General features: G+C 40.1%; 3 protein-coding genes across 22 annotated transcripts in view; 1 reads left to right on the top strand and 2 right to left on the bottom strand.

The window, feature by feature from the left end:
• The window catches only part of LOC141470006 (deoxycytidine kinase 2), a 5959-nt gene extending 5165 nt beyond the window's left edge, over window positions 1-794 (bottom strand). For 2 of the 3 annotated variants that reach the window (XM_074155894.1, XM_074155892.1), the window contains exon 1: window positions 688-787. In XM_074155894.1, the coding sequence (XP_074011995.1) occupies window positions 688-787 (100 nt within the window). Of the gene's footprint in view, window positions 1-687 lie in introns of all 3 variants that reach the window. The other variant, XM_074155893.1, reaches the window with a different exon arrangement.
• Window positions 1-10890, top strand: part of HNRNPH1 (heterogeneous nuclear ribonucleoprotein H1) — a 17885-nt gene extending 6995 nt beyond the window's left edge. For 3 of the 14 annotated variants that reach the window (XM_074155763.1, XM_074155761.1, XM_074155762.1), the window contains 13 exons: window positions 1693-1752; window positions 2774-2911; window positions 3799-3954; window positions 4158-4301; window positions 5819-5957; window positions 6960-7138; window positions 7361-7432; window positions 7512-7645; window positions 7799-7934; window positions 8097-8180; window positions 8316-8366; window positions 9430-9522; window positions 10088-10890. In XM_074155763.1, the coding sequence (XP_074011864.1) occupies window positions 1693-1752; window positions 2774-2911; window positions 3799-3954; window positions 4158-4301; window positions 5819-5957; window positions 6960-7138; window positions 7361-7432; window positions 7512-7645; window positions 7799-7934; window positions 8097-8180; window positions 8316-8366; window positions 9430-9522; window positions 10088-10212 (1511 nt within the window). In that variant the 3' untranslated portion in view covers window positions 10213-10890. Of the gene's footprint in view, window positions 1-1692; window positions 1753-2773; window positions 2912-3798; window positions 3955-4157; window positions 4302-5818; window positions 5958-6959; window positions 7139-7360; window positions 7433-7505; window positions 7646-7798; window positions 7935-8096; window positions 8202-8315; window positions 8367-9429; window positions 9523-9971 lie in introns of all 14 variants that reach the window. The other 11 variants (XM_074155765.1, XM_074155764.1, XM_074155769.1 and 8 more) reach the window with 8 other exon arrangements.
• A 1164-nt stretch (window positions 10891-12054) lies between these two features.
• On the bottom strand, window positions 12055-28004 carry RUFY1 (RUN and FYVE domain containing 1). 5 transcript variants are annotated; one of them, XM_074156708.1, is made up of 19 exons: window positions 27727-27997; window positions 24180-24371; window positions 23730-23847; window positions 23043-23144; window positions 22602-22725; window positions 21441-21499; window positions 21378-21380; window positions 20647-20712; window positions 19963-20032; window positions 18946-19047; window positions 18403-18519; window positions 18083-18250; window positions 17035-17132; window positions 16448-16567; window positions 15518-15647; window positions 14611-14705; window positions 14089-14137; window positions 13821-13898; window positions 12055-12783 (listed from the first exon to the last, which is right to left on the bottom strand). In XM_074156708.1, exons 1-19 carry the CDS (start codon window positions 27992-27994, stop codon window positions 12640-12642), a joined length of 2103 nt encoding a protein of 700 aa, XP_074012809.1. In that variant the 5' UTR covers window positions 27995-27997; the 3' UTR covers window positions 12055-12639. The 5 variants fall into 5 exon arrangements, with proteins under 5 accessions (XP_074012809.1, XP_074012810.1, XP_074012813.1 ...); XM_074156709.1 differs by lacking the exon at window positions 21378-21380 and having other exon boundaries at window positions 27727-28004; XM_074156712.1 differs by lacking the exon at window positions 21378-21380 and having other exon boundaries at window positions 27776-28003.
• Window positions 28005-71368: the final 43364 nt, after the last annotated feature.

Raw genomic sequence — 71368 nt, forward strand, 5'->3', positions numbered from 1 at the left:
CCTGTCCGCCTTCTGAGAAAGCGGCTCTAATCTCCAGCGCCAGGAGCCCTGCCTGTGCCGGGCCGCCGATAGGCACCGGCGGGGGCCTCCATTTTAGGAGCAGGCTGAGCCTGGGGCGGGCCATGGCGGGGGTGCCGCCCGCGCATGCGCGGCACGGGGGCGAAAGGGGGGGGGGAGGAAACATGTCGCCGCGCATGCGCGGTGCGGGCGGGCAGCTGGCGCCGGCGGGCAGGCGTGTGGCGCAGTGTCGGGCCGGGACGCGGGGGGCGGCCTTGCCGTGCCCGGGCTCGGTCCTTGGGCGGGCCGGGAGTGCGGGGATGGCCCCGGTGGGGTGGGTGCGTGTGTCTCCCGTGTCTCCCGTCCCGGGGAGGGACGGGATGGTTGTTGCCATCAAGCCCGCCCACCGCGGACGAGGACACTGCGTCCTCGCCGTGTCCGGCCAGGTTCCCCCCTCCCTTCCCCGGGCGATGGCGCCCATTCCCTAGTACCGCCGGCAGCGGGTCTTGGCCCTCGGGCGGCTGAGCGGCGGCCGCGCTTCTCCTTCAACCGCATCCTCCCGCCTTCATGCGGAGGTGGGTGGAAAGGGCCCCTGGCCGCCCCTCTTCCACAGCGTCTGCGCCGCCATCCGCGCCACCTCGGGGCGCTCCCGAGGCCCCCACCGCCGCGTCCCTCCCCCGCCGCGCTCACCGATGTTCCCCTCGATGGAAATCTTTCGGAGGCGCTTCTGGAAGCTGGAGTCGAGGGAGCCGGCGGGGCCGCGGCAGTGCCGCTTGGCGGGGGTGGACATGGCGGCAGCACTCAGGGCCTCCGGCTGCTCCGGCCCGCTTTAAGCTTCCCGCCAGCCGGTGGGCGGGATGGCGGCCGCCGCCACTCCCCGGGAAGAGGCGGAGGCGATGCCCCCTCCCTCTCTCCCTCCCGCCGCGGTGGGTGCCGGGCCGGGCCGGGGGAGCGGGGCCGCCGCCGTCGGGGGTTAAACCCGGGCGTGGAGCGAGTGAAGTCGGGCTGAGCTGCTGCCTTCAGGAGCTTACTGTGAAACGGTTCCACTCCCTGCTTCGATTTGCATTAACGGATACAAGTTATCTGTATTATTTGGTTTTCAGGCGTGAACTCGAGAGCGTTATCTCATATTATTTTTCAAAAATCCTCCAGCTCTGGTTGGGGAGGCAGTTGTTACGGTCCGGATCGGTGTTTGTTAAACCAAACATTTTACACAGCTCTGTGAGGGCTGAGGCCGGGCAGGTTTGCAGTGAAGGGACCGACTGAGGGTCGGTCACCCGTGGTGTGGCGACAGAGGACACACGCACAAAGGGCTCGGTGCTGCCGGGAGCAGCTTGGCTCCCGTTCCCCTGCCAGCGCTGGCCCGCCTGGGGCTGTGGGGACTCTTGCCTGACTCCTGGCACGGGTTCCATCACCTGTGGGCAAGCCGAGACATGGACCGCGTGTTCGTTGCAGGGTAAAGAGAGGGGATGGAGGATTCTCAAATGATGAGTTTTTAGGGGTGCAACTCGCCGAGGCTGCGTGACTGTAGTTATTCCTGTAACTTCCTGCTGCCTCTCTAAAAATGAGATTCAGGGTGAAATCTAGCTAGGTCTGGTGTGTTTGGAGGAGATGGGAGGGAGTTATATTTTCCTTTCTTTTATGATAATTGTGACCCATGTCTCTTCTTTCCCCCATCTCCTACAAACACACCAGGCTTCAGTGACCGAAGCGAGCAGATTGTTTCACGTGGGGTAGCGTCAGCATTTGAAGCTGGTAAGTGCTAGTTCCCACACACCTCTCTGTGCAGCCAGACTCCTCGCTCTCCCCTCCCACGCGTGCCGTGCCCCTGCGGGGGGGCGAGTGTCGGTACCGGGGACCGGCCATTCTCCCCTTCCCCCCCCCCCCCCCCCCCCCTCCCCGGGGCCGGGCGGCGGAGGGCAGACGGGGCATGCGCGGTGAGGAGCGCGGCGCTGAGCGGCGCATGCGCGCAGGCCCGGCCCGCGCTGAGCGCGGGAGCCGGCGCCGCGGCGGCTTTGTTCAGCGGGGCAGGCAGGAGACGCATGCGCACAAGCTGCCGGGGGCGGGTGGAAGAGCCTAGGCTAGCCAGGACGCATGCGCAAACCCGGCGGGCGCGGCGCGGGTGCGTGTCCCGGGGCGGAGGAGCGCGGTGGTACTACAGAGCATGCGCAGGTGGGGCCTGCGGGGCGGGGCCGGAGCCCGCCCGGTGTGGACGCGCATGCGCCCCGCCCTCAGCCAGGCCGCAGCCCCTCTTGGCAGCCCGCGCTCCTCGGCGGCCGCTCGCCACACGCTGCTCGCCACACGCCGCTCTTCTGCCGGCCACGGGTGCCGTGCGCGTCGGCGGGGGACTGCAAGCCGTCGGGCCCACCAGGGTGGTGTTTGGGGCCGGGGTTCTTTGTGCGGCGGAAGGCCCGGCCCAGCGGAAGCGGGACTACCCGCCGCCATTTCCTAGCGCGCTCTCGCCACAGGCTCGCCCGCTCGCTGCCGCCTGACTGGGACTAGGCGCTCTCCGGACAGCGGATCAGGCTCGGAGCCCTAGAACCACCGCGGAGCCCCACCATGTGTGCGTGCGGGGACGGGGGCTGGGCGCGGGCCGGGGGGGCGGGCCGGTCCAGGCGGGAGCGGCTCTGTGTGTGTGAGGCGGGCAGCGGTCCGAGGTAGAGGAGGCTCGGGGGTGGGTGGGTGAAGGCCAGGGGGGCCGCCGGGCGCTCTGAGGGGGTGCGGGTGGCGGCCGTGCTGTGCAGCATCTCAAAGGACTTGCTTTGGTTTTCTTCAGCAACCACAGAAACTGAGACGGAGCAGAGCCTCACCCCCAATGTGATGCTCAACACGGAGAGCAGCGAGGGATATGTGGTGAAGGTCAGGGGGCTGCCTTGGTCCTGCTCCACTGAGGAGGTGCAGAGGTTTTTCTCCGGTAAGCACAACTGTGGGAGGAAAGGGGCCTGGCTCTCACAATTCTAGGTTCCTCGTGGGGACGCTGCAGCAGTGGGAGTACTGCAGTGAGCAGTTCCAGAAAGTGTGGAGGGCACTGCAGTAGCAGGTGAAGTTCGTAGTGCATCAAGTACCTTAGCTAGGATGCAGGGTGGAAAGCTATGCTTTTGCTAGTAGGAACTAGACACAAAGGAGCTTACTCTGGGAGTTTCTGGGATAGCCACAACTGCCTTAGCTTTTTGAGCAGCCTGAAAGAGAAGCTTCTGTTTTAAAGAACACTTCACAATTTTTGCTTCAGATTGAACTAGATCAGTTTAGTTCTTGATGCTGTCCTAATAGGCTCTCTTGTGTTAAGTAAGTGTTCAGTGTGTTTTGTCCTTCCCCTAAATTATTAGCATTATGCAGTAATAAGTAGAGGTGATAAATACATGCTTTCTTCAGGGCCTGGAGATCTTAAAGCTGCTTCAGAAGTCTAGCATATTGGACTTGGTTCTGATTTAGTTCATTACGCTTACACTGATTGTTACCAGTCATTTAACCTCATGCTGATGAGGAGGCTTAGTTCAGTTATGATCAGAAGCAGATAGCACATTCAACTTGAGTTGAGGCAGCCGAGCTTTGAAAATAGATAGCTAATTTGCATTTATTCCTAGTGATTTGCTAATCTTCAGACTTGGCAGGAAGAATAATTTGATTTTAGTTAGTCGCTTAGTTTATTGCTCTATATAAAAATTACAACTGCTGGTTTTGTCATCTTGGGTATAATTTGATAGTTGTTTTTATTTTTTTCCTTTTAGAATATCTGAAGCTTTTTAAAGTCACAATGTTCTTTTAATGAAATTAATTCTGGCCTTCCTGTTTCATTTTCAGATTGCAAAATTCTAAACGGGGCTTTGGGTATCCGTTTCATCTACACCAGGGAGGGCAGACCAAGTGGAGAAGCATTTGCTGAACTTGAATCAGAGGAAGATGTGAAATTGGCGCTGAAAAAAGACAGAGAAACAATGGGACACAGATATGTTGAAGGTTTGACTCAGTTGGTCTAGTAACTGACTAAATGTGTTTGTGCTGGATGGGTTTTTATTTAGTTAATCGCTTTTTTTGTCTCTTTAAAATGCATGTGAAAGGACAGATGGACTTTTATATCATAAGTTGACTAGTTTCAAGGCAAATGGCTTTTAAAACTGTTGTGTATTGCAGATTGCATTAATTCTAAGTGCCTTTTACAGTTTTCAAGTCAAACAACGTTGAAATGGATTGGGTTCTGAAGCATACTGGTCCCAACAGCCCCGATACAGCTAATGATGGTTTTGTACGTCTTAGAGGACTCCCATTTGGCTGTAGTAAAGAAGAAATTGTACAGTTTTTTTCAGGTATGTGGGATAAAAGTAGTAGCTGTAGCACTATTGGTCTATGCTAAAAAAAGATAACCAATCGCCACGGATTGCCCAGTAGCACTTCCAGTATTATGCTGATGGGTATTAAAAGGAAATAAGCAATTCTTCGTTAGTTATCTGGCCTTGAGGAATCACTTCCTAAAGTACTTCTTTATTAAATAATTGAGGGAACTCCACAAAGCTGCTCTAATTTATGCTTAGAGGTACATACTATTCCAAGTAAAGGTAGCAGGAAACAAGTGTCTTGCTTTCTAAATTAAAAGTGAACAATTCAGGTGGGAGGATATTTCCACCCACAGCCTTGGCTGGCTCATGCTGCTCAGTGAAGGATGTAGAACACCACCGTTGGGCTCGGCACAAGGAGCAGGGTCTGAGGCAGGGCATGCATCGTGCCCGTGATTACTTGTAAGTGTAGATTTAGTACTCGATGAGATTCCAGGGAAAAACAGCCTGCTGAGCTCTACCCAAGTACAGATTTCCCCCCTCCCCACTCCCTTTCCTAGGGGAAGAACCACCAAATTTGATACTGTCTAGCCTAAAGTTTTTGTAGGCGAAGAGATAATGTCTTGCATTGACTCATTCTCACTTTTTTGCAGCTGTTATGTTTTAGGAACTGGAATACTATTATAAATGCCTAAAAATGAAATACGTTGATCTACCTAGGAATTAACTTGGTAGTATTTTCGAAGTAGTAGATTTCTAAATGTGAGCATTAAAATTACCTGGAATGTTTTGCTATAACAAGATACGATTGACCTTTCTGTTTTGCTTTAAAATACAATAGAAATATTTCAAATTCTGCAACTTCAGAACTTGTTTTCTGTTTTCTGAATCAGTAGTATATTGTGAACAAGAGCAATTCCTGAGCATGTGCTTTTTAAGTTGTTTTTTTTTTTTTACCTGGTTCAAGCTTTAAAAACTGTTAATGTGCTTAATATACAAAATGTGCCTCTTCTGTTCAGAAACTAATACTTTTGAAATTACTTCATGATTTTTTCTTAATTAAGCACTCCTAAAGATAAAAAAAAAAAATTAATGCTGAAACTTGATGTTTGCATAAGACTAATTATTTTACCTGTGTGACTTCTAGTAAAAATACTTGTTAGGTATATAAAGCTGTTTAACTTGCTGTGTTTGAATTGACGTTATCTTAAAAAGTTCATCTTAAATACTTTCACAGAATTGAAGAGGTTTGTAATATGTGAACTTCTTAATGCACCCTGCATTAGATGCTTTGTCTGAGGAGTTGTCTGTGACACTCAGGACATTTCTGTGCTCTGCAGGGTGGGTTAAGAAGGAAAACTGAATGGTATGTGATCGTGGATCTCTTTCTGTTGACGTGCTTTTTTTCTTCTAGTGTTCTAGAATCAACATACCATTCACTAACAAGTGTTAAAAATTCTGGTGTATTTAAAGCTATAAGAAAAACTCATGACTGGGCTTGTGATGTTAATATTGCCCCCCTACTGGGGTTATTTGTCCTTGGGTTGAAGGGTTGGAAATCGTGCCAAATGGGATAACATTGCCGGTGGACTTCCAGGGGAGGAGTACGGGGGAGGCCTTCGTGCAGTTTGCTTCACAGGAAATAGCTGAAAAGGCTCTAAAGAAACACAAGGAAAGAATAGGGCACAGGTGGGGATGGATGGTTGGTTGGCTATGTCACTTTTCTTATGGTAAACAATTAAATCCATATTCTCTCTTCTGAAAGTATTAACGTCCAAAGAGAAATAGTATTTTGGTCTCTAATTCGGTGATCAGTAAAGGTATTGCTAATGTGCGTGTGGCACAGGCTGTTTGGATTTACCCAAAAGAAAAGATAAAATTGGGTTAAGCTTAATTGTGCTTTAGAAATGTGCTCGTTCCAGAGGAGTGCAAAACTGATAGCTTGAAGTGACAAAGTTGAGAGACTATGGCTTTAACTTCTCAAATAGCACCAATGATGCCTTTAGCTCTTAAGACATGCACAGTACTCTTATTACCATAAGAAAATGTGATACTTTCTAAACTTGTTTTATAAGTTGAAATGTAACAAATTTTCTTACTGTATTAATCTTCCATGTAATAAGCATAGCTTTCAAGAAATTGTCACAAAGGGTTTTTATTCTATTTTACTTGTGACTATTTTTCATTGAAGCATGCACTTTTTTGCCTACGCTGAATCACTGAAGCGTAGGCTGGGTTCACTAGCACATGCAGAGCTTTTCCTAGCATCCTGGTGGGTTAAAATCCTGGTGGAGGCCGGGGTTTTTAACCCTCTGTTTACGTTGCCACCTGAGCAAAACAGTGCTGAGTTGAGCGGACGTCGGTCCCTCCTACGTTTTTTGACTAACACTTAAAATTGGGGGGAGGAGGGTGGGGAATCAATATTGCTCCCCCGCCCTTAAGGTTGGGATACTGTGAAGTATGAGGAGCATGTAAACCCTTCAGTAATTGTAATTTCTTGAAAATACACTGATTTGAAAGTAACGTAGTGCTTATAATAGTATGTCATTGCCTACATAATGTTAAGAAACCTGGCTTAAAAATATACCGCCAGTTTCGAGGCTATGACTAAATGGCTTGTTTTAATGTGAAGTTGTGAGGCGTTTGTGGAAGGAGCCGAAGACTGACTTCTCTCTGTGGAAACACTTCTAGGTACATTGAGATCTTCAAGAGTAGTCGAGCGGAAGTGCGCACTCACTACGACCCTCCACGCAAGCTGTTGGCAATGCAGAGACCCGGTCCTTACGACAGACCCGGTCTTACGCGGGGATATAACAGTCTTGGTAGAGGAAGTAGCTTGGAAAGAATGAGGCGTGGAGCTTACGGAGGAGGTAAGGATACGAAGTCCAAGAGGGAGCTGCTCATCTGAGAAGCAGCAACACTTGGACCTGGTAGTGTCTTCCCTGCTTTGTAACTGCTGGTTTGTATTATGTCCTTGGCTGTATTCCTTCTAGAAGAAATGGAAGGTTCTAATACAAGTTGTCTGCAGTGTGTTCGTGCGTGTTTGGCTCTTGCTGTAGCTGAAATGAACATGTTGTCCAATCTATTTATAGGTTATGGAGGTTATGATGACTACAATGGGTATAATGATGGCTATGGTTTTGGTTCTGATAGATTTGGAAGAGGTAAGATTTCTCTAATAGGAACTGTAACTAAACTTTCAATACATTCCAAAAGAAACTAAAATACATCTGAAAGACCTAGAATGGACTCTTTTCTCTGCAGGAATGTCGGACCACAGATACGGCGACGGGGGATCCACCTTCCAGAGCACGACTGGCCACTGCGTCCACATGAGAGGTCTGCCTTACAGAGCTACAGAGAACGACATCTACAACGTGAGTCCCAAATCTGCTCTTTTCTTAAATGCATGGCTTTAAGAGTCTGTAGTCGTTACTGGGCACGTCAACTGCGCCGCAGTTAACGAGCGTTCCTTTAGAGGCTGAGCTGTTGCATTGGTGCGTTTTCATCTGTGTGACTTTTGTATGTAGTTCTTCTCACCTCTGAACCCTGTAAGAGTACACATTGAAATCGGACCAGATGGCAGAGTAACCGGAGAGGCAGACGTCGAATTTGCTACTCATGAGGATGCAGTGGCCGCTATGTCCAAAGACAAAGCAAATATGCGTAAGTACGACGGGTCTGAGTACGTGGCTGTAGGGAAGGCGCATACGGCGGTGTCGTGCGTCTGCTGTAACTGCACTGCCCAAGGTTTTATTGTAGCGAGGCAAACTGCGCCTGGGTTTGGGTGTGAAACGCTCTCACGGCAAAATGTCTTTTGTCTTCCAGAACACAGATATGTAGAACTCTTCTTGAATTCTACAGCAGGAGGAAGCGGTGGTGCCTATGGCAGTCAAATGATGGGAGCAATGGGTATGTGTAAAGGGTCTAACTGCGCTTCTAAACAAGCACTTGCTATTGAAAAGGAAGCTGGCTAATGTTCTACAGCTCCTGCTTATTCTGTGCCTGGCGTAAAAACTGAAATCCAACATTCTGTCTTAATCACAGTCAAGGAATCGGAAGGGGTAGTCCAAGATTGGAACACTAGCACATTGCCAGGTATATAAACCTTTTGGGAATAATTTGAACAATTAATAGGTTGAATAAGCTGAGGCACTGAATGTGGTCTGTGTGTGTGGTGGGATGAGTGGCCCCCGGGAGCGCGGTGGTGCGGGAGTGACGTGGGAGACACCTGTCCTCTGACTCTCCTTCCCCTCCCTTTTTCCGGAGACCCGGACAGAGTCTGATGATGGAGGGTGTATCTGTGGCACGAGGCCCTTCAAGCCTGGTCTTGGTGGAGAGGGAAAATCTATTTGGAATTTGGAGAAACTGTCTGAATGGCTCTAGAAAACTCTCAAATTTGTTTGAAATTTGCAACACAAGCCTAAAGCCACTGTTGTGCCTGTGAAGCAGATACCCTTCTTGATACCTGACGTGTCTGGTTCCTTAGAGATGAAGGCGGTGGTTGGTTTTTGGGGGTTTCTTTCTCGAGGGTGGGGATGCGTGTGTGCGCGTGTGTAGATACTCTGCGGCTTTTATAGTATTTTGGTTGCAAAATGTTTGCAGTCTAATGCTGCTGCTTTAACTACAGAAGAGCAGTGTGGGAGCGTAGACAAGTGCTGAGGTGAAGAGCGGGAGTCAGTAAGCTTAGGTGGGGGTCCCCCGCCGCGCTGCTGCGATGCGCAGTGAGTCTGCCCGGAGCGTACCCAGCCGAGTAACCTCAGGTACAGAGTCACCATGTCTCCGGGTGCTGTCACGGCCTGGTCTGAGCTCACTTGAAGCCCAGTTTGAGTCTCTCGGGGTGTGTACTGGATACAGCAGCAGATTGATCCACCGAAAGCGCAGAAGTAAACCCGCCCACGAGTGCTTGAGAATCACGAGCGCCTGCTGTAATTCTCGAAGTTCCTGTTGCTGCTTGATTGTAGGAGTATCTTTAGAAACCTGGTAGCGCTTGCCTTGAGCTTGTTACCTTAGGAAGCTTTTTCCCCTACGTATCTAGGCGAGAGAGAGCTAGTGCTGGAGGCCGGGGGCTGTTAGTTAGGAGAAGGGTGGGTTTTGTTGATAATGAGCAGACTGGTTTTGAGAGGCAAACTCTTTAACGATTTTATTCTTAACTTAAAAGGAAGCCAATCCAGTTATGGTGGTCCAGCTAACCAGCAGCTGAGTGGGGGTTACGGAGGAGGATATGGTGGTCAAAGCAGCATGAGTGGATATGGTAAGAGCATTTCTTCACTGGTTTTAGGTGGGCCGAGCGCAGCTGGCTTAGCCAGCCTCGAGGGGCTGTTTGCTGCTGCTGAGGGGTCACGGGACACACCGGGCAGCACAAGCCCTGTGACTTGGCTGTTGTGGATTTGAGAACCGGAGGGGGATGGATTCAAAGCAGGAACTTGGAGCTGAGGGAGGGAGATGTGGGAAATGATTCTGGAAGGGGGAGGAGATGGCGGTCTCCAGACTTCCATTTCTCTGATTCTGGGTGCGGAAGCTGGAGACCAGCCTGGTTTAGATACAGGAGTACGAAGGGGGGAGGGTACGCGGGAGGCTGGGTGCTCTCTGCCTCCGCACAACACCGAACGCAGACGGAGGGCAAGGCAGAGCTGGCTCTTCGTTGAACAACCGATACGCTTGATTTTGGGTCCGGAGCTGTAATGAACTGACGCTTTGCAGTGTTGGGCACAGTAGATGGTGTTTACGCGGTGGCCCAGCAAGGACAGGCGTTGGGGGAAGGATGCTACGAGTCTGCCTGAGCCAGCTGTGAACCTGCTGTCGGTTTTCCCCCCCAGACCCCGGGAGCCAGGGCGCCATGAACAGCAGTTACTACAGCAGCGGGAACCGCGCGTCCATGGGAGTGAACGGCATGGGCGGCATGTCCAACATGTCCAACATGAGTGGTGGCTGGGGAATGTAACCAATCGCTGACTTTTGGTCGCATCTTTTTTTAAAAAACAAAAAAACAAAAAACTAAGTTTAACAGTTTTGCAATACGAGCTTGTGATTTATGCTTTACTGTAAGTGGATTCAGGATTGTTATTTTAAAACCTTTCAGGTTCAGTATTTTTGAACGTACAGAAATGAACATTCATCTAGGATGTAATAACCGAGTTGAGTAAAGACTATAACTGTTAAACAACTCTGAGCGTTTCTCAAGTTAGTTTCGTTGTAGGAGTGTATTTAAGCAGTTAAGCGTATTTAGGTTAAAGCTGTTTGAATTATGTTAAATGTTGCTCTTATACCATATTACATCCAACACTGTTTTGAATACATGTTGAAAGAGACATGCTTTTTTGTAAAGAAACAATATAGGGGCTGTGTCTGAAATTCAAAGTGAACATTTGGCATGTTAGTTCTAGTTTATTTCTTTTAATATCCTGTAAGGCACGTTAAAGCTTTTTTTTTTTTTTTTTTTTTAAGTTAATGGGGGAAACATGTTGAGACGCAATACGGCTACTTTAGGATTTTGGTCTTGGTGTTCGTATAAAATTCTGAGGCCTTGATTTAATCTTTCATTGTATTGTGATTTTCCTTTTTAGGTGTATTGCGCTAAGTGAAACTTGTTAAATAAATCTTCCTTTTAAAAACTGGAACTCATTCCTTTTTGACCTCCAGCTTCTGTGGTGTGGCTGCTACACCCGTAGAAGTGTCACCGTGCTCCAAGGCGAGCACTGTCACCTCTCCCTGTGACAGTTCCCCCCTCAAAGCTGGCCTTGTGGGATGTTAAAAGTGACAGTTGTGGGGGTTGGTGAAGAAAACCAGCACCCGGGGGTGCTGAGCGCCTGTTGGTGTGACGTGTCCAAGCCTGAGCCTGTGCTCGGCAGGGTCTCGGGAGTGATTCTGTAACTTCTCGTGGGTGTCTCTGGGGAGCCAGAGCGCTGCTTTGATTGACTCTGCAGCAACCCTGTTGCAATAAATTCACCTTAGCAAACATCTCGTCGAAAGATGTGGTTTTGCAAAACTCAGCTGCTTATTGTAAGTGCTGGAATTTATGGAATAATATGGAATCTTGCCAGGCATTTGCCTGTTTTTTGCAAATTTGAACCATTCTTCCCTAAGAGTTAGAAATCTGAGGAAAACCCCATCAGGTTTTGCAGCAGCAGAGCTAAGAAGGGGTGAATCCCGAGGGCTTCTCCGCTGGGGTTGTATTTGCTGTTACAGCCCTGTTTCATTCCGGGGATGCTGCCTGCGCTCACGTGTCACGGATGCAGTGGGGTTGGTGCTGGGGGAACTAAACAGCCAAAGGGCAGAGCAGGGTCTTGCCGTGGCTTGTCCTGTTCCAAACACAGCCTCTGTACACAACGTGGCCCTTGCGCCACGGGCGCTCACCCAGCAGTGTGGGTGCTGCTGGGGACGGGGGGGGGGTCCCTGCCCAGCTCTGCCATCACCACTGGTGTAATCGGACAGCTCTGAGACAGCTGCAGGGGAGCTGGTGGTTCATTGACACTGTGTGGCAAACTGTACTTCTGACTGTACTTAAGGAAAAACCTCGTTAATGAGAGCCATGCACCCTTGCTGATAAACGCTGGGGTCACTGCCCACCTTCCTGGGAAGCACGGAAGCGGTTGGCTGTCACGGCAGAGCCTTGGCTTTGTCTGGCACCTTCCAGGAGAACACAGTGAACTTCGACGTGTTGGTCAGTTATTCAAGATCCGCTGCCGTGTCTCACTTCAGCCCTCGACAAGCCCATGTACAAGAACATTCTCTTCCAGGATCCATCACCGACAGCTGTTACAAATCAGAACTTCATTCTCCCTTTCAGTTTTTGCAAAAGGCTTTATTGTGTAACCGCCGTACTGTGGTCACAGCCACTCCGAGCAAGTACAGGGTGTAGTTTTTGACTCCGCGGTGAACAGAAGGCACATTCATTGACACTCATCGTAAAGCTCTTTCTATAGACAATTAATAAATTGACCTTTCTCTGTACTTAGAGCAAATACAAAACTGTACAGGAGCCAGTGAGACACGGGAGCGCCTGTGGCGGGGACAGAGGGGAACTGAAGTTAACGTGCAGAAGGACAGCGACGTCTACAGGGATCAAATAAATGTAGAAATGCCGTATACAAATTTTAATACAAATACCTATAAAAGTCAGAAAAGTGAATTTGCATTTTAGTTTCAAATAGAACTTTAAGGGAAATTACAATTGATAGATTTTTTTTTTTTTTAATTATTCCAGTTAGTTTGCACAATCCCTACAAATTATTTTACACCGCTCTGTTTTACAGTGGATAGTATTAGTGCCCAGGCAGTTTGCCCCACAGAGGGTGCCCGCCGTTCAGAATTAAAAAAATAATGGCTACTTTTCCAATGTTAAAGTGGTCCTGTCAGGGTTAGGAAAGCCTTAGGAGGAATTAGACGAACACCGCTGAAGGAGTAAAGTGTGACAAGTATCGCAAACACGGACGGGTTTTGGATACGACGGCAGCGCAAGTTCGTTACTGGAACAAGTGTTGCAGAAGATGTCCCCGCAGTTTCTGCAGTGATGCTACAAACAGAGAGTCAGAGTGAGCACAGCTGCCTGAAAACCCCCATCAGGAAGAGAGAAATCAGACCTCGTAAAAGCTTCCGGAGTCCACTGACATCACCCTCCAGTTCCCCACAGGCCCAGCCCTCCTGGCAGCACTTCTTCCCGAATCGTAGAATCATTCAGGTTGGAAAAGACCCTTGGGATCATCGAGTCCAACCATCTTCCCTACTCTACGAAGCTTTTCCCTGCACCATATCCCCCAACACCACATCTAAGTGACTCTTAAACTCATCCAAGGATGGTGACTCAACCACCTCCCTGGGCAGCCTGTTCCAGTGTCTGACCACTCTTACTGTGAAGAACTTCTTCCTACTGTCCAGTCTAAACCTACCCTGTTGCAGCTTGAAGCCATTCCCTCTTGTTCTATCCTGCGCAGAGGAGGAACCCAAGTGGGGTGATCCCCACACAGCCCCGCTTCCCTCCCTCCCTCCCTCCCGGGGGTGATCCCCGCACAGCCCCGCTTCCCTCCCTCCTTCCCTCCCTCCCCGGGGTGATCCCCACAGCCCAGTGGCCGGAGGAGCTGCTGCGCTGCCGTTTCGCAGCGTGCAATGTGTGGATCACCAGCAGCCAGGCTAGGCTTTCAGGAGAGCACGCACAGGCTGGCTCTGCGCAGAGGGAAGCTGGTGCCAGGGCTGCTGGCGTCCCAGCTGTCCCCAACCACCCAACAGGACCCCCACAGCAGCCTCCTGCCACAAAGGCAGCGGGCAGGGCCTGTCAGCACCCTCACCACACACCGTTCAGGGAGATGAACCACCGCAGGAGAGAACAGGGCCCACAGCAACTCCCTACCATGGAAAGGGCCCAGCAGAAGATTATTTTTAGGACGGGAAATACCAAATTACTTCTCTATGTCGTTCTCATGCCAACAGGATGTGGAACTGAAGCAGCATCAGTCTTCCCAAGCAAACTAGGCCACAGCACAATTTTTTGTTTTCCGTGACAAAAGGAAAAAAAACAAACAACAAAAAAAATAGAAATCCACTGAACATCACTACCTTCCTTCTGGAGATAGAGAACTCCTTTTCACATTGCTTGCAGTGTGTCGCTTCGTCATCCTTCAGCCAGGTATGGCCCTAGAAAATCAGAATGAAAACCTCACTGTACGTACAAATAACTTTATAAAATAAAATTCAAAAGGCAGCTTACCAACATGGTTGGTATTTTTCAAAAGGCATCTTTTATAGAAGGGTAACCAAGGTGAAATTTGACTGTGTTGAATGAAATGCATGTGTTTAGTCAAAATATCCATGAGATGTAGAGTACCTTCAGTGCTTTATTTACTTCTTTAATATCTTCCATCTTCAACTTCGATCTGGAAAAAAAAATAATAACAATTACTTCCTCTGTGTGACTTTACATTTAGGTGTGTTCCAATTCACCTGCCATTCCACGGTCCAGTCACTGAATCTAAACTGTAATTCTTTAGTCAGGTTCCTGTTACAGCTCTGAACCACTCGGTGTCACCAAGAAGCTCTGTCACCTCAGGGTTTGCCCCCTTTTCAGTATATTCAGAAAAATGTGGGAAAAGCACAGTTCTGCTGTAAGAACTCAGCATTTACTGTATTGTTTCCCCTCTCAGCCATCTCACTCACGCTTACTCAAGATCCTTATCTTCCCCCACTTCTATTTCATGGCTGTTTCGTTTCCCCTGTGTAGTAATTGCCTCCTAAAATTCTCATGGTTGTTAATTTTTACGACTGGATGTGTTTTAAAATTATTTGTCTTAGTTTGGTGCTCCATTCTCCAGGTTACCTCATGTAGAGGAGCTCAGTTCCCAGAACTTACTGGCTGAGATGAAGTCCCATTTCCTGAAGAGCTTGCTCCTGCTCCTCGCAGACTTTCTCTAACTGCTGCTTCTCATCTTGCAGTTTTCTCAGCTCCTATGAAATCAAGCACAAAATGGAGTTTGTTGTGTGCTAAGTTTGACCTATAACTTAGGTCGGTTGATCCAAACTACCCAAGCACTTCAAGAATAAGCTCCTTTACAAAGCTACCTATTTGTAAGGCTTGATTTTTAGAATGAGAAGGGTGAACTACCCCATGCAGAGTACAAACAATGAAATCTTTTAACCGTATTTACCAGAAAGAGAGAAAGCTTTTTGGGCTTTAAACATCCTCAGGCACAGCTAGAATGCAGCAGTCCTATGCCCACACATATTGGTGTACAATTGTGCCTTCAAAAGCTAAACTGCTCGATACAGAGGAGCAAATTGTCTTCAGGTTAACAAGAATGTTCATGCTTAAAAAGTAACTTGCATTCAGTTGTTTTGCACGCTCGGGAACGTGTTCTTATTTTATTACACAGCGTTGAAAGACCTCAGGCTGTCTCTGAAAGTTCTGAACTTGCCACTTCCTCCCTGAGCAGGAGTTATCTCACCGTGGGACAGCTGATGAGTGTTTTGTCCCCAGCTGTCCCACCTCAGCTTCAGCTGCGGGCTGGTGAGGGGCTCAGACACGCGCAGCCAAGGCAGGGCAGGCAGAAACCTCCTCAGCCACCTCGAGCTAAAGCTGTTTTCACTGTCTTGAGCCCTGTGCTGGCATTTCACGTGCAAGTTTGTGTTATATCAGCCGAGGTTTTGAAACCATTCAGAGGAGAGCGGTACAGAAGAAATACTCTACTACAGATGCAAACATTGCCCAGGTTCTAGGTCAGCTTTAATCCTGAACACGGGCACATTTGCACTGCACGTACCTTTTTCAGTCCTTCCATTTGTTGCAATTCTGTTTTAAGCAGAGTTGCAGCATCCTTCTCTTGGTGTAGTTCTTTTTGCAAAGTTTGTCTCTGTTCCTTTTCAGATTTTAACTCCTTTTCCAGAGTCGAGCTATTTAAAAATAATTCATTCTAAGAAACCCTACAGCAGAAAAATATCCTATAGCACTTAAGGATAGCAACAGCATGAGAAGAAGAAACCTTGTCCAAAAGAGGGCAAAAACTAGAGTGGTGTTCTGAGAAAGGAAAAAACAGGGGTGTTATGGCAACAGACATCGAAAACTATACTAGCATTTTCAGGTCACAGAAAACAAGCAGCAATGGATGGCTAGAAGAAAAAAAAAAAAACAACAACAAAACAAACAAAACCCCAAACCAATCCCCACAAGTACGTATTTGATCACCTATGTTTAAACAGCCATGTTTAAAAATGACACTCTACCCTGAAGTCTGAACAGCGAAAGGAGCATTTTCTATAGGTATTAGAAACCCTTAGAGGATTAACATTCCCTAAGAACAGCAGGACACTCCCAACCCCCAAACCCCTTCAAAAAACCCAATCCATTGGGATGACAATCACTTACATGCTCAGCCTACAAGTGTGTCTATCTCCTGATTTAGTAAAAAAGCAATTGAAAGCTCCGTTGTTAGTCAGAATGACCACATTTCTATTGGCACTCTGTGCTCTGAATGGGATGTTCTGGAAAAAGCATTTCAAAATCCTCTTGCTAACTGTGCTCTATACAGATGTGCTGAGCTTTCCCAAATCTTGCGTACTTCTGTCAACACTTGCTGAACCCAGTATAACTCAAACCTACCCCTCTTTAGACCTTAGCACAAAAAGCGTAGAAAGAACTTGTTAAAGAAAATGTAGAAGGGAAGGTAAAAAAAACTGATTATCAGATTAAATACCATTTGCTATCCAGTTGGGACATCTGCTGCCGACAAGTGTCAAGCCGGCCAGCAAGCTCTTGCTTCATCTTGTTGCATCTTTCTTCAGCAGCCTGCCTTGCCTTTTCTGCGTGCTGCAATCTACAAAGCAAGGAACAGGTACGTTTGTTGTCCATTCACATACTCCTCACCTACACCCTCTCCTTCTCTTCTTTTAGATTCACCATACAGATTGTTATAAAAGCTTGAACTGAGAATGCTAGTGGAGAAAAAAAAAACCCACGCCTTTGAAAGCAACTATTTCTGAAAAAAAACCCACCCCAAAAAGCGAGAGTCATACCGTATCTTTCTAAAGTCAACATGTTTCTGAACAGCCTGCCTATGGAAAGAGCTATGGTTTTCAAATGGGTCAATTATGGGCATGTTTGCCTGGAAAAAAAGAAAAGAGGCAAACGCAGAGGGTGATAAGGAAGAGAAAGGAAAAAGAACGTCATGCTGACACGCATGCCCCAAGTCTTTATAGGTGTATGGAAGGTCATCCTATAAAGGTTTCAGTTGGAAACTTTCTACTGACTTCAGTGTTGTCTTTTTGCGCTTGTAATTATTACCTCTCTTCCATTTGTTTCATAGAGGACATCATCTCATTTGTTTTTCCTTCAAAAGAGGATATGGCTTCTGTTTTCTGTTGTAATGAACTCTCTGCATTCTGCAGGAATAAGTGAACAGAAAACTAAAATGTTTTACCTGGAATATCTAAAGCACAAAGTGTTAGTGTTTAATGAAAGTCTGCCACTAGATAAAGAATGTTTAGCTTGTTACAGGCCGTGCCTGGGTCTAACTGGAATGTACGAACAAAATGCCGGTAATACCAAGCAGATATGCCTCAACTGTTTTTGTTAAGAGCTCTGAAAAAAACCTTAAATGTACTACGTTTTGACCTATGAGATCAGCTACAAGACAAAATCTTCTCTTTAGAAACAAACTCGAAGAAAGAAATTATCAGATTAAATTGACAGGTTAAAAATATCAATTATGATTTGAATGTATCCACTGCATTCAGCGGGCATGGAAGCAGGAAGCCAAAAAGACCCCAACAAAATAAATACTGCTTTTGAAAGCGAAGGCATAGCTCAGCACTGGGGTTTCACTGGCCATTGCCTCGCAAGTTTCTGTGCATCTGTGAAGGAAGCAAAGGCCTGGATAAAGCCTGAACAGCATCACGAAACAGTCCATGAAAACTGAGAGAAATCCCCTCTGGATTTCTGGCACCAGGTATGGGAGGGACAGTCTAGTTAAACTCATTAATCTTAAACTCATTTCATTAACGGAGACAAGCTCTGGGCATTTTGTGGGCACACCACTACTCCATCACTTCTTTGTAGAAGTGCCTATCAGTATGTATTTCTGCTGGACGATCCAATGGCACACTATGAAGCACACTCAAGGAAACCCCCCTCCTTTCCTATCATACCCCATATAATACCAATAATGAAGCATAATAAAAAAAATTAAAAGTTTGAAAATATATATTCTTCAGAAGATCGTTGCATCTAAGTATTACTTCAGATGCATAAGTGCATATGCACCCCCAGTGCACAATTAATGGGTAAAGACCACCGGCACAGCTGTTCTTTCTGTTGTCCACTATGTTCATACCTGAGATTTGTGAAACATCTGCAAGTTAATAGCCTTCACTTCTTCTAACTGTTGGCGAAGTGCAACTAAAGTGTCTTGTTTTTCATGAGTATCTTTTTCCAGAAGTTTCATGGCAATTTCCATTTCCGTTTTCATTCCAATTTGTAGCTCCAACTCTTTCTCTAGTTCCTTACAAAGAGATTTCCCAGTTACTGCCAGGTAATCATATGTCAGGGATAAGAATTGCCAAACCCCATATAACTCCATTCACAAACTGTGTATTAGCCTGAGATCAGAATCCCGTATCTTTCATTTCATTTTCTACAGTTAAGTTTCCTTACCAGCCTGATTTTTTTTTCTTCTTTCAACTGTTTCCAAACATCACTGTACATTTCATCAAGACCCTGGCGTGACTGCTTGTAAGTATCCAATTCTACTTTTGTATCCTCTTTTGTTACCTACAGGAAACATTAGCAAAAAAAAAACCACCTAAGGTCACAAAGATATGTATTTAAAGTATGCCTGAAGTTCCTGCATGTTAACACGATATTTCTAAGTGCTACTTCAAATAAAATCCTTCTATTTTACAATTAATAAGGAGGCAAACATTAATAAGCTGAAATTTCAAAGTATAGCGTAAAAATAAAAAGAAACCGTTTTAATACTTTCAATCCTTTCTCCCTTCTTCAGGTATATGTTTGAGTGTGTAGTAAAGAACAGCAAAATCTAACGCCTGTGCGTACCACACACAGCGATCTACACAGTAGCATTTTAAACCGTGCTTAGCATTCCAGTTCAAAGTGCTTTCGAGAGCACTGACTAGAGTTGATCAAAAGAGATCACTTATTTTAAGGATCCTCATAATCTATAAATAGGGGTCCCACCTCAACACTTTTTTCACTTCGTTCACGAATTAATTCATTTTGTTGTTTTAATTGCTGCTGCTCTTCCTGAAGTGATCCAATTCGGTCAGTTGCTGCTGCAAGCTGTTTACAAAGAGAACACATCTATATTTAATCACTGTACAAACAACATCTGGAGGAATTCTAAAGTTAGTAGCTCAGCCTTTGTAGCAGGTGCACTGCTCACTTCCCCTTTTGTCCCTTTCATTGTCCCCAGAAGCTGCCTGACCTTTTTGCAGCCACATTCACTCTACAGCCTCAATTATTAAGCCCACCAATGTTTGTTCACTTGACTTCTGCTTCACGCCCTCATCAATTATTTTTAAATATTAACCATGCAAAGAAATTCATCCTACTGCAAAAGGCTAAAATCCACCACAGATATGTGATCTGTGGTATTCATTCTGGTATGAACTAAGAGTCATAGCTGACATTCACTGCCGGAACCTTACAGCAGTATCAAGTCGAGATACCCTAAAAAGCACTGGACACACAGATATATATATCTCTATAGTTTATAGTGTATGTAAACCCACCACACCACAAAAACCAAAATAACCATTATCATGCATGCTGCTGGATTCTATTTCAGTTCCCTGCTAGGAAAGATTTCCTAACTGAAGTGTGATTAGTTTCCTTCTCTTTTTCTGAGTTCTGTTTAACTCCCATGATAAATACATGTGTACGTGCAGAAGGAAGAAGGACATGTTCATTACAGTGGTGGTATGGTTACTTTTGGGTGGAAACACCATTGCAAGACAAAAAAAAATTATTAAGGAAATGGGTCTAACAAATAGGTGCCCAAAAGCATTTTAACAGCTAATATAACATAGCAGCTTTCCACAAGGCTTTCCCCATGTGCCAACTCATGCCAGTCCTACCGACTCCACCATTCAATAGTATCAACTCAAATATTTTTGTTCCCAAGGTGTATTCTTAAGAGGTTTTGCTGCTGATGGAAAAGAGCTATGAGAAATATCTAATAAACCAGCCACAAACCTCTTCCTGGAGTTTTGAATTGGTCTTTTCCAAACAGTCTATTTTGTTCTGAAGATCTGCAACCGTGCAACTGCAGCAAGGAAAAGAGATGCATAAAAACAATAAAAGGAGTGACAGTGTTCAGCATTTATTCCTGTCCTCAAAAATACTTTCACCATCTTGCATTTGTTAACAATGAAATACTTTGGTGAGCCGGCAAGGAACTCGGAGAAAGGACCATTGTCCCTTTTAAGCCCTGAGAGGACCATGCATTTCCCTACACATTGGCAGCCCTATTCTGGCTTTTGCTGCCTTAACACCTCCCTGATGTTCAAAAGGGTAAGTGGCACCTGCTCCTACCACTGAGCAACCTATGGGGGAAGAATAGAGACTCTTCCTCTAAAGAATTAATTCCCAGATGCACTTGTTATAGTTTTCTCTTGAAAAAGTAGCTCCAAAATCTTCTGATAATCACTAATAAGTCTTAAAAAAGTCAACTTTTATTACACAGACTTGTTTCCTGCATTGCATAGGCCATCAGAACAGTAACATTACAAAACAAAACTAGGATTTTAGGAAATAATCAGAAAAGGAATTTCAATATCAGACCAAAATCTGCAAGACTGACAGCAGAGCCATTCAAAGCCATACTGGAAAAGCTAAACAGGACAAATATTTGTACATTAGAATAGATGAAAATCCCACCTTAGATGTCGGTTAAGTTCTTCCACATAGTGTTTCTGGTCAAGGACAGCTGTAATACCTCCATCTCTAGTTGTAAAAGAGAGAATTTATTGATTGAGAAGAAACTCCTTCATTCCAGAATGTTCGTTTGTACTAAAGTTTTCAGCATAGACTTGCAAACTGAGTTGAAATCTTTCCTCTTTTTCATATAAAAACACTTGTGCCTAAGCTAGTTGGGAAGCACTACGGAGATGAAGCAGCTCTTTATCTGCTTTTCCTGCGTAGCTAAACAGCAAAGTGCTCTGAAGCACAGGAAGCACACAAACTATGCCCCCTCCATTCACTACAGGTCTTCCAGACACAGTGATGCTAACACTTACAGTCTCTAATTCACCTAACATTTAACCTAAAAGTACATTTTTCCTCCATACGGATCTCTCCCACAAAGACAGCTGCTTAATTGAGAGCGTTTCTGAAACAGTGCTCAGAAACAAAGCAGTGATCTAGCAGTGGGTGACCTGGCAGATCATGTCTTCTAAAACCTAATAAAAAGACAACCTAAAATGTTGGGAGCTTTTAATTTGGTCCCAGCTCAAGACACAAACTCCCCACACTATGTCGTTGTTAAAACCAGCATGGGCTCAACCTTTGAAAATTAGTACTTTTTAGCTAACAAAATCTATTTTGGATTCTCTTTTTTTTTTTATGATTAAAAGTGTTTAAGGTCTCCAGTACTCATGTGCTCCACAGACCGTCTGACAGGTTTGTTCTACAAAACCCATAACAATTTAGAATCACTAATTCACCATACATACTGTTTGCCATCACTGTCCTGTGATTCCTTAAGATACAAGGAAAAATCAATCACTCCAACCTGAAAAATATATTTAAGACATTAACACACCTTCACAGCGCAATTCTGTGTAATTTATATTTGGAAAAAGGTAAACAACTGAAGTTGAAGTCTAGAAAGACAGCTAGCGAGAAGCAAACATACAAGTTTGTCATAAAAGCATCAAAATAACCATATTCAGCATACTCAGTTTCTAGCACACTGTTATCAGTTACCTAGTTATCAGTTTTGACAGCATTTCCACAAACTACTACTTAAAGAGATGGATACTTAGGTACTTTTTCTTGATTCAATGTGGGAAACATGACAAGCTTCCACACGTGATATACCTGTTCCTCTGTCTTCTGCCCCCTCACCCCACAAAAAAACCCCAAAACAACCCAACCACAAAAAAAAAGAACTTAAATCATGCCTTCTTAAAACAAATACGTATCTTATGGAGATGTGACATTTAAGCAATTCTTTGAGTTTTTATAAACAGTTAGCCATGTTCATATTTTGTAGAACAGGCACGATAATGTCAACATTATTTTCTGCAACATTATCTTTTAAAGAACAAAAAGGTTAGTAAGAATGAAATTATAGCAACATATGTTTTTAATTTACAGCTTAGAGAGTTAGACTTCTACAATGCTTTTGACCCACTTTGTCAAGGCTACCTAATTCAAAAGTAAAACAGACTGGCTGAAAGAAGACACGGTCTCAAATTACAAAATACTCACAGTAAATTAAGCTCAGATTCATGTAAGACATTTATTTGTTTGGACCATAAATACCTCAAAACATTCCTTATACTCCTCAGCTGTTTCATTAAAGCAGCAGAGGTATGTGACATCACCCACACAGCAAAGCCAAAAGGAAACCACCCTTCCCTCTCAAAACAAAAGCTCCCATAAATCCCCAGGAGATTGATCTTGACAACATATCTCTTGTAATTAGCTTAATTCATCCAATTTTTGATTTATCATAAGACAAGCAAATGCCCACTTATGAAAGCAATGGCAAACCTTGGCTCCACGCCACATTTAAGAATTCTGGGCCCATCTCAGTATCGTATTTATAGATGTGCTTAATTCTACTGGAATCTTATACAGAATGATCTTATTTAAGCTTTAATCTTCACCTGGGAGTCCAAGTCTTCTCCTTTTAAGCAAAGGTTTGCATCAATAACGTTCAGGCCTACTAGCAGACCCACAATGACTGCTCCTTCCTCCTCCATCATCAATGCATCAGGTTCGTAAAATTCACTAGAAGAAATATTATAAGGCATCACTGCACATTGTAACAATTATAATGGTGCTTCCATCACTGAAATAACATAAATAATAACGTAGTCCTTATAAAGCTCCCTCTTTGCTCATTTATTGCACAAGGTGGAAGATGCAGAACTCTCAGAGAAAATACACTCCTTGTTCCTCTGTAGGTTCACTGCAAAAACAACGAACAACTTGCTCCTCTGCAGGATGTAAGAAAAAGCTTAAACTGGTCAATTAATGACCTCTTACTCGTGCAATGCAAGGTTCCAGTGACTCAGCGAACAGTCTACATACATCTGTACTGTTACCTTAACAGATGCTTATGGTCCAAGAGTACTTTGAGATAATCTGCCAGTTTCTTTTGCATGAGTGCTAGATAAAGCCAAGCCCTTCCTCTTCCCACAGCAGTCCTAAAATGAAAAATTGCATGTTTTGGTAAAAACAAAATGGTTTATTAACTAGATTTATACAATTCAAAACTCTCCTTTTACAAAGTGTTCTCTCCAGAACACATAAGCATTTGAGTAAATCCCACTGCTTCAGTGAAGGTAAAGTATCTTGTAAAAATCTTCCTAACTTGGAAAGACATACATATCTTCAACTACCACCAAAACCCAACTACTGATGCATCTGAGCATTAAAACTAGTCTCTTTTCATCACCATGAATTACCCAATTGAAATACTACTAGCACAAAATTAGACAAAGCCATAAAAATGACAGAAAGAAGAGGAAAGAAACTAGGTGAAGACTCTACAGTTATTTTTATCAAGCTTATAGACATTCCCAAATGCTGTTTTTTAACCTGACAGCATTGTTTGAATCAGAAGCACAGAGTATTTTGACATGTCCTCCTTATCTCTTGGAGAAGTCAATGCCTCCTACATATTTTTCTCTTTGGGAACAAGATCTCATTAAGGAAGGCAAGAGACTACACGAAGGATTCTTTTTCCCAGCAGCACAAGTGAAATGCATCATCCCCAACAATCAACTTACTTTAACTCTGGCAGATTTTTAACGCTAGTTGCTATATCTGATGCTTCAGGACAAAGTTTTTCCACTAGCTCCAAAGGACCAAAAAATGATTTGTTCTGTCCAATAAACGTCTTCTTCACTAAAGCAAGCATACAGAGAAGTTTGTGAGGGAAAGCGACAACTCCAGAACTACAAATTTTAGTCTGCGTTTTGTCTTACCAGCTCCTAATATGTCAATGAAAAGGGGGCATTAAAAATACCTTGACAGTTTAGGAGGCACAAAACACAGGGTATATCAGAAGGTATACATAGTTGTATCTGTAATACTGATTAGCATCACACAGTGTATGCGATTCACGTTAATGCCATACAGAAGTCAAACTGGAGACATGGCAAGACACGATACAGACTCATTTATCGGCCTCTCCTCAGCATGGCGGCTGGACCCACAGCCGGGGAGCAGGCGCCCACCTTTCAGGCCGTGCTTGAGGCAGTGCTCCAGCACCACAAAGAACTGCTGCAAGGGAGGGAAGTCGGAGTCCAGGGTCCGGCCCAGGCTCAGGGCCGACTGGATCAGGATTTTGATGCTGAGCTTCATCATGTTCATGAGGTTGGTGCGTTCCTCCATGGCGTGGCACCTCACACCTGGCCGTGGGGACACAGCTGGAGAAAGAAAAGGTGCTTTTAGAAACGCGCTCCCCGTGACCTGGCACAGCGCTGACAGGAGCGGTGCCTGCCCGCCTTGGTCTCCATCTTGCGGCTTGAGAAGAGCTGGGTACAGGGCACAGCCAGGGTAAATCCCCGCAACGCACGGACCCAAAACTGACACCGGGGGAAGCGGGACCGCTGCCCCGGCCCTGCCGCTCCCAACTCCCGCCGCCCCGCGGTGGCGACACGGCAGAGAAACCCCCCCCACCTCCGGGCCTAGCGCCGCCTCAGCGGGCGGGCGGCGGAGCCCTACCTGGGCTGAGGCGAGAAGAGCCCCCCCCCCCGATCCGCGTTACCGCGGAGACAGCACGCGCACCCCCCACCACCTCCAGGAACTCTCGCGAGAGCTCGTGTGGTGAGGGCGGGCCGCGCCCGGCGCCATTTTAGAAAGAGTTTGGGCTGCGTGGCGATGGCGGCGCCGCCCCTTTGGCATCCTGTATCGCTGCTCCTCCCCGCCAAGGCGGGACAGGCCCTCCTCCTGCAAACCTGAAGGAAGGCGAGACAGAAACAGGTTGCCAGCTGGCACTTTTCTTTCAATCAAAGCCAGGTTCTGACAGGGGCTGCTAACCGCAGGCAAGTGGCCACCCAAATGATCTTCTGAGCCAACAGTGTTGCATTAGGAGAATCCTGTCACCTGTGGATCAAACGGTCATCCTCCCTTGCAGAAACAGCAGTTGCAGAAGATCAAGTCAAACAGGTGGAGCCCCTGGGTCAGTCACATGCAAGATCATTAACACTATTCCTAACACCATGCAAAAGTCTCTTTGGGTACTAATTTTCATTATTACCTTCTTTTTTGTACACATAATGTTGATTTAGGATTAAAAATGAGGAAAGCCCCGTATCACAAGAGTGCAAGCAAGGAGCCATTCTAATCAAATTGATCATAATTACAAAACACACAAAGTCCTGTCTTCTCCGTAGCCTTTTTGTATCAATGACTACAGCCAATGTAGTGGATGCCTCAAAATTGCATATGATGTCTTGAGACAGGATTAAAAGGGCTGTAATAATTTAAATTTTGATTTCAATATTGTCAGGTTACACATCAGGAACAGAAAATCGGTGCCTTTAAGTATCAGGGTGTTTCAGTAGCAACTTGCCAACTTACTTTGATGGTTTCCTGAATTTGAACTTTTACTTTATGAGGAGTATTTGGTTGTAAGCCTTGCTCAAGATACACATACTGTATTATCCACAAGACTTAGAAAAAAAAATACTGTGGATGAAATGTTCCTTATGAACACTAATTTAAGTTAAACAGTGTCTTAGTAACCTTTGGTTTTAAGTTAAATAATTACTTGAACAATATTTTTTAGACTGTTGAAAATTTACACAGTTGAGTACATCTTTTTCAAAACTGTGTACAAGTTGGTACATGCAAAATAAGACAGGTTATTATACACATTACCAAAGCCAAGACTCAGAGATTAGGAATTGGATTACCTAAGTGCAAAAGATCACAGACATTATTGCTGCAATCTTCAAGAATGCAATCACACAGTCTCATATCTCATTCAATTAAACAGATTTCATTTTAACATCTTTTTGAAGCCCCATGCTTTGTTTACTCTAATTATTTAGCACACTTTGAAGTCAGAAAACACTGAAGAACCAAGAAAAGCTAACAATTCTCCATCTCATGGTCTTTTAAGACTGCAAGTCTTTCTTGATTTGTATTCTTTAAATTTGTAGCTCCCTGCTTTCTCAGCCAGGTAGGACATAATTTCTTCAATGGCAAACTGGTTTTATGACATGCCTTTATCTATGTCCAACTGACTGCACAGTGTGCAGCGCAGGTTACGTGTGACCAACAGATCGGAAGTAGCAGGCAGAGGTTACAAAATCTCTTGAAAAAGATGGCATCGGGGAACAAGGTGCTAGTTTTCCACATGCAGTTTTGCAGACTTCAGCTTATTTCTTAAAAATATGTGCTTTAAATTGAATTTACAGTGCTTGGTCAAAGGTAATAGTGAATAGGTAGAACTGGCAGAATAGGTGATTAGATAGGTGCCTGTTCACATTTCACATCTAAGCGTATTTTTCTTACGGATTTTTCCATAAAACTAATCAACATATTATCCAAATACTTTGAACAATTTGGGGAGGTAGCGTTGTACTCCCTTACTTTACAGATACGAAGCTGAAAGATAATGGTAAAAGTTCTATAAAGTGTGGGAAGCTGTATCTCAGGTGAGAGAATATTTTATTCCCCACGCCTTGCCAAATGCTGTATTTTGTTTTGAACTACATCTATTCCCAGCATGATTCCAAATGCAACTGAAGAAAATGGGATATTCTGCCCTTTGTCAGGTTAGATCCCAAGTGCTCAAGATGGGCATGTAGGAAACAAACCTGTGAGAAGTTTGGTGTGAGACTGGGGGATGCAGGGAAGGACAAGAACCTGTTTTTCTTCAGGACAGAATTCATCTTAAACGCTGACTATGCAACACTGAGGAATTTTTACAAAAAAAAATAAAAAAAAGCCCATCAGCAGTACTTATTTCACCATGCAGGTCCCCACATTCATCCCCACAGAACTTCAGCTTGAATACTTAATATCATCAAAACCAGAAAGGTCAGCACCAGTTAGCAAAACTGAACTCCACTGCTCCAAAACCAGTAAGTGCTGGTCTGACAGCCTGGGGTACAAGACTCCAGGCCCAATTACTGCTATATCTGAATAGTCTTGTTTCATTGTTACAGATATCACTTAAGATTTAATTTCCATATGAATTCCAACTAAAGCCCTTTTAATTCAGTTCTGAGAGACCTATTCCATAAATCTGTATGGTTCCTACATCCTTGAATGCAGCTGTTTAATAAAGCAAGCTGGGGTTAAATAGAAGGCATTTTTAGTGTAGTTAAAAGGAATTTGTAACAAATCTATATCTCAGTTCACTTGTCCACTTTCTGACATGAAAGCTATAGGAGAAGCACCCCAAGGAAGGATAACAAATTGACTAAATCACTTTGGGGTGCAGCCAGGCTGCTGCGGAGGTGAACTTCAAGGGAGTGGGAGAAAAGGAATCAAATAAAAAGCTTACTGCATAAAACTAAAGTCCACCCCCCCCCCAATATATTAGGAGTTTAGGATTCTTCTGATGACAGTAAATTTTGTGAAGTTCTACATCTGTGTTGTTTTTAGAATTTTGCTTAAAAAAAAAAAAAAGCCAAACTGCAGCATCAGACTTTCTAAAATAAATTCAAAGTAATAACCATACATCACTGACACCAATCAACGGCACTTACGGGAGCAAACTTATTTGCACACCATAAAAGCAAGTTTACTAAATAAACATAACCATACTTGTTTTTGCTGTGCTGTCATTGCTGACTGGTTTGGATATGAATCCTACCAAAGATGCAGACTTCAGAGCGTTGCCATAGCTCAGCGCCAAGTTCTCCGAGGCTTTCTTGGCCAGCGACAAGATAGGAGCCGACCACCTCGCTTCCTCCGCTTTCTCTTTTTCCTCGTTTTTCAACTCAGTCGGACTAGGAATCTGTTTTTTGTCAATAATCTCAAAGTCTTCTTTTATTTCCGCGGCAGATGCGGTGCAGCTCTCCCCTTCAGCCATCTTTAACGTGTCATATGACTCTAGTCATGAGCAATCGAGTCGGCAGCCCCACGCCTGCCTGCCTGCCTCCCTGCCTCCCTCCCTCCCTGCCTGCCTTCTGCAGGTTCCGAAGAACCAGCCGAACCATTTTAAAACACCTCCATGCATAAGCAAGACTTAAAAGACAGGCCTTTCCAGAACTGAGCAGTTTTCTTGATGTTTTGAGTTAAAAGACTCGTCGAGTCGTGAAAGATGGAGACAGAGTTTACTTTTAAACAAGTTATGAAAGTAACAAAAATACACTTTACACATTTTTATTGCTATCTGTGCTCCCAAACGTAATTTTCAATTAGAAAATTTATAGTATCTTTTGACATCCTAGCTTTATGCAGTTAAAGACAACTTTAGACAAAAGAGATCTTTATTACTCTGCCTATAGTTCAAGTCACCGTAGCTTGATTAGAATGGTGGATTGGTGTGTCAGGTTCACTGTTGTGAAAACTGCTTGCTCGCATCACTGACCTTACAAAATAACTGCAGTCAGTAAGGCTACTTCATTAATGTATTTGGGCTGTGTTTGGTGGAAAAGATTTATCAAGAAGGGGAACTGAAATTACCTGAGTATGGCAATTTGACCTCACTGGGTATCTCAAATATTGACGTAGCCTACTGATGCATGGCTTATTATCTATTTTTCCATCCAGCAACTGTATGTGCTTGAGATACATCACTCAGTCATGAGATATTAGATGCTGCATATTAGCTTTTCTGCTACATAGAAGAAAGGTTTCGGTTTGGTTTTTGGTTTTGTTTGTTTTTGTTAAGAAATGTGAGAAGGAGAAGGGAATAGGAGAGTTGAAGATCAGTTTCAGTAGTCTTGCAGCAAAATATATCTTCATGTTTGTATCTTATTTCTTCTCCTACCATAAGCTACTTTAAGATTGATTCTGTCCTCTTGGCTCCTCAGACACTGAAAATTTAACAGCTTTTGTTCCACAAAAGCACAGGAAGCTCTTATGTTTTTGTTGAGAATTCAGAGATCAGCAGCCTCTTATTCATCCATGATTCATATGAGCTAAGTAAGGCTTTAAGCTACTTTTGCTGAAAGGTTATAGAGATAAGTTTTACTCCATCTTGTGGACTCCAGCAGTATTTGGCTGTTTTTATAAGGAAGTAGTATCTTGCAGTCGATTATAGGAATATACCTCTCTTTGACTTGAATAAGACTTAACATTGATTTTCTGCCTTTTAAAATCCACACAATATTAGATTCAAGGCAATATTGGCTAGAGAAGTAAAGCAGAATTCTAAGCATTGAAATAACTTTTCTTTTTCAATACATCTGAATAATAGGTTACACAAGTTTTGCAACTAAGAAAATTCTAGCATTCTCTAAGCAATCCTGCTTCAGCAGGGGAGTTGGACTAGATGATCTATATGGTCCCTTCCAACTCTAAAAAAATTCAGTGAAATTCAGTGAAAATAAGAGCAAACCAAGACTCCTGTTTACCTCTCAGAATGTTACTCCCATAAGGTAATGATGCATCAGGCTCCCCTTTACAGGCTCAGAATTCGCTACTTTGTAAAAATATTAAATGAAACTACCATATAGCCTGTGATCATCTTTTCTTATGTTACTATTAAAGAAACGTTTGATCATTTTATTTCATGTGTCTGATAAGATCAAATAAGAAACTTTATACTGTGCATAAGAAATTTGCTAAAAATTCTTTTTTGCTACACAGCCATATGATTCACTTATTACTATTTGGTCAAAATGACTTAAATGTTATGAAGTCAGCCACTAAATGCATTAAATAGCCTCTTGCCTTGCACTACTACTTATTTTAAAGCAAGTCAGTCTTTTAATAATGTAAGCCCCAAGTTGAAGAGGTTTGTTTTGTTTACAAAGTACAATTTCCTAAGGAGGCATTTGGGGCATGTAGTTTATGCAGGATACAGCTTTAAGCACATTAAAAAAGGGGGGGTTGAGGAGGGAAGTAGTGTTACTTCGGTTTTGATTCACAGAATTATCAAGAAGGGGCACTATGCATGAATAACATTATTTACTTTTAGCTTTGAGAGAGGGCTTATTTTTATTTCTGTCTTCTGCAGATGATATTTCACCACTGTAGTCTCTTTACAGATCACCAGTCCAGCTCTTGCTACTCATGCGGAGATGAACAGTGTTTTCTTTTGAAAGCCTATTATGTGACTTGTCTAGGTCTGCCAAAGTACAGGAATGTCAATTCTGTGTAATCACAAAAACAGAATTTTTGAGACTTAAAATTGTTAGAGCTCACTGAAAAGTTAGTCAGGGAACTAAATAACTCACTACTTTTTGCTTTTCCTAACCATAGAAATAAACAAGATGCTTCTAAAGAAAAGGTATCATTATGAAGCTGTCTGAGCTACGTGAAATCCAGTTCCTTTTTCATGCAGATCTTGCATGGCCTTGTTTGGTTTTATCGTCCCCCCTCCTCTGTCTTCTTAAGAGAGGGGAAAAAAAATAAAAATCACATTTGAAATATTTAAATGATGGTGAATTCAAAGTATAGTAAAAGATTATTCCTGAAGGATTCCTATTCCTATTGACTTGAATCTAATATGGAGAGGATTGTAAAAGGCAGAAAATCAATGTTAAGTCTTACTCAAGTCAAACAGAGATATATTCATATAGTCAACTGCAAGATAGAGTAGAATATTGAAGAGAAACTTGCATTAAGATATTGTCATGGAATCAAAAGAACAGCAACAGAACTCAGTATATATTTAAATCAGCCGGCTGAGACCAAATACTCACAAGGTATATATTAAATGTCAGTCTGAGGAAAAGTGTAGTATATGTATTGTTCTACTCTGAACTATTGCCTACTTTTTAGGAGCAAAAACAGCTTTTAATAAGAGTATAGTGGACTGGAACATGGAATATCAGAAAGCAGGTATAAACAACACACATATTCCTTTTTGTTATTTAACATCTTATTTGTTGGTACTGTAAAAAGAGAGGCAGCAAGCAGAACTTCCCACTAGGTGACACTACAGCACTACTTTATTCACAGAGCAGCATCTAACGGCAAGGACACACTGAGAGCAACTATCATGTTGTGAAGCTACCCGGGAAAAAACAGGGTGTCACTTTCCCAGCAGGTGCTGTAAATACCAGATTTTTTGTGCCTTGAAAGCCCACGTGGATTTTAGAGACGATTTTTAAGTGGTCTTCTGTTGGGAAGAGAACTGAGCAACAGCACAACAATGCCTCTCTAAAAGCTTTACTTTATTGGAACAAAGTTTTTAAAATAGGAAAAGAAACAAGCTAAGATGCTTACCTGAGCAACTCCTGAAGTGCTCTGTGATATAAGCTGTGCCAATAGAGACCATGTGGAGAAAAGGAAGTAGTTGCTGGGTTAGCTTTTATAGGAAGTTCACCTTGTGACTGTTGAGCGTGTGTCCAGGAATATTCTCTAATGTAAACCTAGCTGTTATTGAATTCAGGGTTATTTACCAGTTCTGGAGTTTCGTGTGGGTTTATTAAATGATTAGTATTTTACAAAAAATTTTGGTTTGTTAAAAGTTGTTACATAATGTTCCAAGCTCTTTGCAAGAGTTGGGAAGTTTGGATAAATGGTATAATTTGTCTAGTCTACAGACCAAAACAGAAATCAGAGCACATCTGAATAGTGTAATTTATGACTTTATGACCTGTGTGGTTTTGGGTTACTTTTTTCGTGGTTTATCTGTTTGTGGTTGGTTTTTTTTTGTTTGTTTGTTTTTGTTTGTTTGGTTGGTTTTTTAAATCTTAGTTCTTACTAGCTTAGCTTTTTTCTACTATTGCATGCAGACAATTTTGGATCAAATATAATTTTGAAGGTTTTATAAAAGTGGTGTAAATTGTCTGGACTGAGGGGCATGGGGTCAGAGGAATTATAAATGTGATTATAGGCTGAATCCTAGTAAGATATGAATGCAGTATCTCTGAAATGTGCTGACATTTTTGCTACTTAATGCAGTTTTCAACTAACATGCACGTGAATACTTTTATGTGACTTAATTAGCTGAAGAAATGTCCTCACATTTTTCTATTAACGTAACAGAAATGTTGCAAATTGCAGAATAAAAGATTGTTAGATATGATATGATAAGCCAATGAAATACCTTATAATGCCTAATACCTAGACAAGTCCAGAAAAACACCTTTTATGCTACACAAAAAAATTGTTGGTTATTTTAGTCATGTATTTTAAAAGAAAATATTAGGAGTTCATTAAAAATTGAATCTATTATCCATGAAGGTTGAAAAAAATTCAGATTCCTTCTTAAAAGAGAATTCCTCCCCCTGCTCCCCCCCCCCGCCAATAACATTGAGTGATTTGCTTATATCATGGCTACAAAAAATAGTGAGATAATAACTTTATCTATGGTGAGTGATTCCCAGTATTTTTTTCTGCCAAGTACCCTTTTGGCATCCAGTGATACTTCCAGGTTTCTCCCCTTCCTGCCCAACTGCAGGCACAGGTTTGGTTTTTCTAGGCTACATAGTCATTTTATGAAAAGCTTTGTAAATATGCAAGTGGATGCAATAGAAACGTATGCAAAATTACTTTAAAGTTACTAAATAACGGTATTATAAGAATGTCAGAGTTTAGAGGAGTTTAAATTTTTGTAAAATACTGCCCGTATCAAATACCGGACTGTTTCGCTGCTCCAGTAAAAAATGAAAAAAGAGAAATTAGGCAAAGGATATTAAGTTTTCTACAACATATTTAAGTGGTAAGTTTCTTCTTCAATAGGAATACTAAACTAATCTTTTTAATTTAAGATACTAAAGAACATTTAGGTGCTTGCATACAACTCTGGTGGCCCTGTGCTTGTGCACCTGAGGGCAGAATGTGGCAGAAACTGGCTAAGTCTTCTCCACAAATAATTGAGGTCTTATAACTGAGTCACATCTGTAAGATGCAGTAAACAAACAGTTGAAAAACATTGCAACGGGTAGTGTGAGAAGTGCAATTCCTGGCTTTTTTGTTGCCTTTGATTTTCTCAGTTTTCTGATTACTTTGTGAATGAGACTGCATACTAATAAGCAAGATATCTAGAGAGCCTAAACTGAAAGTGAAGTCGATAAATCTTTAGTTAGATTTTTCATTTTGTTTTAAATACGAACAGTATCTTCTCTCTCTCCTTTCTTTTCATTCCTCAGAGCTTTTATTGTTGCAGAGCTGTAACCAGTAGTTGGTTTGCCACACTTAAGGATAACTCCCAGACCCTCTGATTCAATAGGAATTTTTATGGGGAGAAAAAATGAACTGGGTGTGTTACAGATGTGGAAAAGCACTTTAGTTACTGACAGACTCAAAGGGAAACCTAAGCTCTTGGATACACACTTGCAAATGTGTAGCTCAGCTTCGCTGTTTCTCCGTTATCAGTTCCCCTCACATTAGAAGTTAGGCTCATTTCTCTTAAGGCCTTTCCATGCTTCAAGAGGAAGATGGAAACTTGAGTAGGCAGGTTGGATGTTAACAGTGAGACTGCTTAGTGATTTGTCACCAACAATCCTTTAGAAATATCTTCGCTACTCCATTTGAGGGAGTTAATCATATGTAAGCATCTCACCTTTGGAAACAGAACTGAAAAACATAGGACACTAGTGACTCAAGTGGTTGAAACTAATCTAAGCTGGGCCACGGGAGCGCTGCTGTTCTCCTTTTCCTCCAGCTGTGTGTTCCCATTTCCTTACAACAGTACTGCTCCCCATCTGACCTCTTGATGAGCCAATCAAAAGTAAAAAAAATGACAGGAAATTAAGGTTGTAGCTCTTCAGCAGCCTAAGGCAATCTAACTGCTGGCTGCCTTGTTGCTATCTCTTGCCTCTGGCTAAGCCCTTTCCCCCACTCCCTTGGTCATTGGGTTGCTGAGCCGTTGCAGTGCACTGAGTTGGCAGAAAATAAATACAACAAAAGTGAATAGTTTTTCTGCTGATTTAATAAACTGGAACAACTCATATTTTCCAAATTGTGTGTTGGAAGAATTGCTTGCTATGTGGATGTCCTGTCCAACCCCTGCCTGCCCTGAGCTCTTCAAAGAGACTCCACATGGCAGATCAGCAAAACAGATGATAGACTTACTAGTGGAGTGCTTTATCTTAAACATCCTTCTTTTCATCTTTTGTCAATCATAGGGACACTTGGCATCACACCACCAGTAAATGCACAGGGAAAAAATTTGAAAGAGAATTTGAAAGAGGAATCATTACCTTGGTAAATCCCAAAAGCAAGTAACCAATGGATTAGGGACTTTGTGATTAGGAGTTGCATCTGAAGTAGCCATCTTTAGATAAAGAGAATAAAGAGAAAACATGATCTGAATGTAGACTTAAGGCTTGTATTTCCCAAAGAAAAACCTCCCCAGAAGACTCCAAATGGTTGTTCTTTCAAATTTGTTCTTTTTTGGATCTTCAATTTATACTGTTCCTGACTGGTGGTATTGTCATGTGGGCACAGGTAACTCCTTCCTTAAATCCTGAGAAACAGCAACCAAGGAAGCATTACAAATTTTTCAGCTAGAAAAATATAGAAGAGTCTAATAATGCCAAATACCTTTAGTGTGCTACACATGGCATTAAGTAGAAGTGCATACCATGGCAATTTTCTGTTGACACCTCACCTCATGTAATACAGATCTCTTTATCGCACATGATCAAGAGAGTTTCTTTTTATACAGAAGACCTTCTTAGGGGTGAACTTCAAAAGCTCACAAAGATGAAAGTAACAGAATTTATCAAATGGTGAAAGAGCCATAATTTATAATAACTAGGGTGGCAATAAAGAAGGGTAATAATGGCTTCAATGAAATGAAGTGGAGAACATTAATCTTTTTAGGTCTAACTTGTTTAAAATTTTGAGCTGCATGAAAGGAAGAGACCTCTAATTGAATTGCCACTTTGTGCAAGTGGGGAGACAAAGACACCTCGGGTAGATGGCTGTGTTTTGTTAACAGAGAGTAGTAATTGGCATCCAGCTGTTAAGATACAGTGTCTTGCCATCTTTCCTTTTCCTCTTTGTTCTCTTAATTCCAGAAGATTTTACACATTGCCCTGACTACTGCTTGGAAATACGGTATTAGTAACTGTAGCAAAATTTTCTAGTCTTGTATTTGAATAATCTCCCTCTTCTAAAAACCAAAACAAAACCCCCAAACCCTCATCTGAAAATGGCCGTATCGACTGAAGCGAGGAAGAAAAAGTGAGCCCTAAAATAGCAATAAAGGCTGAAGTTAAATAGTTCTGTTGTTTTTCCAATAAACATAAAGCAAACATTTATTTTTTTAAGCGTAATAAGAGCAATAAAAACTCCTGTCATTCTCTGCCAATTGCCATTTCAGGCTGTGATCTTGTCAGATTTCATAAGCTCTGAACTCCAGTACTGCTAGATATGTTGGTATTGATCTCCCTTGAGTCAATGCTTTATAATGGTTTAGGGCTTAAGGCCACCCAAGGCGCTAACTTTCACGTAATACTGAGGCCCTACTTTAGTCTTTAACCATTTCAGGAGTGCCGTATGCAGTCTGTAAATAATGAAGGAAAAGAATCTCTTGGTTTATGGTATTGTATCAGTCTGTTACCACTGCTGTCCTGGAACACTTAAAAAATAATAGCATTTCAGGTGTACCTCCAAATGTTCCAGATATGATGGTTGTTGCCAGTCAGGCATCCAGTTCCAGGATGAGCAAATCTCAGTTTTACTATTAATGTTTTTTTTTGTTTCTGAAAAATCTACAAGTAGTTCCAGGTAGAGGAGCAAATCTGGATATGCTGCTGAAAAAGATGAGTAAATGGGATATAAAGGCAGTCACAGCTGGTTGCAGTAAATTGAGAAGTCATTAAAGAGTTGCATGTTGTCAGAAAAGTAGTTGGTTTTGCTTTTTGGTGAAAATGTTATGTTTATATGCAAGACAAATAGTACGTGATTAAATTCACAGTTCAATACTAAGTCATACTGCATTTTACCTATAAAGAGAAACCTTATTGCTAAGACACTGGAGAGGGACATAGAAGATCTTTGTTCTATTCCCAGATCTGTGGCAGTTTATTTATGTCCTAATGCTTATATTGTTTATGATTCAGAACTTTGGTTTAGTTTTCTTTCTATAAAATAGTCACTATCTTCCTTCATTTTGTCTACATAGAGTGCAGGCTGTTTGGAATGGGGACTTCTTATTGTATTACTAAATGCATATATCATGCCTGGCACAATCAGACCTAATGTGGTTTGGGTAAGTAGATACATATTTAATGCTACTGTTTAAAAAAAAAATTATTGTAAATTGCTGCCATTGAATTGGAGTGCTTCCAGTTAAGGTTACTTTTATGTCTGGTCATAGAGAAAATGTTTCACAGTGAAAGCTATAAATTTTCATTAGTAAAACCAACTAAATTTGCCACAGGCTTCTAACTTCAGCTCATGACGCCTTTGAAAGTAAAGGATCTTAGTTATTTGTTATTTGTAGAGGCTGAGCTGCAAAATCCATGTGTGCTTGAGAAATGATGTAGGTATGTTGGATCCCAAAATAAGAAAGAGGATGGAAAGAAAGCAAAATTCCGTCTTGAATGGACTGGATGTGACAGAGAAATTTGAACATATTTCAACTTTTTGATAGTGCAATTGTAGAGGACTGGGACTGTATGATAATGGAGGAAAGTTCTAATCTTTTTTCCTTACATGACTGACTTCCTATGTTTTCTCACCATTGTGCCCATATTTTATAAAACCCAACTAAAGAAAAAACAGTTTGATTCCTTGTAGCGTATGAAGAGCATGGACGCAGGTCGGGGCTGCAACCAGAATCGTTTATTATCACAAGCACTCAGTTTATATCGTCTTTCAGATCACTAAGTCCATCAGCGTTATCTTCTTTCCCAACCGACACCCCCTTGCAACCCCCAGCTGCCGGACGGGCGGATGTCCCCTCAATCAGTAGGGTCGTTAAGGTGCTGTTTATGGGTCGTTAGGCTCTGCTCACGGGCCATCCCCTGCCAGTATTCTATCCCTTCTTCTGGTCTTTGCTTCTTCCACAATCCTGTTAACCCACATGTCCCCCTTTTTTTTGTTTAATATACAGAATAATGCTTGTGTTAATATATCAGATAATGATTACATGTATACTACATCTTAATGATTATATTGACCCTATACTATTAAAACTACTATAAACTGTGAAACTACTATTAACTATACTGTTAAACTTATTGATTTCTATAACTCTCTCATATAATGTGATTAGTTTACTTCCACACAAATTCTATGCTATGGCTGGTTTCTACATCCACTTCTTTTTCTAGCATCATGCTTTGCAAGGCAAGTACAGTGTGCATTTGAGCATACATGACTTGATTTATGCTTTTGTCAATGATTCGTTGAACACAGGAAAACAAACACGGCAAACATAACATAGTCATCAACAGAACTACCAGGTCGATGACAACAAAACCAACGATACTTTTGTGAACAGAAAAGATTCATTGCTCCGTCGTTTCTGGTGGTTGTTCGTGATGCTCGGCTTCTAGATACGGTCGAAAGTATCGCGCTGGGATCCACTTGCGACCATTTCCTGTGGAAACACAAGCGTATCCTCGCCCCCAAGTTATCCAAGGCACGGGGCCTTCCCATTGTCCAGTGGCGATATCACGAATATGGACCATTGGCCATGTTTTGAACATTGGGGAAGCTCCGAAGTGTCGACTAACTCGTGTCATATCACTGTTGTCTCAGTTTAGAAAATTTAAAACAAAAGTGGCTTTCCATAGTCGTTCCTGTGGTGGATCTTCCAGACTCCCCCCGTTTCCCGAACCCCCTAGGGTTCGACCATCAGCATGGAATTTGGACCTGCATTCACTTGATTTTCTCGACCGCCTCGCTTAACTCTTTTACAATCTTTTTTAAGATGCCCAGGCTTTCCGCAATTATAACAGTCTGCCTTTTGAGCAGCCCCCACAGTGAGCCGTGTTGATAATGCATCAGCTAAGAGACTCATTTTATGAGTTTCTGTGCCGATATCTTGGCACGCTTTTATCATATCAGTGATGGAAGGGTTAGCATTCTTAATTGTTTGCAATACTTTACGACAGTCAGCATTAGCATTTTCGAACGCTAATTGTTTCATAAGAATGTCACGAGCTGCTCGCCTATTTACTTGTCTCTCTACTGCATTTTGGAGCCGATCAAGGAATTTTCTATAGGGTTCTCCAGGCGCTTGTGTGATAGCAGAAAAGGAAGCTTCTGGAGCGGCTGTATCAGGTACCCGTCTTATCGCACGCAGTACAATTTCTTTTACTTGCTCAAAACACCGTCTGTCCATTTGAGCTTGCACATCGGGAGTAGCCCGAGGCCCCTCACCGACGAGCTCATTCACACCAATATGATTTAAATTGCCAATCAAGTTATCCATTGCCTTGGCAGTCGCGAGATCACGGTACTTGGTCATGAATACAGCGTATTGCATAGCCGATAAAATCATACGCAATAGCATTTTCCAGTCATGGGGAGTCATGACATACCCATCCCCAACAGCTGTTAGTAAGTCCATGGTGTATGCCGACTGGAGACCATAATCTTTTACTGATTTCCTCAGTTCTTTAACATGATCATAACTCAAAGCCTTCCACGCTCCGGGTCGATTTCCGCGATAAATAACAGGAAACGCCTGCAAAATGTCTGTGTCGCCTTTAGCTAAGGCTTCTTTTCGACATTTGTCCCACACGCTACCACAATCACTCGAGGGGGTTAGTTCATTCCCCACTACCTCTTTCAAATTATCATCAGGAGGAAATAGATTAGGTTCTTGGTCTGGGTCAATCGGCCCAGGATCGAAGGAGTCTCCTTCTGAGAGACTCTCTTCTGCAACATAGGTATTGTCCGGGGGTGGTGGTGGCGGGGCGGAAGGACGCATTGGGCTCTCCTCAGAGTTTTTTTTTGTCCCTTTGCGGAGCTCTACTAGGGCTTCAGCTATCTGCCGCCAAACTGGTAAATGCTTAGCTGCAATCTTATCTGTCCCTGTAGCAGCGTCCCAAAGCTTTGTGCCAATTTGGTCCCACATGTCTTTGTCAAAGGTGCCCATCGGTGGAAAGTCGGGGACATTTCTCCTGACCCAGTCTAAGAAAGTTACTAAAGACAGGGTAGATACAGATCGATTCTGAGTTTTTAAAATATACTGTAGTACTTCGTACTGTATTACTGTAGTAATTCCTAATATAGGCATTGCCAGAATTTTAGCATAAAACCAGCTTTTTTTTAAAGTGGTCTCTGGTTAGTGCAGATACAAAAAAAACCAATGGAACTATGAATCTAGGTGACAAGTTAACGATTGTAAAAAATAATTTCTGATACAGATCTCTTTTAATTTGATTATGACACTGTAGAGCTTTCTCAGCTCTACAGAGGGCCACAAAAATTATCAAAGGGCTGGACTAGATGACTTTTAAAGGTCTCTTCTCACCCAAACCATTTATGATTCTATGATTGTAATTAGCCAGCTTCTTTTTAAATTGATATTCGATTAGAATCAGAACGCTGAGTGATTCAATTTCTGATTTTGCTCATTACATAAAGTTTTATTTCTAGAGGAGCTCTGAGATGCACTGAGAAGAGAATCCAAAGGTAGTGCCTAGATCTGAACTTTGGGCCTCAGAGTACTATGTTCTGAATTCTGCTTTTTATATCTGTCTTCTTTACGTTCCCTAGGTGAGCATGGTGATGGTGTCATGATCACACTGCTTTCTTAACTAAAATTTGTATTGCTTCATGAAGATGAACTTCACTGGCATTAATTAAAGACATGATTCCTGCTTTTAGCGAAGGAAACAAAAATACATAATGTGACCAAGTGATCTTGCTAATCAAAGTTTCAATCTTTGCAGTGAATAGTTGATAGGAGATCTGAATCTCTGTGAAGTAAAATCAATTTATACTCATGGACAGGATGGAAGACACAGAAAGCTGGTAAGAATTTGCTTTGGGAAGTTTCCTCAGGATAGGGACCTTTTTCATGATCATAGTTGTGAGGCTTATTGTTACTGTTATTCAAAATTCCAGAAAGCCTTTATTGTCCAGGGCAGATGTGGAGCATATAGATGCTAGTAGTGGAAAAGTGGAATGTGATCGAATATAACATACACTGTTTTTAGGGACCATAGGAAGCAGAGGTGGAAATAGGGCTGATAACCAATTGTAGCCAACAAAAAATCCTCAGATGTTTTCCTGCATAGGTTTATGTAATTTCATCTTTTGTATTGAATCTTGCTTTATGTCTGAGCGAGTGTGGTAGCTTACAGCCTCCAAGAGGGCAATGTCACTTCTTACTCCTTTTTCCCCCTCCTTTGCAGCAGCGTGCTCCTCCCTTTATCTTCCTTCTGTTGGCTCATCTGACACTACCATGAGCTGATTCATCTGAGTAAATGAGCAGAAAACAACCCCCCTCAAAAAATCCTCAGTATTTTTCTGCTGGTTTGGAGAGTTGAATGAACTCACTGAGGGTCAAATAACTGGCAGAGTCAGTGCAAGGATGAAAACATGTAATTGGCAGAGGGACCATTTCTCTTCATGGGAAATTATAAAGCACTTCAGCTCCAGGGCAGGAATTCTTGTTATTAAACTAAAAATTTACATGCAATCCTTTTTGTTTTTTAGTAAGTATCTAACACAAAAAACTTTTTAATTTTTCCATATGTATTATTTTAAAAACATGTCGTATATTAATTAGTTGGAATTTTACATTTTTCTTCTCTGTTTTCAGAAGACCATCAATGCAGTAATGTAATCTTTGTGAATCATGCCAGCTGGCAAGCACATCTTCTCTATTTGCTTCAGTTTGAGAAAGCAGCATTCTATAGGTGGCACTTAACAATATACTTAACTGTAGCATATGCTTAATTTTGCTGATTTGAGTGATCTTGCTTAGGAATAAAATAGCCAGTATTTGATCCTTGATAACACACACAAAAAACAGGCATCTGCAGAAATGCCATGTTTCCAGTTTTTTTATTAGTTCTCATTCTGCTTAGCTGGTTAGACCTGTTAATGAACAGTCTGATTTGCATATCACTGTCTATACAGACACACTTGTCTTTTTCCTTTGACTGTGATAGTTTCCTACCTGCCATACTGCAGAGTTTGATGAAAATTCAGCTGCTCTGAGAAAGCACCTACACTCTGCTGTGACTCAGTAGCTGGCAGGGAGCCCTATGCATTTGCTGAGTAAGCTGTTGTTCCTGAGTTTGCAATTCAATGGCTTCTATTTTGTTTGAAAAATACAGTGATGTATAGTTTTTGTGGCTTCTTTTTACTTGACACATTTCTCTAACCTTTGATTTTTCTGTTGTTTTAGTATCAGTCTAACGTAAGAATTTAAAAGCACTGGTCTCTTTTTCAATACCTGAGAATTTCTTATACACCTGTTTCTCTGAGGTATTTCTGACTAATATGCTGAATTATAAAGGACAAAGAAAGAACCTGATGTTATGTTTGTTTTTTTTTAAATTATGATAACAGGAAATATTAGGAAATAGGAACTATGCTTTTATAGAAATAGCAGTTTTTGCTGGACCTAAAAACGGCAAAATTTATTTTGTACTACTTGCAGAAAAACAACATTGTAAAATAGGAAATAAAATACAGATTTTACAAGGTTTTACATTTTTGTTCACCCTGATACCTTCATTTTTTATCTTAATTTTGAAACGTTGTATCAAGGTATTTGATTATCTTAAAAAAATTATCTTAATAAGAGCTCAGTCTGCTGCTCCCTCTACATTTGCAAAGAAACTTAGGAAACCCAACCTAGGAAACCTTATTTTAATATAGTTCTGAGTATACAGTTCATTACTGTCACTAAGACACTCAGATTTAGCTTGACTTAAATGTCAGAAAATATTATTCAGGTGTGGAAGACACCGAAGATCACAGCTCACTGGTATATTGAATCTTAATTAGCAAGGAGACCATATAAAACTCAGAAGCTTCTATGAACTAAGAAAACAACCCTGACATTCTCTGTTCAGCTCTGGGTATTTGTTGCTGACTTTGATCTCCAGTGCTAATCTCCAAAGAGCTGTGATTCTGGCTCACTTAAAAATTGGTTTTACTTTCAAACTTTGCCAGTTAAGTCATTATTAACAAATAACTCTGGAGGGACTAGAACCTCATAAAAGCCACTTTATTTCCCATTATGAGAGTTAGAGATTAGGCAACATTACATAAATCAAAGCTTGTTTCTCTCTGCAGCTCAGTTTACTTAGTGTTAAATATATTCTGTGCATTGAAACTGTATCTTTTTAACAATCAGCAGGTTTTGTGCAGGCCCCATTATGTTTAGAAGAATATAATAATATTTTTTAAAGGTATAATAAACAGTTTTGAAATGGACTAATGCATTATCCTTTGCTTGAGATAAGACCATAGTCCACAGTAGTTAACGGACTCATCTGGTGACTGGAAAAAAAAATTAAAAAAGCTTTTTCTTCTAGCTTTTCTTCTTTGATATTTGTTCTTGGCAAGATTATTTCTAATTAGATTGCTCCTTTTCCTAATCTTAGAAGGGACACACACAGTGAGTGAACAAGCAGACTTTGTAGCTCATGCATCTGAACTGCAGCTAATAATGTGCAGACTCTCTTGCCGAAACCTTAGCTAAATATAAATTTTTAAGAAGTCCATTGTCACAACTAATTACACAATTTCCCTTTGTTATCTGGGGACATTATGGGAGCAATCTGTGAAAGACTCTGCATCAAACTTCAAATTACTTGGACTTTTATTATTGTAAAGTTTATGAATTTACAGTGTGACCTTGAAAAATACTTAAGGCGCTCAGAACTCTGATATGAGTTTAGCTTTTATTTGAGAGCCATGTTATCACATATTTATGCTGTAATTTTATTGGCCCTATATACCCTGTGTTATAAAAAATGACTGGGATTCCAGAATCTGTTTCTTTCTTCCTGACACTTACAGTGTTATGAAATCCAAAGCTGAAATCTTGTATCAGAGAAGTTGGAAAATATGCTTATGGTCATATTTAAACACAAACAAAGCAACTCTAAGCCCTTTTTCTCATTTCTACCTTGAATAAGTGAAAACCATTACTGGTATTTTCTAAGTAGATATCTACAAAAATCAATGAACTTGTACACAGGCTTGCTTTAAGTGCTGCAGGAAAAACGCTCCAGGGAACCTTTCGGAATATTTACATAAAGACCCTGTTGGTGTATGTTCTGTTGAAATGTTACCTTGTGGTAGGACAAACGGGATTAACATTCGTTGGATACTGAAAGTGATGCTTAGAGAGGATGAGATCAACTTATTATAAAGTTGGTTAGTTAACATTTTGGTTGGCTGTAGCATACAAAACTTGATTGTTTTGTCTTACTGAAGCTTATGTTTATCATGATGCAGGAGTAAGTGTAGGAGATTTTAGTCAGTGGTGCTAAATTGGCATTTTTATGCAGAATGCAGCTGATACAAACTTGTAATTTTCAGTCTGTAAGAAGTTCTGAATTTCATGTTTTGTTTTCATCTCAGGATAGGAAGCAATGCACTTTCAAAAGCATGTTCTTAATGCAGCTTTGTTTAAACTGACACATTGCTGGCAAAAATTGTCTGTAATAGTGCAACATGATTTTTCCAATGGCTGCTTTGCTATGTAAGACTTCATTCTGGTGTATTCTGGGCACCTTCAGATATTTAACTACATGTCCTCTGTCCTTTGAGAAACAAAGTCACAGAATATACAGGACATTATGAATATTGTTAGTTTTACTTCTAAGGTTTAGTGACATGGTTGCAAATCGTCCTTTTACCTTGGATTATTTACCACTTTCTACATTTTGGAGTGTAGACTGTGTTTAGTGGGCAAATTCCTTTCTTTTCATTGCCGTTTTTCAACATTTGCAGGAAAACCATGTAGGAATGTAAATCTTGGATCTTGACCTCCCTCTGGTAGGTCTACTCTAAAACTGAAAGAAAATAGATCTTGTCCCAGAACTCATCATCTCTTTGGGAAGCTGTGCTGTGGCATCAGTTGAACAGAGAATGGTCAGTCACACTGTTCCTGTTATAACTCAGCTGTAAGCTGTTGATCTTGTAGTTCTTTAACATCCGTTTATCTGGATCAGACTTCATGTGCTTACATAGATTAAAATTATTTCATATGATTTTTTAAAAAAGAAAATAATTCCTTTCTTAAATGCTTCCTATGTAATTGGATAATGTGACTTATTTTAATGTTGGGAAATAGAAACAAGAAGAGAAAAGAAGCTAGATGTGCTGATCCCTATGAAATTTTTGTTGCTAGGGCAATGATTGAAATTCATTTATAATGAATTTTTATCAGTAAACATTATTCTAAATATTTTAACAGTTCATTCTGTGGCACTATACAGTAAATACTTAATTCCTCTGGCAGTCACTGTTAATTCAACTGTACTCAATAGGTTTTGATGAGAGTGTAGTATTGTATGCATGGTGATTTCCCAGCCATGTTGGCACATTCATTCGCTGAGCTGTGTCTCAGCCTCTCACAGGGTTCTGTAAGAATAAAGGTCTATGAAATGTTGATGGACATTCATCAGTTGTCATGGTAACCAGAGAGATAGACAATTATCTATGTTGTGAACTTAAAGAAGATTTGATGCTCAACGTTATTTCATACTCGTATGTTAGGACTGAAGAGGTATAGTATCTCTACCATTTGGGCTAGAATTCAAACTTTGGAAATAAGATCAGTGAGAAGTTTTTCAATGACCATTTTTAATGGTAGGATGGATTTTCAATCAATTTTTTTGGTGACTATTGATTATCTTCTGGTTCTCATTGGTAAATATTAGGGGAATGGAAATAGTATTTATTCAACTGGTGTGCAGGAAGTGGCTCTTATGTGGCAGGTGCTTATAAATAATTACACAAGAGTTACATTAACTTAATTTTACTTTATTTAAGGAACAGTGTAAAATGTAAACACTTCATCAACTGGCTTCCAAGAAAGAGGTAATGTAGGGCACGTAATAATATGTTACATTTAGAAATCCGGAGAAACATGGTTTTCATTCCAGGCTTTGTTTTCCAACTATTGCATATATTAATTTTTTATCTTCAAATTTCTGCTTTTTATTCTGTCTATATATATAGGTCATTCACTTATAGTCTGTGACTGCCAACTCTTCCCTTCAAAAATAGATTATTGACCATTTTCTAGTGCCTTTAGTATTATAAAACCTTTCTTTGAGTTTGCTGTTGGTGAAGAATCCATTCAAAAATAATTTTTGTAGGGTTTGCTAAAGCCCATAAGTCACATGCTATTTCAGCTTTTTATCTTATTGAATTCAGGAGGTGAAAGTGACATAGTAATGAAAAGTCAGAAGGGGGAGAAGTGGATCAATATATTGCTAAATTCTTATTGAAATTCTCATGCTCAGACTGTTCTGGGCGGTTTTATTTCTGCTTAACATTTGCTGAGTAAAAGTCATTGCCCTAGAGATGCAAGATTTATTGACACACAGAGATGAAAATGATTAGCTAAAAGGTTTCTGCACGAAGAGAATCAAAATCAGCTGAAACACTACAGGGTGGCTTGTATACAGGAGGCCGAGCTATTTCAAATAAGTTATTAATGTTCAAAGATAAAAGCTGAGCTTGTTAGTATTATATCAATTGTTTATTCTTGGATTCCTTTGCAGGGACACTAAAACTCTGAAAAAGCTTTCATTTATATATATAGGTTTATATATTCTATACACACACACACTTTGCTTGTTAGAGTTCATAAAGGCATTATTATATTTTCATAGATTTATTTTCTAATTAAGTACATGTTCATTTATTTCCAGATTCCAGCTTTTCAAAAATTGACTTTATGGAATGTTCCTGCAGTCCTGACACAGGTAAAGCTCTATGACAATGTATTCTGATTCGTTAGGAATCACGCTCACTCATTTTCCATTTGATTTCATGTGCCACAAACTGGTTGTATTGGTATACCATATTTAGCTTTTCAAACATTTGAAAATGTTAGCGTGATTTGGCTTACAGTGCATGTGAGCCTGCCAGAAGTACTAGCCAGAACTGCTTTTTCACCTACTGAAGAGCAGATTGGGTCTTCAGACTTGCCTTTCTCTTGACTTTTTACAGACAGAGTATAGCAAAGCCTGGGAAGTTTAATTGTCAGACAGATCAAATTGAAACACAGTGTAGTTCAGTGTTCTCAGAAGGCAAATATAGGGAAAAATTAATTCTCTAACTAGGAGGCATTCAAAAGAATTTACTAACGCCGCTTACAGTTCCAGTGTCACTACACTTTTAATAATAAACTCTAGTAGGCCACATCTTTGCTTCCTTCATCCTTACACATGGTCCTGAAGGAAATTTGTGGTACTCTGTAAGATGCTGTGTTCCCACCCAAGCAGGCCAGCACAAAGGCTGCGAGGGCACCTCTTCCTGTCACAGAGGCTCGGGTAAGCACAGAAGGTGCTTGAAGCGGTGTTAGTGTCCTGGTGGTCCTCACAATCAGAACTGGGTTATCAGGAAGGAGACGTCTTGCTTTTCAGCTTGTCTTGACCGAAGGACAGAGCTTTTTATATCTTACTGTTTCTACTTATTAAATCTGGAATGTTCTAAGCAAAAAAACTACTCAATAAAAAAGATTAAATTTAACTCACAATTCAGAGAAAATGAGATGAGAGATTACTGAACACCAGACAAACCTGGAAGTATTGAATAATTATGTATATTGTTGCAGGAAATGTTGTATGAAATTTAATTCTAGGTTTCATGCAGGTTTTCAATCTCTGAGCAGGTTTCCAAATAGAAATGATTAAATATAATTTTTCAATACTTTTACATGATTAATGTAACAGGCTGATCTTTCTTTGAGTACATCATAAATACCATCCACATTGGTGTGCTATATATGGAGAGTTTTATTGCTGCAGCACTTTATGAAATTATTCTTTGGGAAATTATAGATAGTCAATGAATAATTCAAGGGAAAGAATAAAACAAAATCTAATAAACTCTGCGTATGATTGAACTTTGACATTATTACAGTAATGTGTATATACAAACCTCACTGTTACTCTGGAAAAATTATTCAAGTAGAGCTTGATTTTTATAAGAAGAGATGTTTTCACACTTAACTCGTCTGAGAAGAAAAGTGACAGATATTAACTAATTGGTAACCTGAACACCAATCATATTTTCTTCTGTTTCCAGAGAAGAAAAGAGCGAAAGATATAAAAGATAAATTGTTGAGGAAATAGTGGATTTTTGCCAGGGTTTCCAATCATTATAACAATTTCTGGGAGTCTGAAAATATTCCTGTAAATCAGAAAATGAAAAACCTTGAGGAAAGGCATGTCTTACAAGATTATAACAAAATTTCTGTGCTAGGCACAAAGAAGTCAGAGCAACAGCCATGGTAGCAGGTACAGAATGGCCCAGCTGGAATGAGACAAAGGAGTAGTATCACTGCTAAAAGCAGCTGGACTCTTTTCTCCCTTTGCTACTTTGGAGAAAGTAAAGGGATGAGGCAGAGGTGGTTACAACAGGTGGGCAATGGGGAAGAATGGTGTGGTTTTGCCTGAGTTGGGAAAAACTGGGGCAAGTAATGAGAGAGACTGAGGAGGTATCTTATTTGTGTTTTCTTGTGTGCACAGCTGCAACACTCAGTTTCCTGTCTACACTAAATTACTGGGCTATGAAAAATAGTTAATAAACTCTCTAATGTGTGCTCTAGACTGGTATGATGGAGCCCCTGTCACTGACATCTTGTATAACTCCTTACGGGAGGTTTGGGTAACTAGAAAGGCCTCAGAAGTGTACACACAAAAGCTTAGAAGTAGCTTTCACACCTTTTTACAATCTCACAGTCATAAAGGAAAAGGGAGCAGGGCAAGAGAGGCACATTTCCTCCTCCAGAGGGTTAAAGCCTAATTAGCACCAGGTTCCTGCTTTGAACTGCCCTCAGGATTTTGTGCTCTCTCCCTCCCAACTGTACAGATGTCTATAGAGACTGACCTCCTAGCTTAGTATAGAGGTGATGTGAATGCCAGTATTATCTTCACATTATGCAAGCTTTGACTTTGGAGATATTTTTTAGGCAAAAAGCCCCATCATTTCAATGGTCCTTGAGACTGGGAAAAGGAGAGAGACAAAATCAAGCCCACCCTGTATTTCAAACAGGTAAAGCAGTTTCAGACTTTCTGTATTAAAAAATAAAAACCTATGGCTCCCCTCCCAGCGATTTCCTACAAATATATCATTTTTTTCTATTTTATATGGTATATAACATGGCACCAATTCTTCGGTGGCTGTGAATCAAAGTAATTACATTGAGTTTAGTAGGAGCGTATGAATTTACTCCAACTGGAGGGCTTGTGATTAACTTCAGTGGTTCCAGAGAGATTTATGTCAGCTGGAGGTCTAATCCACCGATTTCAGTGGAGCTGTCCAACTTACTCCAGATGGAGAGCTGCCTCGCTCTTACTACTATTTCTTTCAAATTTGTTAAAAAAAATCAATCACAGGACACAGAAGAAAATAAAGAAAGAGCTTGACATGCTGATGACTGTCACGGAGTTTCCTTAAGGTGAACTGATCTTTGGGTTTGGAACTGAGTCTTGCTTTCTCCTCACTGTAGATCCCCAGCTCTTTATTTTGTCCTTAACTTGAAGTAAATGAACAATCTGAGTGAAGCTGTTAGACATGTGCCATAGTACTGTGATGCTGTTAAGGTCCTTCCATTGAAGACAGTTGACAGAGTACACTAAAACAAATGTAAATGAGAATATGATTAAGCCTTTTCTGCTTGTGTTTCCTTTTATTAGAAAAGGATAAAAATTAAAAAAGGGAATGGTGAAAAATCAGACAAGTAGTATTCTCATTTGCCTGGAAAAGTCATGAGTACTTTTTTGGAATTGCCTCCTATTTTTTTATAAAACTCTAAAATGTTTATTTTTAGTTTATTTTTGTGACTAAGCACAGTTTCACAAATACAGAAATTTGTAAATGTGTGGGAATTGATGTGCACTAATTTTTGTTCTTTCCCCTTTCAGTTTGAGGATCTGCATGTTATTGTATTTCTTTTGAATTAATGTTTATTTCAGTGAGCTGAGGGAATTGTTATGATTATTATGAAAGGGCTTGGTATATATGTAAATGTAATGCAGTGAAGTAGGAGAAAGGAACTGATTTGCTGTTGGAATTCGAGGATAAGTTATCTTGGCCAGAGCTTCTAGGTAAATATTATTTCATATATCAGACCTGCTTCCTTCTTGTCTTAATGAATTCTTGTATTGTAAATTTGTGTAAGGGAAATTGATTTGGAACACCAACATTAGTTTAATCACAGTCACCTTATATGTTACTGGAATATTTTCAGTTACAAGAAGTGTAATGTGAGTCCAACTTATTTTTAAGGAATCTAGGGAAACAATTGTTGTCCTTGTTGTAAATGTGTGATGACTGGATGTTTTAATACTCCTCTGCAACAAATTTTGGGTTACTGTCTAGTCTAGACCTTTCTTTGTCTGCAGAGAAACATATAGTCCTTCTTAAAGAATTTTCAACAGTTCTTCATTGTTTTGGGATAAGTAGCAAGCAACAGTGAAGAGAGCACTCACGAGATAATGCAGCATTTGGATTTGTGTCAATTTAAAAGAAGGAAACTACCTGCAATCATATTAAATTCAGTAGCACCGATAGCAGGTTTGAGTAAGATCGATACCCTGCATTGAGACCAGCCGTATGTAATAAAAAGGTATGAAATATATTTTAAATGAAAGAATTATGTATACATGGATCAAGGTCCTGAATATTTGAGGACACTGTACAGAATCAATCTGTTTCCTTCTTATTTTTTCCTAATTCATAGAAGGGAAACTGAGGCAGAGAAATGACAGGAGTTAGTTTGTGGTGTACTTGCTTCTCAGGAAACTGTGAATTCAAGTTTCTTTTGCTAAGTCATCGTGTGCCACTTCTTAGAGTAAAAGTAATTTGAATACTGAGAAAAAGACAAATATTTATTAGGCATCTCTCTTAAAATGTTTAAATGAGCTCTTGAAATGATGCTGGGTTATGAGAGGTAGCCGATTACTGTTAACTCTAGTGAGCTGTGATGGGTCAGATAAAATAGCGTTACTGTGATCAGCTGAAGATCCAAGTTTTTAAGTGCAACTATTTTTTTATTTCAGTTTATTTTACTTGCAAGGATTTTACTTTGATAAACTGCTTAGAAACACGGTGTTAGGAGACTTGGTTCTTTAGTTATAACATAGGGAAAGTGCATCTTTTTTGTTTGACAAAAACTTGTTTATATGTGAATTCCTTTGATACTTGCAGTATATACAACACACAGTGGGATCCGTTATCAAAAAGGTGACTTTCTAATGCAAGTTAAAGGCTGAAATGATGAATTCCACATCTGTTAAATAGACTTAATTTCTGGTGACATTATAAACTGAAAAGGGCAACAAGCTCTTTTTTCATCACACGCAGATCTCTCCAAAACAGATTACAGTTTAGAATGTGTTCAGAATTGAAGGTAAAACATCCCTTAGTCACTGCTGAAAGATCTGAAGAAATGCAAGTTACCCTGTTAGGGGAACACTTGCTGACTGTTTAGGATACATTTTGGCTCACTATCTTGAAAGATCTTGCAATTATAAAGATGGGCTCTTGGAGCAGATAATTGGTATCGGTAACTTCCTGTGGTAACATGAATTATATGTTGCCTGAGAAAAGTTAGTCACATGTTCTGATATATTAATTCACTGCATGGTTAAAGGAAATGAACATGAAAAACATCTATTAATCATAATTTAGCATTGAAGGACAAAGTCAAATTCTGAATCCCTTATCTCATGACGGGCTATGGAATTATTGCTGGTGTAAAATTTGAAGGAAGCATTGACAAGTCATAATTGACTCCATTGCTTTTTATACATCTATGTCCAAGGTGTAAGAAAAAATTTGCAGAATCAAGTTTGCAATGGAGCCTTTTTTAAAGGGTGCTGCACAATGAAATACCTGCAGGTTTGATACATTCTTTAATAATTACTTTGAAACTGGACTTCCTAGTACTTTATGATTTCTTTTCATGGAAGTCTGCCCCATCTGTTTCACAAATACTTTTTTTAGTCCATTTCCCTCCCAAATCGTTTTCTCTCTCCAAGGAAGTGATCCTAGATTTACTATTCCTACTTTTCTAATGAGTCTGTTATAGAACACATAAAATCTTTTTCCTTTCTTTTTATTGCTTACAAAAGATGAGATATATTCCACCTTTGCAGCTAAAATGAATTTGGAAGATAGTTTTTATAGCTGATTATTATTAGTATATGAATTTCTAAACTATAATCCATGTGCTACTGGTTAAAATACTTTGTCATGGGTAGACTTCCAAGCCTTTGGTTTAGTGATATTTTCAAAGAGATTACAATTGTTCAAAAGCTTTCTAGCAAAAAATACAGTTATGGAATAGGCTTAGGCCATTTGTTTGTCTTGTGGTTTATATAATCTGCACCAACTCTGTTCTACATTTTCAGAGAAGTTTTTTCTCTTTCAAAAAGAAACTGTTTTACATAAGAGCCAGCTCTAGACTCTGAACCACTGGAAATTCACATGGTAGGATCTGGGAAACAACCTCACATCCTCTTCAGTGCATTCATCTCAACTGTTACCATTTCTCTGAACTTGGGGAAACACAGCTCAGGAAAACATGGTCATAAAGGCACCACACAATTACCTTTTCAGAACTGCATAGCTGAGAAGCATAACAAGAATTTGCAGAATAAATGTTCTTTTTAATGCATTTCTACTAAATAAAAATACACTGCAAAGTCAGGGCTAAGGAAAGGATAGAGAGAAGAGCTCTACTTAGAGTAGTTTACTTATTTTCCAGCATTGTTATTTTGTAGTTCTCCCACTTCATCTCAACAATTTTCTTCTGAGTTATAACATAACTCCACATCTTCACATTTCCTTTTGTAAATATCATCACTGATAACCTTTCAGTAAAGTGCAATTTGTTCTTGACATATGTAGCTAAGGGCTCAATCATGGGCCTGGCACTGCTCTGATATAAAAATGACTTCAAGCTGCTTTGAAGACTGCAGCAAACACATCCCAACGTTTTGAAAACAAAGATTCAACAAAATTCTCGTATCACTTAGAGGAATGTGCTGAGATCATTGTACCTTTTGAAAGTGGGAATGTCATCAATGGTGAAATCTGACAGGTCAAATCTTCAGCGTGGTATTACTCTGATCATAGGTTTTCCCTAGGAAATAATTTCTTCCTTCTATTTTTTTTCTCCTGAGGATATTAGTTCTGCCTTTCACCTTACACTTGTGCCTTGTAGATTTTAATTAAAACCCCTTTCCCAGAATGGAAGGGAAATTATATGTATGAAATTTTAATGAAATGCTTATTTTTATGAAATATTTATCCTTTTTCATTCTAGTCTACATTTTTGTCTGTCATTTTGGGACAGCAGGTGCTTGAAGGGCTTTTGTTCTGTATTTTCAATGAAACTTTGATGTTATTTGATGTAAATAGCTTCTGACAAGCTAAGGGTATAGCTGGGTCACACCAAAGGTAGTCACCCAGAGGACAGTTTCTCTGAGAAGTGCTGTCAGACTCGTTTCCCATGCAGCCAATCATTTAATAGGCAAGATGGTATCACTCCTGTTTAATAAAATGAGTTTTACATCAGAGAAGCAACAAAGAATCTTGCCACATTTGACATTTACTTTTAGGACAGAGAGAAGAGTAATGCAGATAGCTAACGTCTGTGTTGTTATCACCAGGTGTCCAAGAAAAAAACCTTATAACAACAGGTTTTTTGCTCTGTCCTCATAATTCTGTTTCAACAGCACATTGATGAGCAGAAGCTAATGTCCTTCTTTTCAGGTGTTCTTTTTAGAATCCTGCAGAGTTTATGTCTGGGAAAGTATTTCTGATACAATTTCAGGCAGTTAGGACTTTATAGTCTGTTTTAAGTATCTACTTAATCATACGTCCAGGGGAAACAAGAAGAGTTTTTATGTAGAAGGCAATGAGGCAAATGATTAAAGAGAGTCTCTTTCAAACCAGCTGATGGGAAGACCGAGGTCTTGTAGCCAGTGCCACATTTTGAGTTTCATCCTCAGGGTTTGTGAGCAGAAGTTTCTTTACACTGGTTGTCCTGTATCTTGCCATAAAAAAAATCATTAGTTTTAAGATTGTCCATAACATTCTGGATTACAAGTGGTATGTTTTGAGTTGGTGTAATCAATGGAGATGCACTGCTAGTCTGTCATACGTGGGGACTACAGTATGTGTTTGTCGTGACATATCCTCAGAGCTGCTGACATAAAATGGCACTGTTTTCAAAAGATGTTTTTTTATAAGCTGCCTTATAAGTGAGTTCTAGTGCGTGGCGCTCTCTCTGCTTCATACAGGTCTTGCTGCTCAGCACTAAGTCTGATTCTGTCATATATTGATCTCTGACACTTCTTAGACCTTTTCATGCCTTCTGTCATCTAAGCAGTCTCAGTCTCTCTTGCAGTTGTTCTCAACATCCAACAGTAGTAGAAGGGATGGCTGAGTAAAGAGAGACAGAAATTTAATTTTCTGTGGAATATTTTTGTATTCAGTAAGAAAGAACACTATGGAACTTTTAGCCAGAGAGACTTCAAAATGAAAAAACACAGTACTTTTAACCAAAAGAAGGGCTTGCTACTCTGATCAGGAATAAATGACTAGGAAAGATGCAAAGCAAAGGTGAAGCATGTATTGTCTAAGACATTTTCTCCTTTGAGAGCATCAGATTTCCTCTGATTCAGGAGAAAGCATTGAGGCCTAGGTTCTTATTCAGTCCTCACTTAGGCAAATACTCATCCAAGCTAGTGCCAGAACTAAAGTCTTAGCCATGAGATTGCTCTCAAGTTCTCATAAAACGAAACTTTTTTTTTCTCATCATATCATATGAAGACAGCACAAACATCAATGCCATTTAATGAACTATGATGCCAGCTCATTGGTTCCAGACAATAACTTTTTACTTAGCTCTACTATACAAAGATTAATATTAGCATGATCACTTAATCTGATTATTATTTTTTAAGCTGTCCCAATTTTATGGATGTTGTTTGAATAAATTTTATTTGTTCTTCTTCTTCCACTTGCAAGCACAGTTCCCTAATATTAAATCTTCCAACATCCTGCATCCTTTCTATCAGGGTGTGCTGTTGCTGAGCAACACCAGATTTGCTCTTTAAAATTATCCAGGTTTCTTTAGCCAGCTTTGTGAGTTGGTTCAGCAGGGAAGCAGTAATATATCTTAATGTTTTAAAAATATACGTATATTTTGTTCAAGCTATTTATTAAAATTTCTTGTATTTGGGCCATCATACATGGGTATGTGGCTACACATTTAAAAATAATAGTTTCAAATAATTTTTTAATTCTGGTATGTGGTTTTTTGTAATTATGTAACTGTACTTGTATAACATACATTAACTCCTTATACATAGATGCAAGAAGAGAGAAAAATTCAAGCATACATGCTTTTAGGAAAGTTCTTATTAGAAAGACTTTTAATTGATTTTTTTTTTCCTAAAGCACATATATTTCTGCTTTCTGAATGGTGCATAAGTGTGGATTCTTTATAGTTGGAGCTTTAAGACGATTGACCCTTCTGCTTAACCCTGCTAACCCTCAATTTTCTAGATATCATAAAAGTTGGCAAAATGTTTCTTTTGACCTTATAATTGAGTGTTGTAGGAATTATTTTCCTGTAGATTAAGCACTATTAACTATTTCAACATGGGCAGTAATTTTAAACCTTGACCATAGGACCATGTGAATCCTAAATGTTTTATTCTTCAGTGGCAATTTTTAATGACAATAGCAAAAACTTGCACTTGTAATAGTTACTTTATTGAACTGATCCTGTGAATAGTATGGCCATAATCTACCAAGGTAATAAAATATATGTGTACAATTTGCATATAGGGTCAATGGGACTCCGCTATAAGCTCAGAAATGGAGCTGCACTTTCAGACACAGAAAGGAAGAGCCTGGGCTGCAGCTTCATAATTGCCTTCAGTTGATTTTCACCTCATTGTTACTAAACAGAGAAATATTTTCAGCCCTTGCACTTCACCCTCAGCTGCGTATGTCCAATGTTCTCCAGTGTCAGTGCTTGTAGAGCTACGCAATGATTTGGATAAGGAAGCTAATTTGACTAAAAATGACTATTTGGTGGTTTTTTGCTGGCTTAGTTTGCAGTTGCATCTGTTCCCTTATCAGACTCACTGTGCAACCTTGGGAGAGCTAAAGCCAGCATCAGAGATGCAATGAGAAGGAATAGTTTCATAGAAAGGGGAATTTAGAAGTACCCCATTTCACTGGCAGACTGGATTTATGCTGGATTAAAGCAGCTGTGTAACCATGGCCACAGATCTCATAGGATAGCTAAAGGGTTTTACAGTTGCTCTCTGTGCTTTTCTGCAAAGCTTGTAAATACCTGCTTTGCAAAGGAATAGTGCTGCAAGAACCTTGCATCTGAACTTCTTGGGGTTTGTGGGACTTTTTCATTGTTTGTATGATAAAAGAAGAGGGAATTCTGGGGAGATATCTTTGCATAAACCAACAGTATAGTCATCAGCTGAATGTGTAAGTGGAAGATTCTTCTCTATTCTCCATCACGTCTTCCTTCTTATTGACTCTCATCTTGTGTGCTCTAGTCAATATAATGATTAGAGATTGGTTTTAAATTAAAGGGAGAGAAAATTCAATCCCCATAAGATGAAAAGCAGGAAGTGCTTGAATGCACAGGCAACACAGAAAGCTGGAAGAAATGCTTTGACAGTCATTGCAGAGGAGGCAAGGAACAGGAGCACAGCAAATAATGATCAAAAAATGTTGATTACCACATTTTTGAAGCAGTGAGAGCTCCTTGAAAATGTTGACCCAAGCAATGATTACACCTAAGAGAAACAAAAGGTAATTACTTAGGAGCTAATAAATCCAAGAAGGAAGACAAAAATAGTATCAGGGGAAAGTGTTAAAATGATGTGCAAAGGATGAAAGGATATTTTAAGTCCAGATGTTCCTTTATGAAGTTATGGGAAATGAGCCTGCTTTTGAATAGCACTTTGAAAGCCCTCCAAGGAGAAAAAAAAAAAAGCGCATTTTAAAATTCTGTAATTCTAATATAGCTGGGAGAAGTCTTTTTATTAATCAGGTCTCAGAAGGATGTTCTCAAATACATCTTTGTATTTCTCTTTAAGAATCTCATTTCCAGCAATGCTTGTACAAAAAAAAAATTGGCTGCGACTAGGTTGTTGATGTACTTACACCACAATTTCTGACACTAACAGGTAGTATCTGTATGTCCTTGCTTCCCTATTGTCCACTTGTGGTTATTTGTACTCACCTGTCTCCTATCTCTTTGCACGGATGGTCAGCTCTTTCTGCACAGAGATAATTTTTTGATTCTGTGTTGCTACACACGTTGCCTGGCTAGGTCCTAGCCCTTGGCTAAGGATCCTGCTTAGTGTCACAACAAGGATAATGCCATTCAAATACCACTACACTTTGCTCATGCTTCAGAGCTTTCTGACCTCTAACCTGTGCCCATTACAGTGAATTTCTGCTGCCATTTCTGGGCTAAGTTTGGCTGCTTTGGGCTCCTGACCCTCACTGACCCAATTTATCAAACAGAGTGACAGTAATTCTATTAAGCTGAACAGCTAGTTGGAGAAGAGAAGTAAACTAAAAAGTGAACCATAAAGACTCAAAAAGCATTAAATCCAATGAAAATAACTTTATGTTTATTACTTTAAAAAATCTAAGATTTTTTAAGTCTGTATCTCTGTAAGATATTAAACATAAGCAAATGCTACGTGCTTTGCTGAATCATAGCAGCGTGAAAGACAAAAAAAAAGAAGCATAAATCCATGCAGTGGACCTGACAAGTGACATTGGTCATGTTCCTCAGGATGAAAGTCAAAGTTTAGTATACTCTCTAGGTTCTAAAAAAGTGTTTGCAAGCCAAGTTGTTTTTAGTCTCCTTCTTACTAAAGCATTGAAGGTACTTGCATGTGGCCAAAATCTCAGTCAGGACCTTTCAAAAGCTGACTATTTTCTTGGTGTCGTTTGTTTACATTTTCACATTATCAGCACACAAAGTCTTGAAGAAAGACCATGGCCAGTTAATTAAGAGTTTAGTAACTGGAAGAGTTAACTGAGAATGGAGGAAAAGTATTTTTGATAAATGAGGCTGCTGTTCCTTACTCAGTTGTTAAAGGGACTTGAAGCTGCTGGCACACTGATGCACAACCTTCAGCAGGTCAGAAGAGTGGGTCACTGGTTCTGTCTAGTGTACTTCAACTTTTAGGAAATGAAATTGCATCCACTTAGCTAAGTGAACTTATGCTTTACTTAAAGCATATTGCAAAGCATTCAAGAAAACATTTTTTTTCCCAATTACATGACAATGAAGCTAGCAAAAGTCTTGAGCAATGAAGGATTTTTTAATGATATGCTTGATATTTCAGAATCTTTAATTTCAGTTTTTGAAAGTCACAAGTAGCTATGAATGCTGCACATCATTATCTAAAACAAACACTTCAAGATTTCCCTGAGCACATCCTGGAAATAATGATCAGTTGCTGCCTACAGAAGATAACAAACAACAAATATTATACTGTAGAAAGAATGAAATTTTGCAATGAAGCGCTTACCCTATGCCTCTTTTAATTTGCACAATATTCAGATGGTATCTAAAAGAATATTTATTTATACACCAAAAGTTAAACTCATTAAAAAGCACCACCACACAGACAACTCAAGATGTATATTTATTTTCCAAAATCTCATTAAACTTAGGTACTTCTACATTTCCTTTCATAATAATGAAGAACATACAGAGTTTCTTTCTGCTAACACTGAGCAAGGAATTTTTTAAAACAAGGTGTACAATTCTTATAGACAAAACCATTAGGGCAAATGTATTCTGCCTCCCTTTCTGCTTTTGCTTTAGGGATCTGCCAAGGACTCCCTTCAACACCTTGCCTGGTCCCCTTCTTCAGATGCAAGTACAACTTGAACATACTGAAAAGGACACATTATTAGGGGTTGGAAGGGAGCATGAGAAACAACAACAAAGGCTTCAAAGTATAAAGCTGCTCCCTGTATTAGTTTCATCTTAATGTGAAGTGTTTTGGGGGTTCGTATAATTCAAAATGGCACTAGATCACAGAAAGGCAGGTTGAAATTTGTCAGTCATGTTACTTCCTCGGCAACGTCACTACTTCATCGCCCTGCCGGGGATCTGTATTTATTTGCCCATGTGTCAGTAACTGCTTAGTAGTAAACCCGTACTAACAGTGCTCCTTCACACTGCCAGTTCTTGCAGATGAGTCAGCTCACAATTACTTAGCACTGCACTGAACAGTCAAAGGCTCAGAGTTAAATTTCAGGGCCCCAAATCCTTGTACTCTAATTTGGGAAAAGTCTTCACTGATACAGCAATTCAGCTGAAATTGGCAAAGTAAATGTGATCCTGAGGAAGGCTTCCAGATCCTGTCCCTTATTTTCTGCTGCCTATCTTTAGAAATAGTGAGAGTTCTTTGTTAGTTTCAGACCTGCTAATTGTCATTTAAGCTATACCTGTCAATCATGCTTCCCTCATAAAGTAAGAGGGAGTTTAAACTGTGTGAAAAGTATAAAATTGTCTATTACCACATGTCCTTTACTCCTGGTGGAGTAAATCAAAGATAAAGTTCCTAGCACATTGTAGCACATGATTTTCAACATGCGGAGGATCAAAATTACATGGAGGAGATACTTTTCCTGGACCTACTTTTTACACGCTATCATCAGTGGCAAAATTCCCTTAGCAGAATTAGGCCTCAGATTTCCTAATCACTTATTATTCTTAAATACTTTTAAAAAACATCATACAAATCCATTAGCGATTGAAAAAATGTATGATCTCTACATACTTGACTTATCTAAATGCCTTGGTCTATCCTCAAATGGGTCTCATTTTTCAAAGTTGTTTTAAACTGGAATGACATTTTGAATTCCTCGTGGTATGAGTAATCAGGCTAAAGCCTGGCAAGTATTTGTTACATTGCAAAAAAGATAAATAAAGGGTGCAACTTCCAAAAGTTTTTTTCTTTTTCTCCTTCTCCTGAAAGATTCTGTAATTTAATTTAATACAAAGACCAACATCAAAGAAGAAGAAAGTTAAATCTATCCTCTCTCCTCAGTTTTAGGGACTTGTTAATGTGACAGTAATACTTATTTTTGGCTTCTTGACTTCTCTGCAGAATCACCTTAGTGTTCATTTATGATAGTCTTTTGAACAGATGTTCAAAACAGAAATGTTTAATGGAAATGTGTGATTAATACCAGGGTCCACCCAAAATGTCCTGGAAACAAATCTATTGTCTGTAACTGTGATTAAAGTATCTCTGTAAGTTCTACAGCAAGTTTGCCAACCTCTTTATAGCTCAGTCTCCATTACAGGGGGAGAGTAGTGGATTAAGTACTGGGAGTTACACTTCTTTATTTTCGTCATTGTAATAAAAGTATTATTTAATAAGTATGTGAGGATGAATTCAGCAGTAGGCCTTGAAGACTAATGAAAACGTTAACTCTACAATCTTCCTAGAATTGCCATTTCCATATTCCAAGAACATTTAATCAGGACCATTATGGCAGTTTCTGATTCTCTTTTCCCAAGGGAAGCACCACACACTGACAGCACTTTCTGAAAAGTTATGGAAAAAGTTGTGTAACACAACGGTCCTTTATGTAACAAAAATGTCCTTTATGGTGACCAGCCCAGCATCTGTGCAGACGTGATGGAAGTATACGTCAGCCAGTGGATTACACAGAATATGATGAGGCATCAGAATATTAACAGAGGAGAGAGCTGTTACATGCGCAGGAGGTGGCTCTTTCTCCTCTAGATTTCACTCCCTACTAGAACAAGAGTGATTTAGTTTGAGGAAGATCATCAGCCTGAATAAGGGCTTAGTGCTCAGGGCTCATGACCTTTGCTTTAAAAAATGTTACTGAGTTTCTTTCTAGTGATGAAGTATTCACTGCTGAGAAACAATCCTGAGCATGATGATAAAATATTGCAAATGCCTGGCTGGGGATGTACATCTCTAAAGGTGGTATATTTTACAGCTGAAATATGTTATGCTAAAATACTCCCAGTTGGCCTAATTAAAACTGAGAAGCAAGTGAATGCCATATTTGCCATCCTCATGTTCTCATGCTTTTAACCTATATGATGCACATTTATGCTTCAATAAAGTTCATTAAGGACCACATAACTTAAAGATAAATGTCAGAAATGGTAATCATTGGATTATAAACCCATGACAGTATTTTACAGGAGTTATAATGAATTTCAGGAAACTCCTTGCAGTAACTTTGTGTTTAATCCAAAGGGTATCTATCATAAAGCATTAAATGGTTCTTTACACTAACAAATATTGAGTTTTCTTCATGTTGTTGTACATGTGAGGTACTGCATACAAACCAGAGTAACTAGAGAATCCTTTTCTCAAAGCGCTGGAGTGAACTAAAGAGAATTAGTGATCACACATCTTCATCTGTGTGTTTTTCCTGATCTGATTGCTCTCTGTTCATGAGAGAGGTCAGTTCAGGGATGTGAAAGTTACCACCTCCTCTGGTATGTTTCCAGCTTCTTATGACCTCATGGAGATATGATTTAGATTTAGTTCTGTGACATCACAGAAGCAGCACGGTGACACAGTCTTACTGGCCCCATGTAAAAGGAAGCAGAGGTTGTTCATTCAAGAATTAAGACTCCATGTTAAAAAGAGAAGCATTTTAAAGACAACATTTCTTTGGCTAAGTAGTTTCTTAATTGTAAGACCATCTACTTAATAACTTATTGGACGTTTAAGAACAGATAATTGTCATATTCTAATAGATTTTCTTTATTATTTTTCAATTTTCTACAGGGCTTGTATATGAACAAGATTTTTTAATGTTGATTTAAATAATGGCTTGTATCTTTGCTTTTTATTAGGCTTTAAAATGCCTACCCACTTGTGTACAACATCTTTGTAAAATGAAATGCAGCTAAGGATTATGTCATAAGCAGGACAGTGACCTCTAATGGTAAATAAGCAACTCGCATGATGAATTGCTAAGACTTTTCTCATTATAACTGTAATGAAACTGGATTTTCTGTACCTTTCTTCAGGGCCCACAGTAGGCACAGGCAGAGAAGTGGTCACCTAAGGTAGCAAGATAATTAGGGCAGCAAAAATCAGCCCCAACCCACTGCCAGAGCACGGACAAGCTGGTGTTTGCTGCTGCCTGAGGAGAGGCCAGTGTATATAAGGTGGTCACTTCAGGTGGGAGTGCAGGAAAGCCTTTTGAAAAATCTGTCACCCCATGTTATATCATCTCATCCCTTTGAACAGTGTCAGAAGCAGCCAAGTTTTGCTTCCTTTCCAGATCTCTGGCCAGTTTTTCCCTCCTTTCTTCCCCTTCCTGGGAAAGGTGTGACCTGGTCACTCTCCCTTCAGGTGCCAGTATTTCTTGCTTGTATTGCTCTGCTGAGAAGCCCAGGGCCAGTTTTGCCTTTTCTAAAGAGGCACTGTGAGTGTTTTACAGGAACAGGTACTGTCTAGAGCTGGGAGACGTGAGACAGATGTTGATCTGGTTGATGCCAGAGAGAGCCAACTTGGGAAACAGAGCTCTCATAGCCTTTCTCGTTTTTCTGGTTAAACATGGCAAAACTTTTACCCTTCTCTATGCAAAAATCTTGACTAACAGAAATTCAACTCTGAATCTAATGTATAGAAATGATAGCTTGGTGACAATTTTGAACTTTCTATATAATATTTCCCTTTAGTTTTCATAATACTAGATAATATTACAAAGTTATCTATTGCTATTTGAATTGGGATAATGCTGTTATGGTAGGTCATGCACAGATGTAATACACATGGATCTTTCAGCACCAATTGCAATCTGGTGCAGACAGTATTCAGCGGTGCCAACGCTAACATGGTGTCTGTTTTGCACTTGCGGGATATAATCATCAGCTCAAGATGAGAAACATTTGTTAAGGTGGAATCAGATCAAAGTAAACCAGCACATTACTTCCCCAACGTAATCCTTAGCTTTCTGGGCAACAGAGTTTGAATTTTGCACTTTCAGCTGTGTGGGAAACTGGAAACGGTTTGGCCAGGAAATTTCCCAGAATACCCTGGACAGGCCTGCTCTGCTCTTCAGCTTCTTTGGTGAAACTTACACTGTCTCTCAGGAATTTCTTCTTTTATTTTTTGCTGCAATTCGCATCTTGATTATTCTTACAGCTGGTAGAGATTTTACTTTGCCACTTGGTGTATTACACAGATATAGGCTGCTGATTTTGAAGGCTCCTGGGAACTCAGTTTTTTTTCACACTTATTTCCAATATTACTGTAATTTTGTATATTTCAGGGTTTGCGTTTTTGGGTTTTTTTTGTTTGGTTAGGTTTTTTTATTTATTTAATTTTCATAGTATTAGCATCTGTTTTGCTTTTATTTAAGGAAGGCATTTGTGACAAGAATATCAATGTTGATATCTTCTGATTTCATCAGTGAGATTTTCTAAGTCAATCTGAAAATCTCAAATCTGTCTCTGAATAATGGATTCTGTACTGAAGTCAGAAGGGGTTTATTACTCCAATTTCTTTTGCAATACTGGCTCTTGAAAATTTCTAGCATTCTGGGTCAAAATCTTATGAAAAAATCTGTGATTTGAGCCTTAATTTAAAAATGGATCCTCAAGAACAGACTGTTTCCTGCATACATCACTGTGTAGATAAGCCATTGGGAACAAGTAAAATGCTTGCAGTAATATATACAGCTGATATTTTAAATATGAGTAAGGAATCTAGATGCATTAGGAACTGATAATGAGTAGATTGGAGAATCCTCATCAAAATAGCTAAATTTCTATAGTATTTTTCTTTTAATGCAGTAACAATAACAATATTATAGACTGATGGTGACCTACCAAAAAGAAATTATGTGAATCTATGGCATTCCTAATTAGAATTACTATGTTTAGCTTGATTAAAAAGGAATGCACAAGTGTGGTATGAGATTCTGAAGGATGGGACTGAAATGTGGTCAAGTTCGTATTTTTAGCAGTCGAACTGTTCCAGTTCAGAGGAGTCTGGATGCATTGCCAGCTTCTCCTAAATGTCCTGACCATGGAGTTTCAGTATCTTCTTACTGCTGATTTTGGATCAGTATTGTTTGATTTCTTTCAAAGCACTCTGAGTCTCACCCCTTTTTTCTCCTGAATTTTTCTCCCTGAGATTAAAGATACAAAGACAACGCTGCTCTAAAATAATTTCTTATATTTTATTGACTTGTTAAATGTGGTTTTTCTCTGTTTTCCTCATTGTTTATGTTTTGTGTTCACATGCTTTCATGGTGGCTCCACTGCCACAGGCTTTATAATTGTTTGAATAATTATACCTTCAGGGTGTTCATAGATGTAAAACTTCCTGGTGCCATAATGTTCTGCAAAAGGCTGGTGCTGTAAACTTCCTGCATTTAGAATCTTTCTTACAGTTTAACAGCTTTTACATTTAAAAATAATCTGAAAGCAATTATTTTAAGTTATTTTGCATGTTTGATAAAGTTATTAAAATTTTTCTGTGATAGGAACATAAGCGTAAAACAAAATTAGCTAATAAAATAAATCTTATATTGCTGGAAAAGGGAAAGGAAATGAATCATGTAAAAATAAAATTTTGGTGGATGGTGTTTTTGGAAACAATGTTTGTTTAAGAATTAGTTTGTACAGTTTTAAACTGATGTATTCCACGGAACTGTAGCTGACTTAGTAACATCAGCCAAAGGAGAAGGTAGCAGAGTTTATGACTTCCTAAATGTATTTCTTGGTAAAATCAGAAGGTAAAATATTTTAAGACTTGTATGGTGGCAGAGAATAGATTATAAGTGTGCTGAGTATTGGACACTGGACCAGATGGCATGGATAAAGCCACATTTTTAATAGTTTCAGTAGAGTCCAAAGCAATTGCTGAATTACCTGTGATAGAGATAATGAAAAAATGTATTTATTATTCTTTCTTGGTAGCTGGAGTATTTCTTTTTGTCTAAATTGCAATCAGACTACATCCCACTTCAGGCTAACACTATAAACTGAGATTTAAGTTAAGGAAGGACAAGCAGTGCTATATGGGCCTTCCTTGTCCTTGGTATAAGCGTATTAAACCAGCGTGATTATCTCTGAGTTTTCCAATCTACATTAACTGGATCATTTTGGGATAGAATTAAAGTTATTTGATATAATAATTGTCTCACAAATATATTTTTTTCCTGAAAAATACTGGAATACTTAATTTAACAAACACTTTGTGAAAATCCCCCAACATTAAAAAAAATCCAATTACTGTTTCATAATCCTGTAAAAAAAATTGCAAAAGGTTAAGTTGTCAGGCAGGTAAGTGGAGTTTCAGCTTTAATGTGAGCAATTACATTGAGTGCTCTTGTACAGTCAGTAAAAGAAGATAGAAATATTTACTATTGCTCAGCTGTTGTAATGCAGTTCCTTATAATTTTTTACTCTTTTTTTGCCTGCAGGTTTCCATATTTTTAAATAGTATATGTGTATGTATTAGATATAAATAAAATGTAATAGAATATAGGAATATTGGAAAGTAATATATGTATTTCTATGGTGCTGTTTCTGTCAGTTCATATGTAATATTTCCTGCTTTCTGGTCTAAATATAGGGTAGACTTTAAAAGAACTTGCTGGAATAGACTATTTGTACCCGGTCTTTAAAGTCCTATGTGATATTTAGTGATATGGAGAATAATACTCAGTTTAATTCATAGGGGTTTTGGTTTGGGGTTTTGGTTCATAGTTTTGGTTCATAGGGTTTTTTAGATGTGACATATAGAAATATATGTTCCAGATTTGTGTTTTCACATCTCTGCAAATTAGAAATTATTATTCTTCGTCAAGCCATAAACAGCTAATAATACAATAATAACGTGTTTCATATATGTTATGAAATGGCAATCAATGAACAATCTGAAGGAAATAACTGTGTAGTGTATTTGGAACTTCATAATGATTTGGGGATTTGTAAAGTACCCATGGGCTTCTTTGCAATCACTTCTGCAATGACACAATGAAAACATAAAAAACTGCCAAGTATTAGCCTGTAAAAACTAATATACAAGCATATTACTAATATTGTAAGTGTCCAGACCAGTGAGGTGCAATTATCCACTAACTGTGGTGGATTATTAGAATTTCCCGTATGACTGTATCGATCCAGCTTAAAAGTGGGCAATGGGAAGAAGCAGAGGAAAGCATTATCATAGGTCTAGATATGGCTGCATCAGTAGATATTTGAAAGGCTGTATGGAAATAGTTGGCTGCTTGTGTCCTGTCTCTGTGGTGCTGCAAGACTCATTCTGTGCAAGCTCAGAGCCTGAAAAAAAACCAAAACCACACAGTTAACAGATGCAATTAATGAGAGCCTTAAAGGGCTATGAATTTTCAGAAGGCATCTATACTTTTCAAAAGCTGTTTTCAGGAGCTGCCACCCATCACAGTGAGGTGGAGACAGAGTCTATGTTATGACTGCAGTGGCCTATCCAGGAGGGTAGCTAAAACCCCAGTGCACTCCTGGGCCCAGTTTAATACATCCCTGTGCCACAGTGTGGAACACTGTGCAGAATGGTGGAGCACAGCCCCAGTGTTAAGAGTGTGACTGATGCTCCAGCTGCCAGCATGTACCATCTACCCTCACAGCACACAACATTGGGACTATCTAGGAAGGTTTCCATAGGTGATTTTACCACCCAATACCACCTGAATAAATGCCCTGCAGGAACACATGGTGGCCCTTCAGTCTGGGGACAATGTGCCCAAGATATCCTCTTGAGTCCTCTGGTAGCATGAACATACAGGTTTTTCTTTCCACTTGAAGATGAGGCCTATGGCAGTGCACGTGCTTCAGGAAAGCTGCTTCCTTGTTTTGGTTTTGCAGTCACTTTGATACTAGTTAGTATCATATCTCATGCTGGCCTGTTCTTTGGAGCCTGGGGTGCGTGCGGCTGGAGAGCAGGTCAGGGTGGTTGCCATACTGAATCTGTGCTCAGGAACAAGCAGTGGGGCTGTGCTGATGCAGGTTGTGCTGGGTAACCCCCATCTGGATGTGGGAGAATACCAACAGTCGGATTGCCAAGACTACTGACAATGCCAGCTTTCCTTCAAAGCTAGCTGTGTGCCCACCTCCTGCCTCCTCTTCCTTTGGTCACCTAAGATCAGCCATATGAGGATTTTCACACAGAGTTTGTAGAGTTGGCTAATTCGCAACCCTCGCTGCAGTCTTCTCAGAAAGGTCTTCTCTGTGTGGCAGAGGGCTTAAACACTTTTCTTCTGGATAGGCTTGTAGGGTAGTTTGGCAAACTGAGTGCCTACTTCCACTGAATCCAGAGGAATCCTTCAAATGGAACTTTTCTTTAGTCTTTATTGAAAATCAAAGTCCTGGTGAACATTTGATGCAGACAGTGGTATCTCATTTTTTAAAATCTTTGCTATGAAGAAACTTAGCAGAGAAAGCAAAGTCTCCTGCGTTTGCTCTGTTAATACTAGACAAACTTCTACACATATCCTTGATTTTGTGATAGATGATAATCTCCTGTAAGGATTTTATAATGTGGAACTTGAATTTTCACAAAAGGTGTCTTCTAAAAGAATGCTTTAAAAATCACTAAGAAATTTTGTGACTTTAAAAGTGTATTTGTAGCCATTAAATTATACAACACCCAAAGACACATATCAGTCACGCCAGATTATTTAGGCAACACGACTTCAGCTTCTAAATTCTTGACTTTCAAAGTCTTCTATATTGCAAGCACGGGTACGCGCTATTTAAAAGACAGCGAAAATTAATCTGTGATAAAACTTTTGTGTGGCTTATACCTTGATTCTGAGGACACTTTTTGTGTGAAAGGAAACAGAGTTCAAATTTAGGACACTAACCACTTGGAGGTTTAAATAGTCCAGATACAATGAAATTCTGCAATTAACCTTAAAATCTGCCTCTGTAGAACTGCAGATTAATCGGTTTTATATCTCAATCAACCATGAACAAGCAATATAGTGCATTGAATGAAAGAATAGGAGATTTCAACATAGCAATGAGTTGGATATTTAGAGTATCTGTAACAGGAATTTTAATCCTGTAATTCCTCTGTGTCACAAGCTTGAATCTCTAGGTCATAGTAAATGATCCCCAGGAAATTCTTAATCTGTTCAAAACCCACATCAAATAAGATGAATAGGAATGTCTTGTTTGACAAGTATATATTTTTAAAAATGCTTTTTAGTTAACTGTAAACACTGTATGGAACAAAAAGGAAATATGATAATAGCTGTTTATTACAGAGTCGCTGGTGGCTGGAAGAACTGTTAAATTTGTCAAAAGCACTCTGAGCCAGATTTTACTTTTTCCGTTTGGTACATACTTCAGAATTTCAATTGGGACTGAAAAAGGAACTTGATTTGCTGTATTGTGGAATAGTTATACATGCCCCGTTGTCCCTACTTCAGTCATTACTCAGGACATTAGTACTGATTCACAAAGGAGCCAATAATTGTTTAGTTTCTCATAGTAACAGAAATACAGGAATGATGCCTGAGGACCTTCAGAAAAGTCTTTCTCATTGTTCCCATTCCATGATTTAGAAGTTTGTTTGATATAAACGTGCAGAGAATAATGAGACTAACAGGACAAAGTTTTACATTTTTTCATTAATGACATCTATATGGCACCTAGCCTGAACTAAGTATAAAACACAAAGGACAATAGTAAAATAGAGGCATTAATACAATTCTGCCTGAAATAAGGTGCTGATAAAGATGTCCCAATCAGTCTTTCTGTGCACCTCTGGAATCAAACTGTGTGGTTCCGAGAAGGCAATCTGAAGTGTTGCAACCTGAGTACAAATATAATGGCATTCTGTGCACGGCAAAGCTTTTTTCCCAGTTCCTCAGCTGGCTAAACTGGTGGAGTTACACCAATGGTTGGCAAATTATGCCTTTTAGCAAAAAGGATAGGTGGACAGCAAACTCTAACTGCCCTTAGTCTGCTTCTAATCTACCCCATTTATTAGTACCTCTGAAAGTCCCCTTGACAAAACAAAGGGAATGGAACACCTAGTAATCCAAGTAAATTAAAAAGTACAATTGACAAAACAGGGAAAGGGTTATTAAAAATAATTTCCAGGAAACCATCATAGGAGTTGCAGTTTAAAATACGTGCAGTCAAGAATTGCATTTTTATATATTTTAACTTTAACATTCGGAGGTGATGTATTTAAGGGTTATCGCTGTTCAGCACATAATGTCCACTGCAACTGTGAAGTCAATCAAGTATGAATTTGTAGGTCTCATGCTGAAGGATAGGTGTGATGTGATGTGACTGTTTTTCTGCCTTTCTTCTTGAAACAACCAGATTTATTTGAAAAGGGCGAGCCATTATATTCTGTCTGTTCACAGCAGCTCTCTTCCTACTTTCATACTTAGCTGCCATTAACATTAATGGGAGGTATGCACAGAGAGAGGAAATTAAATTTTTTAATTTTCTTGCATCTGGTAGACAGCTGTACTTTAAAAGCTCGCCATACAGGAGAGTGAGTTAAAAGGATAAAGAATAGCACTTCCTTTTATATGCTGATTCCTACTGTAATAAATACAGGCAAGGGAATGAAATATTACAATATCCAACTATTGCTGAAAATTTTACAACTAAACCCCTGGACAGCATGTTTGACAGAAATTAGCTGTACTGTATCCCCAAACCACTATTTTTGGGTTCTGTATGCAAATTACTGTTCAAAACTCATGGTGGACAAACTAAAATAGTACATGGCAGCTTGGGAACATCCCAAGCATACAATCAGGCAGAGTTAGTCCGGGAAAAGATCTTCTTTCTCTAGTCGGTGCATATTTATGGGGAATCTATGGTGTTCATATATTTTCTAGGAGTGAGGCAGCAGCAGCAGCATTTTCCTAAACCACCTCTGTACTCAAGAATCTAAAATGAGTTGAGTGTTATTAAGCATTGCCTGGGACAGTGTCAGATTCATAGTACCAGAGATCATAGAGAAAAGCAGGTTAAATAGTGAGTTGATGGTTATAAACTGACTGTTCTGCCCACAGATGGCTCAGAAACTTTGTATGCACATCCATGCAAACACGTATTTTATGACCAAACACCTAATACAGATTACAAGTTAACAGGGTGATCTAGGACCCATTGGGGCTAGTGTTTACTACCGATATTGGTGGATCCAACGTTTTACTCAGGATGCATTTTCATGGTCAGATCGAGGTGATCTATGATGAATTGCCACTGATCTTATTCTTCAGCCAGCCCAGGGCAGAAGGTGGGACAGCCCTTTTTCAGTGACAATGCAGTTTTAGATTGGCTTAAATTGATTATGAAACCACAATCTTATGCAACAACAACAGTATAATAGGGATGTAGAATGCAATTTATTGCACCGTTGTATGAATGAGCAAATTATTTTATTCTATAAAGGTACCAAATTTCAGTCTGTCCTAGCACGTTTTCCCATGCGCTGCAGTCAACTTTTCACTGTAGTACAGTTCCAGTGACATTCCTGGGCAGTACAGATTTATAATAAAACTTGTCTTTTTCCCAAAAGACCCCAGTATCTGATTAGGAAAAAATAAGCTTTAACCTCAAACAATCCTTTCCTTTCAACTCCTCACTTATATGTGTAAATTCCCTCCCAGAATCCCCAATTACTTCTAAATTTTTCCACCTGTGGATACAATTTTCTTTCGTTTTTGTTTGTAGTGAGCTCATTTTGGTGTCTGCATTTTCAGTACACACAAATAATCCTCATTATTGTTCAGTCTCTGTATGCTTTTAAAGAATTGCCAATTTACAAGTGGTCAGTCAGACTTTTACTTCAGACGGTAGTCAGCGTTGACTATCTAGTTGACTGTGATCTTTTTTGCAAATTATACTATATGAAGATTAATCTAAAAGGGAAAGTGGGCACTGACAATTCCTCAGAGTGGTATGTGGTTATTTTTGCTTTGGACTCAAATAGGCTGGTCCCTTGTCACCGTGGCAGATATATCATCTGAGTTATATAATAAATTTGTCACTTTTAATTCTATTTGGGAAGATTTATAGAATTTAGGGCTTTATGATTTGGGACTCAGTCTGTACATAGTGTTCTTTTTGCACAGAGGGAGGAATAAAAGTTCTTGTTTTATGACTTGGCTGCTTGTCCTGCCTGTGATAGTTTTCTCCATTGCGCGTGTTTTTCTCTAGTAGAATTATGGATGATAAAAGTGAATCAGAAGTAGCAAATTGCCAAATGGCAACTTGAGTTTAAAGACCAGAACTGATCATGAATGAACTGAAAACTGTTTCTGCATGTGTAAACGCCTAATTCTTCTCTCACATGGGTGTCAATCAGAATAACTCCAGCGAAGATGCAGTGATTCAGATTAACAAAAAAACAACAAAGTTTGTAGCAGCATCAAGTTTTCCCTGTTTCTAATATGATGCTGTGTTTGATGGGACATGGTAAGGGATATGTCAGATTTAAGACTTTCAATATAACAGCAGTGGGTGATCTCAAGAACTGAATTTAAAGAGAAGCCCAGAAATGTCTTGTTCCATTTGAAAGATCCTTAGTGCATTTAAGCTGACTGTGCAAAATCCAATTACTATTAAATAGATGTTTACTGTAACAATTTTGCTGAAGTTAGTTTGAGCATCTTTGAAGCAGTTCTGTTGACTTTTCTCACTTTTCCTTGTTTGCACCATACATTTTATTGTCCCATCTTGATCTGCGCATAGTCTGAGAATTACAGTCAGCTGACAGAGATTCCTGCTATAAACATAATTTTTTTCATTGAGTTTCCAGAGAGTGTAGCGCTTCACTGCAGCAAGGGAGACCTTCCTAAGGCACAGGGCACCACAGAGATCAAGAGTATAATTGCTTGGCTGCTGAGCACCTGAATGTTTCTACAGGGATTTTGAATGCCTTGACATAAGGTGGGGTAAAACATAGGTTGTGTTTACAGGGTGTTATTATTCCTCTGTAATGATGCCAGTGTGCCTTTGCTTTCCTGTGGGAATGCTCTGTTCCAGAATAATCCTTTAAATCCTTTATTCTAAAATAGAATGTTTGCAAAAAGGAGATACAAGACAATACTTAGGGTCTGATACTTGTTTGTCTGTAGTTATCCTGGTCAATATAACCCTGCAGACAAG

Source organism: Numenius arquata, chromosome 11 (genome assembly GCF_964106895.1).
Source record: "Numenius arquata chromosome 11, bNumArq3.hap1.1, whole genome shotgun sequence".
In the NCBI taxonomy this organism is placed as follows: Eukaryota; Metazoa; Chordata; class Aves; order Charadriiformes; family Scolopacidae; genus Numenius; species Numenius arquata.

What these genes read in the sequence shown, in the direction of transcription:
- RUFY1 (XM_074156708.1), bottom strand. Translation starts at nt 27,994, where the DNA reads ATGGCTGAAGGGGAGAGCTGCACCGCATCTGCCGCGGAAATAAAAGAA. An exon ending in GACCATAAGCATCTGTTAAG is followed by an intron (nt 22,726 to 23,042) that starts GTAACAGTACAG and finishes TATTTCTTCTAG; the next exon opens with TGAATTTTACGAACCTGATG. An exon ending in AAGAAAAAAAAATCAGGCTG is followed by an intron (nt 18,251 to 18,402) that starts GTAAGGAAACTT and finishes TCTCTTTGTAAG; the next exon opens with GAACTAGAGAAAGAGTTGGA.